The sequence below is a fragment of the Amphiprion ocellaris genome, chromosome 14 (genome assembly GCF_022539595.1).
Source record: "Amphiprion ocellaris isolate individual 3 ecotype Okinawa chromosome 14, ASM2253959v1, whole genome shotgun sequence".
NCBI lineage: Eukaryota > Metazoa > Chordata > Actinopteri > Pomacentridae > Amphiprion > Amphiprion ocellaris.
Window position 1 is genome coordinate 35,645,587 of NC_072779.1, and position 70,914 is coordinate 35,716,500.

General features: G+C 42.9%; 4 protein-coding genes across 10 annotated transcripts in view; all 4 read right to left on the reverse strand.

Moving 5' to 3' along the window:
• Positions 1-837: 837 nt before the first annotated feature.
• On the reverse strand, positions 838-12,685 carry ttc1 (tetratricopeptide repeat domain 1). 3 transcript variants are annotated; one of them, XM_035953186.2, is made up of 9 exons: positions 12,533-12,685; positions 4,267-4,593; positions 3,911-4,066; positions 3,769-3,829; positions 3,561-3,688; positions 2,766-2,802; positions 2,539-2,687; positions 1,428-1,482; positions 838-1,153 (listed from the first exon to the last, which is right to left on the reverse strand). In XM_035953186.2, exons 2-9 carry the CDS (start codon positions 4,585-4,587, stop codon positions 1,023-1,025), a joined length of 1,038 nt encoding a protein of 345 aa, XP_035809079.2. In that variant the 5' UTR covers positions 4,588-4,593; positions 12,533-12,685; the 3' UTR covers positions 838-1,022. The 3 variants fall into 3 exon arrangements, with proteins under 3 accessions (XP_035809079.2, XP_054873267.1, XP_054873268.1); XM_055017292.1 differs by lacking the exon at positions 12,533-12,685 and having other exon boundaries at positions 4,267-4,771; XM_055017293.1 differs by lacking the exon at positions 12,533-12,685 and having other exon boundaries at positions 3,561-3,673; positions 4,267-4,754.
• A 1,876-nt stretch (positions 12,686-14,561) lies between these two features.
• Positions 14,562-28,287, reverse strand: LOC129350516 (enteropeptidase-like). 3 transcript variants are annotated; one of them, XM_055017289.1, is made up of 27 exons: positions 28,036-28,287; positions 27,840-27,964; positions 27,619-27,686; positions 26,945-27,087; positions 26,423-26,512; positions 26,214-26,333; positions 26,018-26,123; positions 25,205-25,314; positions 24,988-25,128; positions 24,120-24,269; positions 23,935-24,040; positions 21,252-21,384; positions 21,003-21,144; positions 20,820-20,909; positions 20,374-20,499; positions 20,121-20,264; positions 19,875-19,985; positions 19,522-19,645; positions 19,233-19,328; positions 17,373-17,422; positions 17,213-17,284; positions 16,960-17,098; positions 16,469-16,650; positions 16,104-16,199; positions 15,118-15,257; positions 14,904-14,958; positions 14,562-14,818 (listed from the first exon to the last, which is right to left on the reverse strand). In XM_055017289.1, exons 1-27 carry the CDS (start codon positions 28,145-28,147, stop codon positions 14,691-14,693), a joined length of 3,099 nt encoding a protein of 1,032 aa, XP_054873264.1. In that variant the 5' UTR covers positions 28,148-28,287; the 3' UTR covers positions 14,562-14,690. The 3 variants fall into 3 exon arrangements, with proteins under 3 accessions (XP_054873264.1, XP_054873265.1, XP_054873263.1); XM_055017290.1 differs by having other exon boundaries at positions 21,222-21,384; positions 26,462-26,512; positions 28,036-28,286; XM_055017288.1 differs by having other exon boundaries at positions 21,222-21,384; positions 28,036-28,286.
• Positions 28,288-33,100: 4,813 nt separating this feature from the next.
• Positions 33,101-65,149, reverse strand: LOC111571542 (macrophage colony-stimulating factor 1 receptor 2-like). The gene is made up of 22 exons (XM_055017291.1): positions 65,056-65,149; positions 44,209-44,484; positions 43,830-44,126; positions 43,226-43,362; positions 42,997-43,159; positions 42,668-42,926; positions 41,935-42,050; positions 41,659-41,767; positions 41,415-41,575; positions 41,215-41,318; positions 40,753-40,879; positions 38,617-38,721; positions 37,987-38,097; positions 37,627-37,786; positions 35,951-36,024; positions 35,785-35,873; positions 35,574-35,696; positions 34,929-35,040; positions 34,595-34,694; positions 34,394-34,520; positions 33,660-33,747; positions 33,101-33,585 (listed from the first exon to the last, which is right to left on the reverse strand). Exons 1-22 carry the CDS (start codon positions 65,108-65,110, stop codon positions 33,533-33,535), a joined length of 2,946 nt encoding a protein of 981 aa, XP_054873266.1. The 5' UTR covers positions 65,111-65,149; the 3' UTR covers positions 33,101-33,532.
• A 2,776-nt stretch (positions 65,150-67,925) lies between these two features.
• Positions 67,926-70,914, reverse strand: part of LOC129350537 (platelet-derived growth factor receptor beta-like) — a 24,892-nt gene continuing 21,903 nt past the window's right edge. For all 3 annotated transcript variants that reach the window (XM_055017380.1, XM_055017378.1, XM_055017379.1), the window contains 2 exons: positions 68,429-68,567; positions 67,926-68,356 (listed from right to left, as the gene is read on the reverse strand). In XM_055017380.1, the coding sequence (XP_054873355.1) occupies positions 68,122-68,356; positions 68,429-68,567 (374 nt within the window). In that variant the 3' untranslated portion in view covers positions 67,926-68,121. The remainder of the gene's footprint in view (positions 68,357-68,428; positions 68,568-70,914) is intronic.

Sequence of the window (70,914 nt, forward strand, 5' to 3'; positions counted from 1 at the left end):
TACTACAGAAGTCCCTGTACTACAGAAGTCCCTGTACTACAGCAGAAGTCCCTGTACTACAGTAGAAGTCCCTGTACTACAGCAGAAGTCCCTGTACTACAGCAGAAGTACCTGTACTACAGAAGTCCCTGTACTACAGCAGAAGTACCTGTACTACAGCAGAAGTCCCTGTACTACAGCAGAAGTCCCTGTACTACAGCAGAAGTCCCTGTACTACAGCAGAAGTACCTGTACTACAGAAGTCCCTGTACTACAGCAGAAGTACCTGTACTACAGCAGAAGTCCCTGTACTACAGCAGAAGTACCTGTACTACAGAAGTCCCTGTACTACAGCAGAAGTCCCTGTACTACAGTAGAAGTCCCTGTACTACAGCAGAAGTCCCTGTACTACAGTAGAAGTCCCTGTACTACAGTAGAAGTCCCTGTACTACAGAAGTCCCTGTACTACAGCAGAAGTACCTGTACTATAGAAGTCCCAGTACTACAGTAGAAGTCCCTGTACTACAGCAGAAGTACCTGTACTACAGAAGTCCCAGTACTACAGTAGAAGTCCCTGTACTACAGCAGAAGTCCCTGTACTACAGTAGAAGTCCCTGTACTGCAGCAGAAGTCCCTGTACTACAGTAGAAGTCCCTGTCCCCAGTGGAGGCGTTTTCCATGATCCTCAGAGCCGTGTCCCCTTACTGTCTGTGGTGAGAATGTGTTTGTGTGTGTATGTGCAGTTGCGTGTACATACCCAGGGTGGGAGGGAAAGGTTTTCTTGTTTTTAATTTCATGTTTTTAATGTTGTAAAGCACTTTGTGGCGCAATTATACTGTATGAAAAGTGCTATATAAATAAAGTTTGATTGATAATATCTTTATTAATCAGGTTTTATTATTGGACAGCTGACAGTCATCAATAACGGAGTCTCTGTGATCAATAAGTGGATCAGGGACTGATCTGGGCTAGGAACATCAAATAACTAAAGGAGAGGCAGGTCTGGTGATGTCATCGCTGACCGTGGTGATGTCACGCTGACATCATCTGTTGCCGGGGTTCTGGACGAAGTTGATGGAGTAGGAGCCACTGGAGGAGTCCTGGTTCACCTGGAAGTTGTTGGTGGAGAGTCCGAAGGGACGCAGGATCATGTTACCCAGGTCCTTCAGCTTACCTGCAGGGGTCACCAGAGGTCAACCGATCAATAACCTGATCAGTCTACCAGCTTCTATTCTAACAGCTCTGGATCTCCTTTTTAAAAATAACTAAAGAACTGATCAGGAACTGATCGGGAACCGATCAATGAGCAGCACAGAAAAGATCAATGAGACAAACACAAGGTCCAGGTGTGTCCAGGTGTGTTCAGGTGATCTGTTCAGGTGTGTTCAGGTGATCTGTTCAGGTGTGTTCAGGTGATGTGTTCAGGTGTGTTTAGGTGCAGTACGTACTGATCATCTCCTCCTTCAACTTCTCATTCCTCTCCTGAATCTGCTGAGGCAACCTCTGAGAGAGAAAGACAGGTAGACAGACAGGTGGACAGACAGACAGGTAGACGGACTGTTAGCAAACAGTGATAATTAACTGGATAATTGTGGCTCCATGTCAGCGATCAGCTGAGCTGAAGCTGTTTATTGATCAGAAGTAATACGATTCATTGATTGATTACAATCGATACAATCTTATGAGTTTTGACAGTTTTGTACACTTGTGTTCTCTTAAATTAGTATTCAAATGTATCAATAACCTTGCACCTGAACCTCTTCATCAATATTTTCAAAGACAGAAAAATAATAGAGTAACGAGAAGCACGGTGGAAGAAAACTGCAGGATTCAACACCGCAGAACCACTTTTGGACAGTCTGCTTTTTCAATCAAAGGTTGCAAACTTTGGAACATATTATCAACTGAAATAAAATCAATAACTAATAATAAAACCTTCACAAAAAAAGTTAAGGTGTGGCTTAAAGCAAACCAGAGCTGTACTCATTTTTAAAGTGTTGCAGTTTAAATAGTTAATTTGGAATGATTTGTAACATTTTACTTTTTCTTTTCCTTCTTGCTTTTACAGATTTGTGAGGATTTTTTTTACTTAATTCTGTAAGTTATGGTTGTATTTGTTTAGGTTTTTTGTATATTGTACTTTTAAAGGATTGTGATCTTGTATGTTTTTGTTGTTTTAAAAGCCCAACTAGGGACAGGAGTTGAGAATTAGCTGTAGCTAAAACTCTACATGCAACACATCGGATTCATGAACTGTATTGAAGCTATGTTAATTGCATTGTCCCTTTTAAATAAACAATTAAATAAATACATAAATAAATTGATCTTTGTATTTATTAGGACGTTGTGCTGTATCTGAAGTAACAGAGAGCAGAGGAGATAACAGGTGGTACTGTATCACACCTCCTGCTGGTTCTGGATCACTGAACTGGGTCTGGTTCTAGGTTTGGCTCTAGGCCTGGTTCTAGGTCTGGTTCTAGGTCTGGTTCTGGGTCTGGCTCTGGATCTGGTTGTGGTTCTGGTTCTGGTCCTGGTCCTGGTCCTGGGTCTGGTTCTCACCATGCAGGCCTCTCTGGCTCCGGGGTGGTTTGGGTCCCGGTCCAGAACCTTCTTGTAGTCCTCCAGAGCCTCGTCCAGCTTCTCGGTCTGCTCGTAAAGCTCCGCCCTCCTCAGCAACGCCCGCAGGTATTCTGGATTCAGCTCTATCGCTATGGCAACCAGACAGTCAAACAATCAATACAACAATAATCAATACATGGATCAGCTGAACTGATGTCACCACTCACCTCTGCTACAGTCAGAGATCGCCTGGTCCTTCAGGTCCTACAAACACACAGACTGTTAGCTTCACTGTTAGCATCTTCGCAGGAGCATAATGCTAGCATGATGTTAGCATGTTAGCAGGAGCATGCTGTTAACATGTTACAATTATCATTAGCATGCTAGCAAGAGCATACTGTTAGCATGATGTTAGTCTGTTAGCAGGAGCATACTGTTAGCATGATGTTAGCCTGTTAGCAGGAGCATACTGTTAGCATGATGTTAGCCTGTTAGCAGGAGCGTACTGTTAGCATGATGTTAGCCTGTTAGCAGGAGCATACTGTTAGCATGATGTTAACAGGAGCATACTGTCAACATGATGTTAGCATGTTAGCAGGACCATAGTGTTAGCATGGTGTTAGCATGTTGTTCTAGTTTCTTGTCAGCAGGTTCTGTTCAGAGTTTTAAATTGGCTGCAGGAGGCATCTCCCTTTAACCAGATGTTTCCTGATGATTCAGATTCTCTGAGGGAAAATGATCTGCTAATCTGAACCTTACTAAAACCACAGAATGAAGCTGTTACAGCATCACACACTGGATGCATCCTGTTACCATGGAAACCTGCATGTATTCAGCTGCCGATGCAGACATCACACAAGCATGTCGTCATGTTATTAGATACAGCATTGTTATCATGTTATGTTATTAGATGCAGCATTGTTAGCATGTTTTTAGCATGTTATTATGTTATTAGATGCAACATTGTTAGATGTTGTCATGTTCTTAGATGTAGCTTTGTTAGCATGTTGTTAGCATGTTACCAGGTGCAGTCTTGCTGCAGCTCTGTTGGAGAACAGCACGGCTCTCTCTCTGCTGAAACAAACTGGACACAAAACCAATGCCTCTGTGTAGCTCTGCCCCGCCGCTGACCAGTCTGCAGAGACACACACTGGTTACAGACTGGTTTGGACTGGTTACAGACTGGTTACAGACCAGTTTGGACTGGTTTGAACTGGTTTGGATGCTCACCTCCTGCTTTAAACTGGCTGTTTCCTTCTTCCTTCAGAGTTAAACTCTGCTGCCGTCGACTCTGAAACACAAACACAGCAGGTGTGTGATTTCGTGCAGTGCCTGAATGCCTCTGCAGGTACAGGTGGTGAACAGGTGTTACCTCCTTCTCCTCCTCTGTCAGCTCCTTCTCCACCTCCCTCAGGTAGTCATCGTCAAACTCCACCGCCGGGCCGACATCCTCCTTCATCTCCGAATCTGAATCGCCCTGCAGCCCGTCATCCTGCAGCCCGTCATCCCGCAGCCCATCATCCTGCACCTCCTCCTGCAGCCCGTCATCCTGCAGCCCTGTCGTCCTGCAGCCCATCGTCCTGCACCTCCTCCTGCAGCCCGTCATCCTGCAGCCCTGTCTTCCTGCAGCCCATCGTCCTGCACCTCCTCCTGCAGCCCGTTGTCCTGCAGCCCGTCGTCCTGCAGCCCATCGTCCTGCACCTCCTCCTGCAGCCCATCGTCCTGCACCTCCTCCTGCAGCCCGTCATCCCGCAGCCCGTCGTCCTGCAGCCTGTCGTCCTGTAGAACCTGTCGTTCTCCTCCTCTGTCGTTTCTTCTGCTCATGTTAAGCTGACAGTTCTTCATCCCAGTGGCGTCCTGTTGAACGTCCATTTGGCTGCTGACCCCGCCCTCGTCCCTACTGACCCCGCCCTCCCCTCTGCTGGCCCCGCCCCCCTCTGGAGGCTCCAGAGTCTCCTGGCAGTCGTAGAAGTGATCATCGTCCTCGTCTCTGGGCTGTGGAGGTCTGGAGCTGCTCCGTCTCTGTTCAGCTGCTCCACCGCTCATCATGAAGATCTGCAGACAGAACATAGAACTGATCCACATAACAGGTACCTGTATGGACGGTTCTAACCCCAGACCCACTTAGTTTCTGGTTCTACGTCATGTTAGTTTCTGGTTCTACCATCATGTTAGTTTCTGGTTCTACTATCATGTTAGTTTCTGGTTCTGCGTCATGTTAGTTTCTGGTTCTACCATCATGTTAGTTTCTGGTTCTACGTCATGTTAGTTTCTGGTTCTACCATCATGTTAGTTTCTGGTTCTACCATCATGTTAGTTTCTGGTTCTGCGTCATGTTAGTTTCTGGTTCTACCATCATGTTAGTTTCTGGTTCTACGTCATGTTAGTTTCTGGTTCTACCATCATGTTAGTTTCTGGTTCTACCATCATGTTAGTTTCTGGTTCTACGTCATGTTAGTTTCTGGTTCTACGTCATGTTAGTTTCTGGTTCCACCATCATGTAAGTTTCTGGTTCTACGTCATGTTAGTTTCTGGTTCTACCATCATGTTAGTTTCTGGTTCTATGTCAAGTTAGTTTCTGGTTCTACATGGTAGTTTCTGGTTCTACCATCATGTTAGTTTTTGGTTCTACCATCACGTTAGTTTCTGGTTCTACATCATGTTAGTTTCTGGTTCTACATGTTAGTTTCTTGTTCAACCCTCATGTTAGTTTGTGGTTCTACATCATGTTAGTTTGTGGTTCTACGTCATGTTAGTTTGTGGTTCAACCATCATGTTAGTTTCTGGTTCTACATCATGTTAGTTTCTGGTTCTACGTCATGTTAGTTTCTGGTTCTACGTCATGTTAGTTTCTGGTTCTACATCATTCTAGTTTCTGGTTCTACCATCATGTTAGTTTCTGGTTCTACGTGACGTTAGTTTGTGGTTCTACGTGATGTTAGTTTGTGGTTCTATGTCATGTTAGTTTCTGGTTCCACCATCATGTAAGTTTGTGGTTCTACGTCATGTTAGTTTGTGGTTCTACGTCATGTTAGTTTCTGGTTCCACGTCATGTTAGTTTCTGGTTCTACATCATGCTAGTTTCTGGTTCTACCATCATGTTAGTTTGTGGTTATACATCATGTTAGTTTCTGGATCTACGTGACGTTAGTTTGTGGTTCTACGTGATTTTAGTTTGTGGTTCTACGTCATGTTAGTTTCTGGTTCTACCATCATGTTAGTTTCTGGTTCTACGTCATGTTAGTTTCTGGTTCTACGTGACGTTAGCTTGTGGTTCTACGTGATGTTAGTTTGTGGTTCTATGTCATGTTAGTTTCTGGTTCTACCATCATGTTAGTTTCTGGTTCTACATCATGTTAGTTTCTGGTTTTACCATCATGTTAGTTTGTGGTTCTACATCATGTTAGGTTCTGTTTCTACGTCATGTTAGTTTCTGGTTCTACCATCATGTTAGTTTCTGGTTCTGCGTCATGTTAGTTTCTGGTTCGACCGTCATGTTTGTTTCTGGTTCTACCATCATGTTAGTTTGTGGTTCTACCGTCATGTTACTTTGTGGTTCGACATCATGTTAGTTTCTGGTTCTACGTCATGTTAGTTTCTGGTTCTACGTCATGTTAGTGTCTGGATCTACCATCATGTTAGTTTCTGGTTCTACATGTTAGTTTCTGGTTCTACATCATGTTGGTTTGTGGTTCTACATCATGTTAGTTTCTGGTTCTACCATCATGTTAGTTTGTGGTTCTACCATCATGTTAGTTTCTGGTTCTACATGTTAGTTTGTGGTTCTACCATCATGTTAGTTTCTGGTTCTACATCATGTTAGTTTCCGGTTCTATGTCATGTTAGTTTCCGGTTCTACCTCATGTTAGTTTCTCGTTGAACATCATTTTAGTTTCTGGTTCTACGTCATGTTAGTTTCTGGTTCTACATCATGTTAGTTTCTGGTTCTACATGTTAGTTTCCTGTTCTACATGTTAGTTTCTGGTTCTACCATCATGTTAGTTTCTGGTTCTACCGTCATGTTAGCATCTGGTTCTCTGTCATGTTAGTTTCTGGTTTTACCATCGTGCTAGTTTCTGGCTCTACATCATGTTAGTTTCTGGTTCTACCATCATGTTAGTTTGTGGTTCTACGTCATGTTAGTTTGTGGGTCTACATCTTTTTAGTTTCTCATTCTGCATCATGTTAGTTTCTGGTTCTACCATCATGTTAGTTTCTGGTTCTACATGTTAGTTTGTGGTTCTACCATCATGTTAGTTTCTGGTTCTACATCATGTTAGTTTCCGGTTCTATGTCATGTTAGTTTCCGGTTCTACCTCATGTTAGTTTCTCGTTCAACATCATTTTAGTTTCTGGTTCTACGTCATGTTAGTTTCTGGTTCTACATCATGTTAGTTTCTGGTTCTACATGTTAGTTTCTGGTTCTACCATCATGTTAGTTTCTGGTTCTACCGTCATGTTAGCATCTGGTTCTCTGTCATGTTAGTTTCTGGTTTTACCATCTTGCTAGTTTCTGGCTCTACATCATGTTAGTTTCTGGTTCTACCATCATGTTAGTTTGTGGTTCTACGTCATGTTAGTTTGTGGGTCTACATCTTTTTAGTTTCTCATTCTACATCATGTTAGTTTCTGGTTCTATCATCATGCTAGTTTCTGGTTCTACAATCATGTTAGTTTATGGTTCTACCGTCAGGTTAGTTTGTGGTTCTACATCATGTTAGTTTCTGGATCTACGTGACGTTAGTTTGTGGTTCTACGTGATGTTAGTTTGTGGTTCTACGTCATGTTAGTTTCTGGTTCTACCATCATGTTAATTTCTGGTTCTACGTCATGTTAGTTTCTGGTTCTACGTGACGTTAGCTTGTGGTTCTACGTGACGTTAGTTTGTGGTTCTATGTCATGTTAGTTTCTGGTTCTACATGTTAGTTTCTGGTTCTACCATCATGTTAGTTTCTGGTTCTACCGTCATGTTAGTTTCTGGTTCTACATCATGTTAGTTTCTGGTTTCACCATCATGTTAGTTTGTGGTTCTACATCATGTTAGGTTCTGTTTCTACGTCATGTTAGTTTCTGGTTCTACCATCATGTTAGTTTCTGGTTCTGCGTAATGTTAGTTTCTGGTTCGACCGTCATGTTTGTTTCTGGTTCTACCATCATGTTAGTTTGTGGTTCTACCGTCATGTTAGTTTGTGGTTCTACATCATGTTAGTTTCTGGTTCTACGTCATGTTAGTTTCTGGTTCTACGTCATGTTAGTTTCTGGATCTACCATCATGTTAGTTTCTGGTTCTACATGTTAGTTTCTGGTTCTACATCATGTTGGTTTGTGTTTCTACATCATGTTAGTTTCTGGTTCTACCATCATGTTAGTTTGTGGTTCTACCATCATGTTAGTTTCTGGTTCTACATGTTAGTTTGTGGTTCTACCATCATGTTAGTTTGTGGTTCTACATCATGTTAGTTTCTGGTTCTATGTCATGTTAGCTTCCGGTTCTACCTCATGTTAGTTTCTCGTTCAACATCATTTTAGTTTCTGGTTCTACGTCATGTTAGTTTCTGGTTCTACATCATGTTAGTTTCTGGTTCTACATGTTAGTTTCTGGTTCTACATGTTAGTTTCTGGTTCTACCATGATGTTAGTTTCTGGTTCTACCGTCATGTTAGCATCTGGTTCTCTGTCATGTTAGTTTCTGGTTTTACCATCGTGCTAGTTTCTGGCTCTACATCATGTTAGTTTCTGGTTCTACCATCATGTTAGTTTGTGGTTCTACGTCATGTTAGTTTGTGGGTCTACATCTTTTTAGTTTCTCATTCTACATCATGTTAGTTTCTGGTTCTACCATTATGTTAGTTTCTGGTTCTACATGTTAGTTTGTGGTTCTACCATCATGTTAGTTTCTGGTTCTACATCATGTTAGTTTCCAGTTCTATGTCATGTTAGTTTCCGGTTCTACCTCATGTTAGTTTCTCGTTCAACATCATTTTAGTTTCTGGTTCTACGTCATGTTAGTTTCTGGTTCTACATCATGTTACTTTCTGGTTCTACATGTTAGTTTCTGGTTCTACCATGATGTAAGTTTCTGGTTCTACCGTCATGTTAGCATCTGGTTCTCTGTCATGTTAGTTTCTGGTTTTACCATCGTGCTAGTTTCTGGCTCTACATCATGTTAGTTTCTGGTTCTACCATCATGTTAGTTTGTGGTTCTACGTCATGTTAGTTTGTGGGTCTACATCTTTTTAGTTTCTCATTCTACATCATGTTAGTTTCTGGTTCTATCATCATGTTAGTTTGTAGTTCTACCATCATGTTAGTTTCTGGTTCTACGTCAGGTTAGTTTCTAGTTCTACATCATGTTAGTTTCTGGTTCTACATCATGTTAGTTTCTGGTTCTACCATCAAGTTAGTTTCTGGTTCTACATCTTGTTAGTTTGTGGTTCTACATCATGTTAGTTTCTGGTTCTACATGTTAGTTTGTGGTTCTACCATCATGTTACTTTCTGGTTCTACGTCATGTTAGTTTCTGGTTCTACATGTTAGTTTCTGGTTCTACCATCATGTTAGTTTCTGGTTCTACCATCATGTTAGTTTCTGGTTCTGCTTTGTGTTAGTTTCTGGTTCTACCATCATGTTAGTTTCTGGTTCTGCTTTGTGTTAGTTTCTGGTTCTACCGTCATGTTAGTTTCTGGTTCTACCGTCATGTTAGGTTGTGGTTCTACCGTCATGTTAGTTTGTGGTTCTACCGTCATGTTAGTTTGTGGTTCTACATCATGTTAGTTTCTGGTTCTACGTCATGTTACTTTCTGGATCTACCATCATGTTAGTTTCTGGTTCTACATGTTAGTTTCTGGTTCTACATCATGTTGGTTTGTGTTTCTACATCACGTTAGTTTCTGGTTCTACCATCACGTTAGTTTCTGGTTCTACCAACATGTTAGTTTGTAGTTCTTCATGTTAGTTTGTGGTTCTACCATCATTTTAGTTTGTGGTTCTACCATCATGTTAGTTTCTGGTTCTACCATCATGCTAGTTTCTGGTTCTACGTCATGTTAGTTTCTGGTTCTACCATCATGTTAGTTTCTGGTTCTACCATCATGTTAGTTTCTGGTTCTCTGTCATGTTAGTTTCTGGTTTTACCATCATGCTCGTTTGTGGCTCTACATCATGTTAGTTTCTGGTTCTACCATCATGTTAGTTTGTGGTTCTACGTCATGTTAGTTTGTGGGTCTACATCTTGTTAGTTTCTCGTTCTACATCATGTTAGTTTCTGGTTCTATCATCATGTTAGTTTCTGGTTCTACATCATGTTAGTTTCCGGTTCTATGTCATGTTAGTTTCCGGTTCTACCTCATGTTAGTTTCTCGTTCAACATCATGTTAGTTTCTGGTTCTACCATCATGTTAGTTTCTGGTTCTGCTTTATGTTAGTTTCTGGTTCTACCGTCATGTTAGTTTCTGGTTCTACCGTCATGTTAGGTTGTGGTTCTACCGTCATATTAGTTTCTGGATCTACCATCATGTTAGTTTCTGGTTCTACATGTTAGTTTCTGGTTCTACATCATGTTGGTTTGTGTTTCTACATCACGTTAGTTTCTGGTTCTACCATCATGTTAGTTTGTGGTTCTACCAACATGTTAGTTTGTGGTTCTTCATGTTAGTTTGTGGTTCTACCATCATGTTAGTTTGTGGTTCTACCATCATGTTAGTTTCTGGTTCTGCCATCATGTTAGTTTCTGGTTCTACATCATGTTACTTTCTGGTTCTACATGTTAGTTTCTGGTTCTACCATCATGTTAGTTTCTGGTTCTACCATCATGTTAGTTTCTGGTTCTCTGTCATGTTAGTTTCTGGTTTTACCATCTTGCTCGTTTCTGGCTCTACATCATGTTAGTTTCTGGTTCTACCATCATGTTAGTTTGTGGTTCTACGTCATGTTAGTTTGTGGGTCTACATCTTGTTAGTTTGTCGTTCTACATCATGTTAGTTTCTGGTTCTATCATCATGTTAGTTTGTAGTTCTACCATCATGTTAGTTTCTGGTTCTACGTCAGGTTAGTTTCTAGTTCTACATCATGGTAGTTTCTGGTTCTACATCATGTTAGTTTCTGGTTCTACCATCAATTTAGTTTCTGGTTCTACATCTTGTTAGTTTGTGGTTCTACATCATGTTAGTTTCTGGTTCTACATGTTAGTTTGTGGTTCTACCATCATGTTACTTTCTGGTTCTACGTCATCTTAGTTTCTGGTTCTTCATGTTAGTTTCTGGTTCTACATGTTAGTTTCTGGTTCTACCATCATGTTAGTTTCTGGTTCTACATCATGTTAGTTTCTGGTTCTACCGTCATGTTAGTTTGTGGATCTACTGTCAGGTTAGTTTGTGGTTCTATGTCATGTTAGTTTCTGGTTCAACCATCATGCCAGTTTCTAGTTCTACGTCATGTTAGTTTGTGGTTCTACGTCATGTTAGTTTGTGGTTCTACGTCATGTTAGTTTGTGATTCAACCAACATGTTAGTTTGTGGTTCTACATCATGTTAGTTTCTGGTTCTACGTCATGTTAGTTTCTGGTTCTACCGTCATGTTAGTTTCTGGTTCTACTGTCAGGTTAGTTTGTGGTTCTACATCATGTTAGTTTCTGGATCTACGTGACGTTAGTTTGTGGTTCCACGTCATGTTAGTGTGTCGTTCTGCGTCATGTTAGTTTGTGGTTCTACATCATGTTAGTTTCTGGTTCTACGTCATGTTAGTTTCTGGTTCTACGTCTCTTTAGTTTTTGGTTCTACGTCATGTAAGTTTCTGGTTCTATGTCATGTTAGTTTGTGGTTCTATGTCATGTTAGTTTGAGGTTCTACGTCATGTTAGTGTGTGGTTCTACATCATGTTAGTTTCTGGTTCTACGTCATGTTAGTTTCTGGTTCTATATCACGTTCAGTTGTGGTTCTACGTCATGTTAGTTTCTGGTTCTACGTCACGTTAGTTTCTCCTCCTCCTGGACCTGAACACCTCCATGTCTCTGGATCCTGGACCTTCTGACTGAGACCACAGCCCGTCCATCTCCATCCTGCTGACCACAGTGGTGATCAGGAGATCCAGATCATCAGGACATGGCAGCAGTGGACATGGAGGACTCCACAGTGGTGGACAGTCAGGGGAAGTGAGGAGTCCATGTCCAGAGAAGAAGATAAAGACCTCGGGAGAACAACCTGCTGCTCAACATGGACCAAACCAAGGAGATGATGGTGACCTTCTGGAGGTCCCTCAGCACCGTGGAGAACATCCAGGAGAACACCACTGTTCTGTTGTTGTTATTACTGCTATTATTGTTGTTTTTATTATAATTATTGTTATTACTGTTGTTTTTATTATTACTATTGTTATCATTGTTGTTTTTATTATTATTGTTTTTATTCTTCATGTTCTCTGAGTTTTAGGAGCTCTGCATCCAAACAGAACCAGTTTGTTAAAGGTTTCTTTGTCGTATCTTATTGTTGATCAGCTGACTGGATGGCATCGTCATCATCAGAAGCTGCTCTGATTGGTTCTAATAAAACAGTTTTGATGACGAACAGAAATCAAAGAGTTTCAGAGCAAAGTGGGTTTTTATAGGTTCGAGTTGAATCCTCCAGACTCTGATCGATCACATTTATAGATCATCGATCACATCTATCGATCATTGATCACATTTATGGATCTGTTTCAGTAAAACCTCCTGAACACTGAATCTGCATTTTTCTAAACAGACTTCTAAACGGGTAGTTTGACGACAACAAACGGTAAACAAACAGTAAACAAACACCTGAGCTAGCTGTTTTAGCTTCCCGGTCTCTGTGAACGGAGCTACATGCTAACTAGCTGCGAAATGCTAAGCTAACAGTCAGCTGCGGACTGTCGCCATGACGTCAGCCGCCTCGTACGTCACAGCTCAGCGTGATGTCACCGCTGCTACGACTGAAGGAGGTTAAAAGGATGAAAACGGTCAAAACTGCAAGTTTAGGCTCACCTGAAAACACCGACGCTGCCGACTGCACTTCCTGACGACGCGCCGCTGCTACTTCTTCTTCTTCTTCTGTCTGAGGAACACTCAGCTCACTAGCGCCCCCAGCGGCCTGCAGGTGGAACAATCAGTCCTACCCAGAGGACAGAATCAGGCCGTTTCTGAGCCCTGAGGAGGACCAGAGACCAGGAGAGTCTGAATCATCTTAGTCCAGCAACCAGTAAAACCAGTAAATTCCACAGCATAATAACCTACAAATAACCACAACTCCTAATGATTCCTTTGTTTTAGTGCGAAAATGTTCACATGTAAGGAATTATCTTTTCACTAAACATCAGGAACAACCTGAAATTTATGCAGAAAAATAAATTCATTTTCATCAACATTCAGCCTCAGTTCATCATTTCCACAATACAACTTCCAGATCACAGAGTGTCGACAAAGGAACACAACATTTAGTCATCTGGAACTGAACCAGAGAGGATTTACTGGAGGATCAAAACCACAAAAATCTGATTTAAAAAAGACAAAAAACAACGAAAACAAGACAAAATATTACAAAAATGAGATGCAAAATGACAAAAATGAGACAAAAAACATAACTTGAGACAAAAAGGAAACACAAAACGACAAAAATGAGACACAAAGTGACAAAAGTTAGACAAAAATCAACAAAAGACAACAAAAACAAGACAAAATATTGAACTTGAATTTCCCCCGGCATTAATAACGTATCAATCTATCTATGGTAAATGGTCTGTATTTATATAGCGCTTTACTACAGCGGAAACAATACCCAAAGCGCTTTACATTATACATCACATTCACCCATTCACACACTGATGGCGGAAGCTGCCATGCAAGGCATTAACCACAACCCATCAGGAGCAGTTAGGAGTTCGGTGTCTTGCTCAGGGAGACCTGGACATGAGCTCACCAGGCGAGGATCGAACCAGCAACCCTCCACTTACAAGACGGCCACTCTACCCACTGAACCATGCCACCCCAACTATCTATCTATCTATCTATCTATCTTTCTATCTATCTATCTATCTATCTATCTATCTATCTATCTATCTATCTATCTATCTATCTATCTATCTATCTATCTATCTATCTATCTATCTATCTATCTATCTATCATCTATCTATCTATCTATCTATGACAAAAACGAGACAAACAACACCAAATAAAACAAAAACGAGAAAAAAATTTAAAACGTTAAAAAGCGACAAAAAAATGGACACACGACAAAAAACTAGTAAAAAAAATTCAAAAATGACAAAAAAATAGACACACAAGTGAGACAAAAAACAACAAAAAAGACAAAAACAAGACAAAATATTACAAAACTGAGACACTAAAGAACAAAGAACAATCTAGTATTTTACTTTCTGATCCAAACAACTTGTCATGGTCTAGAAATTATTTTAAATTTATAGTTTTACTAATTTACAATCTGCAGTTAATGTCTTTTCTGGAATTTTTACACATTGAGGGCTGGATTGGACCCTCTGGAGGGATGCTTTTGGCCCACGGGCCGCATGTTGGACACCCCTGATCTACCCAGATGACTACAGATCTCCAGCCCAGTTCCCTACTGGTCAAACATGCGGATGCCTTTGTCCTCTTGTCTCTGCTCAGGACCTCCTCAGTGGACTGATGGAGCTGAACATCACATAAACCCAGAGATGATGGTGACCTTCTCCAACCAGCAGATGGCTCCAGCTGTCACCACCACCATCCATGGAAGGCCTGCTGAGCTGGTGGAGGACAACAAAGATCTGGGACTATCTCTGACAGGAAGCTGGAGCTCTCCTCTAAGGGGAGGAGGAGAATATCAGGAGACGTCACCAGAGGCAGCATCTCCTGAGGAAGCTTCAGGAGTCAGTAGTCCTCCATAGAGAGCACCACCACCTTCTCCACCACCTGTTGGTCCTATCAGCCTCCAGAACACCATTTATTCTTCTTCTACTCCTTCTTCATTTCATGTCCTGGCTGCTGCTGATGTTAGAGAAGAAATGAATCAGAATCTGAAGTTTTCTTAACGTTTTATTGGTTTTTCAGTCTTTTAAATCAGTTTTGACACATTTGATGGTTTATTTGTGAGTTTGGATACAACATCTGGTGATCTGATTCTTGATTGGTCGCTGGAGAAGAGGTTCAGGGTGAGGTGCGAAGGTGTGAGGAGGAGCGTCTGGTCTGGGCGATCCAGGAGGAGAAGGCTGAGACTCGGGCGTAGACTCCAGGTGACTGTGGACGTCCACAGCCCCTCCCATACGAGGTCACACCTGTGGGAGCCAATCAGAGAGCAGAGTTTCCTCAGTTTACTGTGTGATGTATCGCTGTGTGTCTGTCTGTGGGCGTGTCACCGACCAATCAGAGTCCAGCGTCCGTCGTCTAGCGTCACCAGCGGACCGCCGGAGTCGCCCTGCAGGTTCAAACAGCAGGAAAACTTTATTTAAACAGATCAGAGACAAACAGGAGGAGCTATGTTACCCTGCAAACCTGAACAACCAACCAGCGCTCAGATCACCTGTCACACCTGCTGTTCCAGGTGAGTGATGTAAAAGAGTCCAGGTGAGCTCACCTTACAAGAGTCCACCCCTCCCTCAGGGTATCCGGCACACAGCATGCTGGAGGTGATGGAGTACTCAGGGAGCTGCTGCTGGCACTGGTTCTGATCCACCAGAGGAACCTGGGCCTCCTGGAGAATGTCTGGGGTCGGACCTGACAGAGAATGTCATGTTCCACCATGGTTCATAGAGAACGTCATGTTCCACCATGGTTCATAGAGAGAACGTCATGTTCCACCATGGTTCATAGAGAACGTCATGTTCCACCATGGTTCATAGAGAGAACATCATGTTCCACTATGGTTCATAGAGAGAACATCATGTTCCACCATGGATCATAGAGAACATCACGTTCCACCATGTTTCATAGAGAGAACATCATGTTCCACCATGGTTCATAGAGAGAACCTCATGTTCCACCATGGATCATAGAGAACGTCATGTTCCATCATGGTTCATGTTTGTGTGTTACTGTGTGTCACTGTGTGTTACTGTGTGTGTGTGTGTGTGTGTGTGTGTGTGTGTGTGTGTGTGTGTGTGTGTGTGTGTGTGTGTGTGTGTGTGTGAGTGTGTATGTGTGTGTTGCTGTGTGTGTGTGTTACTGTGTGTGTGTGTTACTGTGTTACTGTGTGTGTGTTACTGTGTGTGTATTACTGTGTGTGTGTGTATATTGCTGTGTGTGTATGTTTGTGTGTGTGTGTGTGTTACTGTGTGTGTGTGTGTGTGTGTGTGTGTGGGCGTGTGTAGGTGTATGTGTGTGTATATATTGCTGTGTGTGTATGTTTGTGTGTGTGTTACTGTGTGCTACTGTGTGTGTGTGTGTGTGTATGTGTGTGTTGCTGTGTGTGTGTGTTACTGTGTGTGTGTTACTGTGTTACTGTGTGTGTGCGTGCGTGTGTGTGTGTGTGCCTGTGTAGGTGTGTGTATGTGTGTATATATTGCTGTGTGTGTATGTTTGTGTGTGTGTGTGTGTGTGTGTGTGTTACTGTGTGTGTTTCACCTCCTTCAGTCTGTCGTCCCCATCCAGCGATGAAACATTTTCTTCCTGCTGTGAAACTCTGACCTTCAGCTGCTAAACACACCGGCTGGACCCAATCTGACACACACACACACACACACACACACACACACACACACACACACACACACACACACACACACACACACACACACACACACACACACACACACAGGCAGGTGTTTATTCTCAAGTGTTGTCTGCAGGTTTGAGTCCTACAGGACGGTGTTGCTGATTGGCTGACTGGTATTGACCGGTGAAGCTGATTGGCTGATTGGTATTGACCGGTGAAGCTGATTGGCTGATTGGTATTGACCGATGAAGCTGATCGGCTGACTGGTACATACCGGTGAAGCTGATTGGCTGCTGCAGGTGCATCATGGCGATGTCGGCCTGCTTGGTGATCCTGTCGTACTTTCTGTGGAAGATCACGCGATCCACTCGTCGGGTCTGAACGTGCTCAGAGTCACTGTGGATCTGAGAGTGGAGTCCGAACACAGCCTCCCAGGACTGCAGGTGGATGTTTTTCCTGCAGAGACATCATGTGTTCATCATTAGTTACTGCCGGCACCACCTGCAGGCTGAAGTCTAACCCACAGCTGAGGGTTCAGAGGAGTCCACAGGTTAGAGGTTCAGAAAGTCATCAGGGTTCCTAAAAGTGACTGAAAGCAGCAGCGTGATCACAGAAGTCTGGTCAGACCTGACTAACAGATGGAAATGGTGGAGATTAAACATGCGTTAGAAGATGCTCTTTAATCTAAACCTCTGACTCAGAGAGGACGGAGCTCACCTGGACAGGTGTAGTTTTCATGTCATACCGCTGATTGGACAGACTCACCCGTAGACGCAGTGTGCAGCAGTCAGCAGCCAATCCCGGCCAATCAGAGAGGCTCCACAGCGATGATGCCCCCGCCACTGCAGAGACACAATCCATGGCCACGCCCCCTCCATAGCGTTAACCCCGCCCACCACTCGGCCTGACAGGTACAAACACTCAGGTGAAGCATTCAGACTGAATCTATCAGGTCTGATTCTATTCCTCATTCTATTCGTTCCTCTCTAGTTCCTGCTCAGGTTTACCTTTTACCTACCTTGACCAGGCACTCTGTCCTCTGATTGGTCCGACTCACTTGTGACATTCGAGGCCAGACGGACTCCACAGGCTGAAACACAGACTCAGGTTCATCCTTCACGTCAAACACGATGCACCTGAAGATCACCTGAAGAGCTCTGAACAGCTGAGATACTCACGTTGGTTGTTACAGCTCAGAGAGACCACCTGGTCCCTGCTGCAGGTCCCACTGCAAGAAACCACGTCACGTATGAACAACGTCATGTATGAACCACATCACGTATGAACATCATGTATGAACCAGGTCACGTATGAACAACGTCACATATGAACCACATCACGAATGAACCATGCCACGTATGAACCATATCACGTATGAACCACGTCACGTATGAACCATGCCACGTATGAACCATGTCACGTATGAACCACGTCACGTATGAACCACATCACGTATTAACCATGTCACATATGAACCATGCCACGTATGAACCATGTCATGTATGAACAACATCACGTATGAAGCATGTGAAGTATGAACCATGTCATGTATGAACCATGTCACGTATGAACCACGTCACGTATGAACCACATCACGTATGAACCCTGTTACGTATGAACCATGTCATGTATGAACAACGTCACGTATGAACCATGTCACTATGAACTGTCACGTATGAACCACATCACGTATGAACCATGTCATGTATGAACAACATCACGTATGAACCATATCACGTATGAACCACGTCACATATGAACCATGCCACTTATGAACCATGTCACGTATGAACCACGTCACGTATGAAACACATCACGTATTAACCATGTCACATATGAACCATGCCATGTATGAACCATGTCATGTATGAACATCACGTATGAAGCATGTCAAGTATGAACCATGTCATGTATGAACCATGTCACGTATGAACCACATCACGTATGAACCACATCACGTATGAACCATGTCATGTATGAACAACATCACGTATGAACCACATCACGTATGAACCACGTCACGTATGAACCATGCCACGTATGAACCATGTCACGTATGAACCACGTCACGTATGAAACACATCACGTATTAACCATGTCACATATGAACCATGCCACGTATGAACCATGTCATGTATGAACAACATCACGTATGAAGCATGTCAAGTATGAACCATGTCATGTATGAACCATGTCACATATGAACCACGTCACGTATGAACCACATCACGTATGAACCATGTTACGTATGAACCATGTCATGTATGAACAACGTCACGTATGAACCATGTCACTATGAACTATGTCACGTATGAACCACATCACATATGAACCATGTCATGTATGAACAACATCACATATGAACCATGCCATGTATGAACCATGTCACGTATGAACCACGTCACGTATGAACCACGTCACGTATGAACATCACGTATGAACCACGTCATGTATGAACCGTGTCACGTATGAACAACATCACGTGTGAACCACATCATGTATGAACATCACGTATGAACCACGTCACGTATGAACCATGTCATGTATGAACAACGTCACGTATGAACCATGTCATGTATGAACAACGTCACGTATGAACCACGTCACCTATGAAAAACATCACAAATGAACCCCGTCATGTATATACAACATCATGTCACGTATGAACCATGTCATGTATGAACAACGTCACGTATGAACCATGCCACGTATGAACCATGTCACGTATGAACCACGTCACATATGAACCATGTCATGTATGAACCAGGTCACGTATGAACCATGTCACGTATGAACCACGTCATTTATGAACCACGTCACGTATGAACCACGTCACCTATGAAAAACGTCACGTATGAACCACGTCACGTATACACAACATCATGTCACGTATGACCAATGTTAAATCATGTATGAACAATGTCATTGTCATGGTCAGCCTCTAGTTGAGTTTAAGTCCTAGTCCTGAGTCTAGTCTTGGTTCTCACTATGGTTTTATTGGAAGTCCTGTTTCCTTTTCTGGTTCTGGTGTTCCGTACCTGACGATGGTTTCCAGTGTTCTGTTACTGGTGACTGTGATGGTTACAAATGGGGAATCCTGAGGCAGAGCCGGCAGCAGAGAGGTTTCTCCGGTCCTGCACATCAGAAACCAGACGTAAGGAACTCTTCATTCAGCCACTGACCTGTCTGACATCTGAGTTTACCTGTACCCCAGGTACTGACACCTGAGTTTACCTGTACCCCAGGTACTGACACCTGAGTTTACCTGTACCCCAGGTATTGACAGGTGAGTTTACATGTACCCCAGACACTGAGAGGTGAGTTTACCTGTATCCCAGGTACTGACAGGTGAAGTTGGACAGGTGGGAGCTCCAGGTGTCACCACACACGGTGAACAGAGACGAGTTGAGCTGAAACTGAAGCCGATTGGAACCGTTCACTTGCAGCACGACTGAGACACAAACACAAAGTGCTAGTTATTAGTTAGCTAGTTATTAGCAAGTTAGTTATTAGTTAGCTAGTTATTAGTTAACTAGTTATTAGTTAGCTAGTTATTAGTTAATTAGTTATTAGTTAGCTAGTAATTAAATAGCTAGTTATTAATTAGCTAGTTATTAGCTACAATCATAATAATCAGTTATTGATCTCCTACATTACTAATAATCAGTATCAGTGCTCACTACAGTCGGCTTCATCAGATGCATCAGGACAGTCAACCACGCTGTCACACAGACCGTCACCATGGATACAGCTTCCTGTCTGACACTGGAACTGACCACCTGTACACAGAGCTGTTGACACAGAATACATTCAATCAATAATCAATACATGATGAGACAGAACATCTGATCAGGACGTCCTGATGGTTCTGACTGGTTTCATATTCAGAGGTTTAATAAAGCTGACCTCTGACCTCAGACACTCACCTGGTGCCCCCAGATGGACCCCGGAGGTGAAGTTGGCTTTGAAGCCCCGACCAAAACCCGACTTATCCGTAGAGAACCGTACTATAATCTGATTGGCTGTTGAGAACAGGTCATGGGCAGGGCCATCGCTACCGGTGAGAACAGCTGAAAGAAGAAAACAACTCCAGGTAAATACCTAAAGCAGGATAAAGTCACCTGCACAGGTATAAGTCAGGAAGAAGCTGCAGAGGATTGTGGGTAAAATGCTTCTCACCCAGTAAGGTGGAGTTCGGCCCCACCCCATCCCGCACCTCCACCACATCATAGGTCGCCTCCACGTCAAAGTCCAGGAAGTGGAGCTGAATGTTGTGGCCCTCCGCAGCATGAAGGGTCCACACACCTGTAGCAGAGCATCATGGGTAAATACCACCAGGTAAACATGTCGCACATGCTCAGTACACAACAGGAAGTCAGGATCAGTGGGTCTGGAAGCAACATTTATAAACACAAATACAAGAATACATGTAGCAGTAGAACAGGTAGAAGAACAGGTAGAAGCACATGTATGAATAAAAACTCTAAGTACAGGTATGAGTAAAAAGTATAAGTACATCTATCAATAAAAACTCTAAGTACAGGTAGAAGTAGAAGTGTAAGTACAGGTAGAAGTAGAAAGTACAGGTGTAATGGGAGGTACAGGTAGGATGCAGGCGTACTCACACTCTGCTTGGTTCCCGTAGGATTGTGGGTAGTTTGGGGAGCTGAAGGTGGAGTTTGGCTCCCAGAGGTCGAACGGTCCTCCACAGTCAGCTGGACCAATCAGAGAACAGAAGGGGCGGAGTCAGAATGGATCGACAGCACAGGTGTGTGCCTGGTGGTGCTCAGGTGTGCAGTTAATCTCACCTGGTATGGGGGGCGGGGTCATCGGAGGCATTACATTGGTTGGCTCAGGGGGGGCGGGGCCACATGGAGCAGATGTCAGCATGATGTCATCCAGAGCGATGTCGTTGAACACGCCTTCTTTCTTCAGCGCTTCAAAGGTCACCTGCAGAGGTCAGAGGTCAGCTGATCAGAACCTTCCTGACCGATGTGATGCCACTAGGGAGACGTGATATCACTGACCGTGGCCTTTAATGTCAGATTGAGGGTCACCTGGCCATAGTTCCAGGTGTTGCCATAGTTACCGTCCTTCTGGAAGAGCACGGTGGCGGCAGATTCGGGTTGCCATGGCAACGGCAGCAGCAGGACTCTGAGACGGTGGACGTCGTCTCCAAACATGTGGTACCTGAGGACAGGTGTTTACATGTTGTGATTGTTTACTAGTTACCTGAGGACACGTGTTTCCATGTTGTTGTTGTTTACTAGTTTATTGTTGGTGCTACTTTAGCTTTGAGTCACCTTCATGCTAATGTCAGATGGACAGACGCTGCAGGAGGTCGGGTATGATCTGTTCAGTGTTGGTCTGTAGTCTAAATCTGACCTTCTCCCAACTACAACATAAACCCAAAGTTCAGAGAGAACCTCAGACCTGATGCTTTCATGTTCTGCTACTCTGTCGGTGTCTCTCCTCCTGACATCAGGAAACCTCTCAGCCTGAATCATCTGATCTCCTGATCCTCTCTGGACCTCCTCATCCTCTCTGGACCTCCTGATCCTCTCTGGACCTTCTCATCCTCTCTGGACGTCCTCATCCTCTCTGGACCTCCTGATCCTCTCTGGACCTTCTCATCCTCTCTGGACCTCCTCATCCTCTCTGGACCTCGCTGAACTTCCACAACACTAATTTGTTGAATGACTTATTTTTGTTAACCTTTTGGTTTGTTTTTATTTCCATGTTTGTTTGTTTGTTTAGATGTTTCAATGGTTTTATTTACATTTGCTTGGACCATTTTAGGCTCCTGTTAATTAACAAACCTAATGTTTCCTTTTACTGTTTGCAGATGATGAACAGATTTACCTGCAGGTTAGTGGTTCACTGCAGCCAGAAGATCTGAATCATGTTGGACATTCATTGTTGTCTCAACCAAATCTGAGAAGTTGTTGTTTTACCCGTCCAGACCTATCAGTTGACTGTGTCTCGTGCTCTCGGCCTTCTAGATGTCCATGATTGACCCTTTTCTAATATCTGGGTGTGATTTTTCATTGTGCTTTTAAATTTGACAAACAGATCAGATCAGTTCTGTTGTTAAAACTGGATTCTTTCAGTTGAGACTGTTGACCAAAGTAAAGTCCTATCTGTCCCCAGGGACTCTGAGAGTCAAACATGCCTTCATCTCATCTAGACTAGACTATTATAAACCTCTGATGTGGTCTGGATCATCACATCTAGACTATTGTAGACCTCTGGATTTGGTCTGGATCATTACATCCAGACTGGACTATCATAGACCTCTGGATGTGGTCTGGATCAGATTCTTTCTGGTCCTAAACGCTGCTGCTGGGTTCTAACAGGAACTAAGAAACGGGAGAACATCAATCCAGTTTTAGCTCCACCAGCTTCCTGTTGCTTCAGGATTGTTTCTAAGATTTTATTGCTTGCTATTAAGGTGTTAAATGAGTTGGCATCTTCTTATTCATCTGGGCTTTTACATGTTCATGCATTAGCTCTGTGGTCGGCCAGTCAGACGGTCCTTAAAGCTCCTAGACACAGAGGTGACTGTTCCTCCTCTGTGGCTGCAGTCTGTGGAACCGTTTACCTGTTCAAATACCTAGATACCTTCAAGCTCCTAATGAAGACAGATGTTCTCTCTGCTTTTATCTGAAGTTGAGCGTTGATACCTTGACATGTTGTTTATCTTGTTCTGTATATTTTCTTCACAGATCATATTTCGTTTCTATCTTCAACCTTGAAATATTTTGGTCAACCTTTGGTTGTTTTTCGATCTGTTAAATAAAAATGTTGACCTGACTTGCTTCTATTTTTATGTGTGCATGTATTTATGTTGTTTACATGTATATTTTTTTATGTTGTATTACATGTGTATAGGTGCGTGTCCACTACATGTGATTTTCCTGCACGGCAACGCACCACATCTAAAAATCACACAGATGGCGGGTGGTCACTAGTGGATCACAACATTGTCACATGACAAAGCTGAGCAACAGCGGGCTGCTACATGGTCACATGACCGAGCTTTCAGCTGGACAGTCCGACAGATGAGTCGGATAAACACAGCAGCTCACAGCTCGAAACATAGTGCATGTGGCATGCTGGTCCGGTTGCGGTGTGTTTCCAGCTGATCCGGTGTGTTTACCTGCAGCTCATTTGCATAAAGTAGACTGGACTCCTACTTTATGCAAATTGGATGCGGCGTGCGGAGATTCCACACATCGTGAAACTGTCCTCAAACATCTAAACTAGGTGTCGGTGACATAAAACCAGGACAGATTCAGCTGCTGCACAGATTATTTCTGCCTCAAATGCTTTCAGAAATATTTTTCGCTGAAGTGTTTTTGAAATAAAAGGGAAAGGTTGCGGCCGAGCCGCTGTGTTTATCTGACTCATCTGTCGGACTGTCCAGCTGAAAGCTCGGTCACGTGACCACGTAGCGGCCTGCTGTTACTCAACGCTGTCATGTGACCATGTTGTGGTCCACTAGTGACTGCCCACCGTCTGTACGATTTTCAGATGCGGTGCGTTGACGTGCAGGAAATTCACATCTAGTGAACACGCAGCTTATGTGTTTATGTTGTTTACATGTGTGTTTGTTTATATTGTTTACATTTGTATTTGTTTCATAAAGTTGCTTTGATGTTTTTGTTTATTTTCTGTTATTTCTATGTTTGCTTGTTTTCCATTGCTTCCATGTGTGTTTGTTTATTGCTTGTTGTTTACCAGAAGCTCATACACATGGGCTGTGTGGGCGGAGTCAGAGGGAGGCTGTGGATCCTGAAGGTCTTGGGCTGCTGGCTGGGGTTCAGAGGAGTGACGATGTAGAAACCTGAGAGTCCAACACCAGCGGATCAGTGTCACCTTCTATTGATCTGATCAGCTCTGATCAGGACTGACCTGGAACTCACCTGAGCCGTTCTCCAGCGTGTGGTCCCCGCTGGGGCCGGTGTTGGGGGGCATTGTGGAGCCACGGGTTCGGATCCAGTTGGAGTCGTGGTCCTGCAGCTGCCTCCAGAAACACATGCCATCCTCGAAGCTGCAGCTGAGCTTCTCCTGGTCTGAGAACAGCAACAGGAAGGACAGACAGGAAGCTGCATCACTAACCCAACCCTCAGAGAGTGTGCTACAGTGTCTTACTGTGTTACTGTGTTACAGTGTGTGTTACTGTGTGTGTTACAGTGTGTGTTACAGTGTGTGTTACAGTGTGTGTTACAGTGTGTGGTACAGTGTGCCACAGTGTGTTACAGCGTGTGTTACAATGTGTGTTACAGTATGCTACAGTGTTACAGTGTGTGTTACAGTGTGTTACAGTGTGTTACAGTGTGTGTTGCAATGTGTGTGTGTTACAGTGTGCTACAGTGTGTGTTACAATGTGTGTTAAAGTGAGTGTTACAGTATATTGCAGTGTATGTTTCAGTGTGTGTTACAGTGTGTGTTACAATGTGTGTGTTACAGTGTATGTTACGATGTGTGTTACAGTGTTACTATGTGTTACGATGTGTGTTACAGTGTTACTATGTGTTACGATGTGTGTTACAGTGTTACTTTGTGTTACAGTGTGTGTTACATGTATCTTACATGTGTGTTACAGTGTGTTACAGTGTGTGTTACGATGTGTGTTACAGTGTTACTATGTGTTACGATGTGTGTTACAGTGTTACTTTGTGTTACAGTGTGTGTTACATGTATCTTACATGTGTGTTACAGTGTGTTACAGTGTGTGTTACAGACAGGAAGCTGGATCCCTAACCCCACCCCTCTGCTAGGAACTCTTACCGGACAGGTTGGACAGATTGGTGGCGCTGTAAGTCGCCTTAAACCCTGGCAGAGTGACGATGTCATCAGAGAAAAACTCTACAGTCGACTGGTCGGTCAGCAGCCACGCAGTCCCGGGGGGGGTGAAGCCTGAGAGCTCAGCTGCCAATCAAAATCAAGTTAACACGTCAGATAAAGTGTGGACAGGTGAAGGAGGAGAACCAGGTGTTCAGCTCACCTGTGAGCACTTTGTCCGGTCCCACGCCTTCGTACAGTCTGAGAGTGTCGATCTGTTCTTCAGTTTCAAACTGAGGGAAGTCTAGGCGAATAGACAGTCCTGTATCAACCCTGAGAACACCACAGCAATGTGTTACAGTGTGTTACAATGTTACAGTGTGTTACAGTGTTTGTTACAGTGTGTTACAGTGTGTTACAGCGTGTGTTACTGTGCTACATTGTGTGTTACAGTGTCACAGTGTGTTACGGTGTTACAATGTGTTACAGTGTGTTACGGTGTTTGTTACAGTGTGTTACGGTGTGTTACGGTGTGTGTTACTGTGCTACAATGTGTTACAATGTGTTAGTGTTTGTTACAGTGTGTTACAATGTGTTGCAGTGTGTTACAGTTTTACAGTGTGTTATAGTCTGTGTTTCAGTGTGTGTTACAGTGTTACAGTGTGCTACAGTGTGTTACAGTGTTGCCATGTGTTACACTCTGTGTTTCAGTGTGCTATAGTGTGTTACAGTGTCTTACAGTGTGTGTTTTACAGTGTATGTTACAGTGTGCTACAGTGTCACAGTGTGTTACAGTGTTAGTGTGTACTGCAGTGTGTGACCGTGTGTATTACAATAATATAGTGTGTGCACTGCACCACACACTGTAATATTGTAACACATACTGTAACACACAGTAACATTGCAGTGTGTGTTACATTGTGGGCTTGTTGTGTTACATTGTGGTCTTGTTGTGTTACATTGTGGTCTTCTTGTGTTATGCTGTGGTCTTGTTGTGCTATATTGTGCAGTGATTGTGTTATTGTTGTGTATCTACCTGATGATCCAGCGGCAGAAGGTGCTGATGTTCTTCATGTCAGACTCCGTCACACTGAACGATCCGTTCGGTCCTCTGAGCACAAACTGTCCGTCACACATGGTTGCTATGGAGACAGGAATGATCCAATGATCCCAGCGTCACAGGTGGGCTGAACACCTGAACCAGACGAAACACCTGAAACATGATTGGTTACCGCAGTGAGCAGCAGCTTCATCAGAGGCGTCGGGACAGTCGTGGACTCCGTCACACAACCGATCGGTCGCCACGCACGTCAACCAATCAGCACACAGCATCTCATCGGAAGAACAGGTGACTGCACACGGAGCACACAGGTGTTAGAGACAACCCCACACACCTGGACAGGAGCAGCTGCAGGTGTTTTACCTGCTGTAGGTGTTTTACCTGCTGTAGGTGTGGTGCTGGTCACTGTAGGTGTTTTACCTGCTGCAGGTGTGGTGCTGGTCGCTGCAGGTGTGGTCTCCTCAGTGTTCTCTGCAGAAACACAAGAGGTTCTTCCATCTCCATATTTCTCCTCAGATGTTAACCTCTGAACTAATGTTGTCTCCTCAGAGTTCCATAGAGGTTCTCAGTCATCAGGTCCTGGTGATCGTAGGAGCTTCAGGAGAAACCAGCTGGAGGTTCATGAAGATATTTCTGAAGCATCTTCTAGAACCTCCAGCTGGTCTCTCCTGGACCTCCTACCATCTCCTCATCCTGTAGATGTTCTTCTATCTCCATGTTTCCAGACTCCTCAGAGAGTTTTACCCGTTTATTGATCAGGACTGAAAGCCTTACCTCACTGATGACATCACTGTGACCTCATCACCTCATTGATGACATCTCTGTGACCTCATCACCTCCCTGATGACATCACTGTGACCTCATCACCTCCCTGATGACATCACTGTGACCTCAGAGACTCACCTGTGATGTGGATGCTGTTCCTGTCAATGACCAATCCCCCGCCATCGGCCTCCTGAAGCCCCGCCTCCAGCTGCTGCTCCACCTCCTTGGGCTTGATCAGCTGATCGAACCAGAGGTCAAAGGTCACCACCACGCTGCCTCGACTGGTGATCAATAACTCAGATTAGGTCATCAATAAAGTCCTCAGCACATTTATTAGATACACAGTTCCAATCAATCAATCAATCAATCAATCAATCAATCAATCAATCAATCAATCAATCAATCAATCAATCAATCAATCAATCAATCAATCAATCAATCAATATCATAAGGATAAGAAACAACTGATGAGTCCCTTCATCAGCTGATCAACATGATCAATCAGTAATAATGTGATTGATCAGTGATCTGTGATTGGTCAGTAGATCAGTAATGATGTGTTATTGATCAGTAATGATGTGTTATTGATCAGTAATGATGTGTTATTGATCAGTAATGATGTGTGATTCATCAGTAATGATGTAGTTATTGATCAGTAATGATGTGTGATTCATCAGTAATGATGTAGTTATTGATCAGTGGTGTGTTATTGATCAGTAGTGATGTGTGATTGATAAGTAATGATGTTATTATTGATCAGTAATGATGTGTGATTGATCAGTAATGATGTAGTTATTGATCAGATATCTGACCTGAAGCGTTGAACCTGACAGGACCTGAATGCCTGTTTTAGCTCACTTAGACTGAAGGCCTCAGACACCTGTCAGCCAATCAGAGGTTAGACTGAGGTCAAGTGACTTTACAGTGGAACCTGATCTGTTTGATGTGTGACTGAAGTAATGAAGCTGATCAGATCAATATTCTGGCCTTGTGTTCTGTGAGAAGGAAACATCTCCTCTCAGATGAAACTCACCAGCTGCTGGACGTCGAAGGCCAGAGACTTGAAGAGCAGACTGCTGGAGTTCTTCAGCTCTTCAGAGAACTCAGCTCCCTGTTTGATCACCATTCGCCCCCTCAGCCTCCCCGGCTCCTCAGCACCTCCACACCAACAACAACATAATCAATACCTGCCCTGATGTCATCGATCGGTGGCTGAACCGTGAGTCTACCTGCAGGCTCCAGGCTGAGATACGAGACGACTATCAGGCCGACACAACAGACGAGGAGAAGCAGCACCACGACGCTGAGGAGAACCTCCAGAGACGACAGCCGGCGAGTCATCCTGAGGACCGATCAATACCGATCGATTGAAATGATGAGAGAGAGCCTTCAGCTGCTTGTATGACACCTGTCAGTTTCTCTGCCGAGATCAGCTGCTGCTTCTTCGTCTGTTTACTTCATAAACTCTGAGCGGCTGACTGACCTGTTGGACTCTGAATCTGATCCCTGATCAGCTTTTATTGAGCTGCAAATGACAAATGACTCAGTATGACGGCAGCAACTGATAATCAATACAGCAGCTATTAATCAGTACAGCAGCTATTATTCAATTTTTTGTTGACAAGGTCAGAAACATTAGAGAGACTATTTTTCCACTGTCCTCTTTAAATGCTGACTTTGGTATATCTTTGTCTTCTAAGTGGTCATCCTTTAGCCCTGTGACCCTACAGGATATCACTGCTCTGCTTCAGAAAATGAAACCCTCCTCATCTCCTGCAGATGTTCTCCCTACAAAGTTGTTTAATACTGTTTTTAACATTATTGGCCCCACAATTGTGAAATTGATAAATGTTTCACTCTCAACTGGTGTGGTTCCCAGCTTTTTTAAACATGCGGTTGTTGAACCAGTACTTAAAAAGCCGAATCTAGACCCCTCACTACCTCTAAACTACAGGCCTATTCCCAAACTTCCATTTCTGTCTAAGATAATGGAAAAAGTGGTAGCAGAGAATCTCATTGTGTTTTTAGAAAAATTTAATGCTCTTGACAGATTTCAGTCAGGGTTCCGCAGAAATCATTCCACTGAAACGGCCTTGATCAGAGTCTCCAGTGACATTATGATGGCAGCTGACTCTGGTGAATACATGGTTCTGGTTTTATTGGACCTGTCATCTGCTTTTGACACTGTTGATCATAACATAATGATAAATAGACTTGAACAGATAGGGTTGTCTGGTTCTGTCATGAAATAGTTTACATCTTACCTCTCTGACAGAAGTTTTAGTGTCCTTGCTAATCAGATTCTCTCTGAAATGGCATGCCTGACGTGGGGTACCACAGGGCTCGGTTTTAGGACAATTTTGTTTTTATTGTATATTCTCCCTCTTGGGAAGTTAATTAGTCAGTTTAAGGATATTTCTTACCATCTGTATGCAGATGATATCCAATTATTCTGCTCCTTTAAGGATACTGAGTTGCACAAACTGTTTTCCTTAACCAGCTGTTTGACCAACATAAATCATTGGTTAACTGGAAATTTTCTTTAACTGAACTTAGATAAGACGGAGACACTAATTGTTGCCCCAGAAAATAGGATCCCCTTGATTAGGCATCACTTAGGCACCTTAGGCTCGTCCATCCAGTCTAGTCTTAGAAATCTGGGTGTTGTCTTTGACTCTGCCTTGTCTCTGGAGCAGCATACCAAAAATTTAATTAGAAACTGCCTTTTCCAGCTAAGGAATATTTCTAAACTGAGAGCTCTGGTGTCTAAAGCGGAGCTTGAAATGTTCATTCACGCCTTCATTTCTTCACGTTTAGATTACTGTAACAGCCTTTTTACCTGTTTGAGCCAGAAAGAACTTCATCGCCTACAGGCTGTTCAGAACTCTGCTGCAAGGCTCTTAACCCGCACTAAAAAAAGAGATCACATCACCCCCGTTTTAAAAGAACTTCACTGGCTCCCAGTTCATTTTAGGATTCTTTTTAAAATTTTAGTTATCACTTTTAGAGCTCTGAATGGTCAAGCTCCAGCCTATATCTCTGATATTTTAAATTGCTACAACCCAAAACGTTCTCTGAGATCCTCAGGCCAAGGATTGCTGGTCATTCCCCATACCCGCTTTAAAACCAGAGGGGATCGAGCCTTTCAAGTAGTGGCCCCTAGGCTATGGAATGCTTTGCCAATGTCTCTGCGCACTTCAGATTCTGTTGAGTCCTTTAAAAGGCAGCTGAAGACCTGGCTGTTCAGTCAAGCTTTTAGCTCGGTGGTGTTGTTGTGACAACTTCTTTTGTTTTCTGTGTTTGTGCTCATGGTTGTGTCACTCCTTGTTTTTATTTGCTGATACAGCAGCTATTAATCAGTACAGCAGCTATTAATCAATACAGCAGCAATTAATCAATACAGCAGCTATTAATCAATACAGCAGCTGATAATCAGGAAGGATGTTTGTGCTGCTGGGAACAAGGATCAGAATTATTCTGACTGTTCAGACGAAAGTTTACAATCCCAACATGACACAAACAAACCATGTGTTTAGATGATGTTTACGTGTTTATATGAATATTTAGTTTAGATGAGAATCTAAATTGTCCGTAGGTGTGATTGTTTGTCTCTGTGTAGCCCTGTGATAGACTGTTACCTGTCCAGGTGAACCTGTGATAGACTGTTACCTGTCCAGGTGAACCTGTGATAGACTGTTACCTGTCCAGGTGTCCCCTGCCTTCACCCTCACTCAGCTGGGATAGACTCCAGCCCCCCATGACCTTGAGGAGGATTAAATGGTGGATAATGGATCAATGAATGCTTACATGTTTATATGTATGTTTACATGTTTGTATGTTTACATGTTTATATAATGTTTACATGTTTATATGTATGTTTACATGTTTGTATGTTTACATGTTTATATGTTTCTAAAAATGTTGTGAGTGTTGGTGTTGTTCAGATGTTGCCTGGCTCATCTGTATTCCTGCTGTCGCTGATTAGACTAAAGTCTACCTGTGCACCACATAAACCTGTCAGGTAATCTGCTGTAGTCAGGCCCTGCCCCCTGCACTCACCTGGCAGGTAATCTGCTGTAATCAGGCCCCGCCCCCTGCACTCACCTGGCAGGTCAAGGCTCACCTGCAGGATCTTAAATGAATCCTTGCTGTGACTTTATGAGCAGCAGGTTTACAGACGGAAACAAAGAAACATTCAGACGTTAGAAAACAATAAAACATCTCCAGAAACTACCAGATGTTCCCCAGATGTTCCTCAAATGTTCCTCAGATGTTTGTCATATGTTCCCCAGATGTTTGTCATATGTTTGCCATATGTTCCCCAGATGTTTGCCAGATGTTTGTCATATGTTCCCCAGATGTTCGTCATATATTCCCCAGATGTTTGTCATATGTTTGCCATATGTTTGCCAGATGTTTGTTATATGTTTGCCAGATGTTTGTCACATGTTTGTGATATGTTCCCCAGATGTTTGTCATGTTTGTCAATGTTCCCCAGATGTTTGTCACATGTTTGTCATATGGTTGCCATATGCTTACCAGATGTTTGCCATATGTTTGCCAGATGTTTGTTATATATTTGTCATTTGTTTGCCAGATGTTTGCCATATGTTCCCCAGATGTTTGTCATATGTTCTCCATGTTTGTCATGTTTGCCATGTGTTTGCCAGATATTTGCCATATGTTTGCCAGATGGTTGTCATATGTTTGTCATATGTTTGCCAGATGGTTGTCATATGTTTGTCATTTGTTTGCCAGATGTTTGTCATATGTTTGCTAGATGTTTGTCAATGTTTCCCAGATGTTTGTCATATGTTTGCTATATGGTTGCCATATTTTTGCCAGATGTTTGCCATATGGTTGCCAGATGTTTGCCAGATGTTTGCCATATGTTCCCCAGATGTTTGCCAGATGTTTGACATATGTTACCCAGACGTTCCCCAGATGTTTGTCTTATGTTTGCCAGATGTTTGTTATATGTTTGCCAGATGTTTGTCATATGTTTGTCATATGGTTGCCATATGTTTGCCATATGTTTGCCAGAGTTTTTCCATATGGTTGCCAGATGTTCCTCACGTTTGCCAGATGTCTGCCTGATGTGTGCCATATGTTCCCCAGATGTTTGTCATATGTCTGCCAGATGGTCCCCAGATATTAGTCATGTGTTTTCCAGATGTTTGCCATATGGTACCCAGATGTTTGCCAGATGATTGCCGGATGTTTGTCATAGGTTTGCCATATGTTTGTCATATGCTTGCCATATGTTTTCTAGATGATTGCCAGATGTTTGTGATATGTTTGCCATATGTTTGTCATATGTTTGCCATATGTTTGCAATATGTTTGTCATATGTTTGCCAGAGGTTTGCCAGAGGTTTGCCATATGTTTGCCAAATGTTTGCCATATGATTGCCAAATGTTTGCCAGATGGTTGTCATGTGTTTTCCAGATTTTTGCCATATGTTTTCCAGATGTGTGTCATATGTTTGCCAAATGTTTGCCAGATAGTTGTCATGTGTTTGCCAGATGTTTCCCAGATGTTTGTCATATGTTTGCCATATGCTTGTCATATGTTTGCCTGATACTTGTCATATGTTCACCAGATGTTTGTCATTTTTCCCCAGATGTTTATTATATGTTTGCCAGATCATTGCCAGATGTTTGCCACATCTGGACATTTGAACTTTCTAACCGAACACTAGCTCCTTCAGAAACTGGACTCACCTGGACTTGTTTCACTTCTTGAACATGTCAGATGTCTTCAGAAATCCTGCTGAAGCTCTGAAGACCAAACCTCTGGTTATCAGTAGGGTTGGGGTCAGTAGCTGCACATTAGCCTCAAATGTTTCTCTTCAAGAATCATCAAACCTTCAGTTCACTGCCTGAGGACCAAACCAGGTCCAGTCTGGACCACAGAGGTCTACTAGAAGCTGCTCTGGTGGCTCCAACAGGCTGCTTCAAACCAATGAGTCTCCAGATTGAAGCAGAAACATGAACAACATCGTAGAGATTCATGATCAATAACCTGTCAAACCAATCGGATCACTGTTCAGTTGGATCAGATGTCAGAAAGATCTGGTCCATCTCCTAGAAGCAGATGTTCTTCAGCTTTATCTCCTCTAACTGCACACGTCTGGAGCTACAACCTGAGGAGGCAGAAGGTCACCTGTGATCACCTGTACTGATGTCAGGAAGACGAACAGTCGACTGTCAGTCAGAATATATTTAGTAAACCCAGAAGCTGGATGAGTTCCTAACATCAGAGGATCTTGGTGCACAGAAGAAAGACGACTAATAAAAAACATCCGTTCATTTAGTTTAAAGGATTTAAAGAATCTACAGAGTTTGATCAAACAATCACTGGTTCATTGTCACAGAGGTTCTATTAGAGGTTCCTCTAATTATATTTAAACAGAATTATTCTTTCATTTTAGCTGAAAAGCTCAGAACCTGACAGAGTTCAGGAGATTACGATACTGATTAATGATTACATTCATGACTGATTTCAAAGATTAAACAATAAACACGTTAGTTGGTGGATATTTTTGAATCATTTACAGAGGTTGTTAGTTATTTGACTTCTCAGAAATTATATATATATTTTTTTCTGGTAAAATTCTCAGTAAATCAGCTGTGTTAGCGTTTATAAGCTTCATTTTGAACGTTCATTATTCATTGGTCACATGACGTCAGCTCGTGCTCAGAGAGTTCAGATTGGACGAGCGGATCATGACAGCTGGTAGATGTTCTTTGGGTCCGCCTCCTCATCCTCGTAGCGCTCTGAGGGGCAGGACAGGAAGTGAGATCACTGCAGATGTGTTTGTGTTTCTTGGAACAGTTTCTGAAACACTCACCTTCTTCTCCTTCTCTTCTCTTCAGCGTTTCTCCTCCGACCTCCTCCTCCTCTTCTTCTGAGCATTTGTCGATGTTTCGGTACGCCGCCTGACCACAGAAGAAGAAGTTAATGCCTGTCAGACATTAGTGAGGGCTCAGGAACATTTTACACCTGTCAGACAGTACTCAGGGCTCATGAACGTTTTAACGCCTGTCAGACATTACTCGGGGCTCAGGAACGTTTTAACGCCTGTCAGACATTACTCGGGGCTCAGGAACGTTTTGACACCTGTCAGACACTACTCAGGGCTCATGAACGTTTTAACGCCTGTCAGACACTACTCAGGGCTCAGGAACTTTTTAATGCCTGTCAGACACTACTCAGGGCTCAAGTCGGTTTTAACACCTGTCAGACACTACTCAAGGCTCAAGAACGCTATGACACCTGTCAGACACTACTCAGGGCTCAGGAGCATTTCAACGCCTGTCAGAAACTACTCAGGGCTAAGTAACGTTTAACGCCTGTCAGACACTAATATGGGCTCAGGAACGTTTAATGCCTGTCACACACTACTCAGGGCTCAGTACGTGACCTCACCTGTCAGACACTACTCAGGGCGCAGAAATGTTTTAACGCCTGTCAGACACTACTCAGGGCTCAGGAACGTTTTAACGCCTGTCAGACAATACTATGGGCTCAGGAACGTTTTTAACGCCTGTCAGACACTACTGAGCGCTCAGGAACGTGACTCACCTGCTCGCTGTGATGCGATGACGCCTCTTTGTTGGAGGGGAGGAGCCTGCTGATGAGCTGGCCAATCGCCTTGAAGGTGGGTCTGTCGGTGGGCTCCAGGCTCCAGCAGAGCGTCATCAGGTGATACCTGCCACACAGGTGAGCTGTGTCACATTCAGTCATTTGACTCCACCCATCTGGATCAGCTGATCACCTGCTCACATCTCAGCGGGGGCGAAGTCCGGACGCCGCATGTGGCCGCCATCTTTGATCATCTTGTAGAAGTTGGTATCCACGGAGACGTTGGGGTATGGGCTCTTACCTGGGTAGGTGAACACAGAGGGGAGGGGGAGGGGTCAGAAAGCTCATCCAATGAGACGAGAGCAAAGCCATGTGACCGATGCAAATATGTGACATCACTATGATGTCATGGGTAGTGTAGCGCCCAGAACAGTGTCAACATGGTTACCCAGAGAGAAGATGTGTTGCCATGGTTACCTAGAGAGAAGATATGTTGCCATGGTTACCTAGAGAGAAGATATGTTGCCATGGTTACCTAGAGAGAAGATCTCCCACAGTAAGACTCCGTAGGACCAGACGTCGCTCTGCAGTGTGTAGACGCACTGAAAGATGCTCTCAGGGGCCATCCACTTCACCGGCAGCCGGGCCTGTCAAAATAAGAGCCAGGACTGTCAGAATAAGAGTCAGAACTGTCAAAATAAGAGCCAGGACTGTAAAAATAAGAGCTAAATCTGTCATAATAAGAGCCAGGACTGTAAAAATAAGAGCTAAAACTCTCAAAATAAAAGCCAGGACTGTCAAAATAAGAGCTAAAACTGTCAAAATAAGAACTAAAACCGTCAGAATAAGAGCAAAAACTGTCAGAATAAGAGCCAGGACTGTCAAAATAAGAGACATGCCTTCACAATAAGAGCGCGGTATCTCAAAATAACCTATACAACAATAATAATGCACTGTCTCATCAGAAGATACTCTTCACAATAACAAATTTATTTCACGCTGGATTTGGAACATGTGTCAGCGCTGATGTGGTGCACTGTGATTGGCTCCTGGTTGCTATGGCAGCAACAACAGAGAAACTTTTTATTGAGTGTAAGGTACGGTAGCTGTTCAGTTGTTGTTGTTGTTGTTGTTATTGTTGTTGTTTACAGGTTAGAGTGCGTCTGGACTGAACACTGACATTTCCTTGGACGATGTAGCTGTCATCGTTACAGATGTCTCGGGCCAAACCGAAGTCACAGATCTTTGCAACGTGATGGTCGGTCAGCAGGACATTCCTCGCTGCCACGTCTCTGTGGATACACTGAGAGACAGACAGGTGAGACAGACAGGTGAGAGACAGACAGGTGAGAGACAGACAGGTGAGATAGACAGGTGGTGTGTTTTCTTACATTCCTGGTTGACAGAAAGTCGAGACCCTGAGCCACCTGGTGAGAAAACCTCATGAGGTCACTGACAGAGAGATTGTCTGTGTGTCCACCTGTGAGACAGACAGGTGGGAGGTGAGACAGGTGTGTCCGTCCAGAGGTTTACAGGTGAGTTCAGGTCAGGTCTTACCCAGGTGTGATCGTCCTGAACTGAGAAACGGCTGCATCTCCTGATACTCAGAACAGCACGAGATCCCACTGTCACTGCAGCACAGATACACAGACATGAAGTACAAGTACTGCAACACATGACAGGTACACACACATGAAGTACAAGTACTGCAACACATGACAGGTACACAGAGATGAAGTACTAGTATGATTTGTATGTACAACTATGCAGTATTTATGTTTCTCCATAGTCTAGAATATGAGCTATTTCATGTTTCCACTGACACACAACCTAAGCCGTACTAATACTCTATCAGTTCCCTGTCATGTGCAGTAATGTTGTTTTAATATGTAGTACTTCTGTATAGTTTGGTTTGTTTTTAGTTTTATACTACATTCCTTAAATGTAATGGAAGTTTACCCATTGTGGGATTAACAAAGGGTTATCTCATCTCATCTCATCTCATCTCACCATATCTTCTTTCATCTCATCTCATCTCATCTCATCTCATCTCATCTCATCTCATCTCATCTCATCTCATCTCATCTCATCGCATCGCATCTCATCTCACCATATCTCCTTTCATCTCATCTCATCTAATCTCATCTTCCTGACAGAAAGCTTTTGTGAGTTCTCTCTCCGTCTTGCAGGACTTCAGATTGAAAAATGAACAACAGTGATTTAAAATGAGAGAGCTGGGGTTTACAGGGTTGCACTAAGCTATTAAAATTTATTTCAACTTCATTACTGACATGTTCTAAATGTTTTCAATTTCAGCCAAATTTCAATAAACCTTTACAAAGTTATTGTAATAGAATAATTTTCTTTCTGTTGTAAATACACTATATTGCCAAAAGTATTCGCTCACTTGCCTTGACTTGCATATGAACGTAAGTGACATCCCATTCCTAATCCATAGGGTTCAATATGACATCAGTCCACCCTTTGCAGATAGAACAGCTTCAGCTCTTCTGGGAAGGCTGTCCACAAGGTTTAGGAGTGTGTTTATCGGAATTTTTGACCATTCTTCCAGAAGCACATTTGTGAGGTCACACACTGATGTTGGACCAGAAGGTCTGGCTCTCAGTCTCTGCTCTAATTCATCCCAAAGGTGTTCTATCAGGTTGAGGTCAGGACTCTGTGCAGGCCAGTCAAGTTCATCCACACCAGACTCTGTCATCCATGTCTTTATGGACCTTGCTTTGTGCACTGGTGCCACATGAAGTCTGAAGGTCTGTAGCGATGGACTCTGCAGAAAGTTGGCCACCTCTTGGCACTATGCTCCTCAGCATCCACTGACCCCGCTCCGTCAGTTTACGTGTCCTACCACTTGGTGGCAGAGTTGCTGTCGTTCCCACACACTTCCACTTTCTTATAATACAGCTGACAGTTGACTGTGGAATATTTAGGAGCCAGGAAATGTCACAACTGGATTTGTTGCACAAGTGGCATCCTATCACAGTTCCATGCTGGAATTCACTGAGCTCCTGAGAGCGAGCCATTATTTCACAAATGTTTGTAAAAGCAGTCTGCATGCCTAGGTGCTTGATTTTATACACCTGTGGCCATGGAAGTGATTAGAACACCTGATTCTGATTATTTGGATGAGTGAGCGAATACTTTTGGTAATATAGTGTAGCTGTATTAATTGTGGACATCTGGACTGTAAAGTTGTGTTTCAGGAACTTCCAGACCTCCGCAGTCGGCCGTTCTGGGCAGCCATGTTCTTGTAGAACACCTTGTCTTCCAAGTTGTCCACATTCAACATGGACGCCATGATGTCATCAGCATGAGCCCGCAGGAAGTTGAGCAGGTCGCCGTGGCTACAGTACTCTGTGATCATCAGCATGGGGCCTGGAGGGGCGGAGTGAGAGATGAGGAGGCGGGGTTACAGGGTTGGGGGCGGGTTTAGAGTATTAGGGGTGGGGTTAGATGTGAAGGGGTGGAGTTAGAGCTCTGCATGGTTCATCAAAGAATGAAATCATCTGAAACACGTTTTCTGAGTGAAATGATCGTGTTTGAGGTCAGATCACTGATAATTCATTCATCATCACCTCCCTGAGTGCACGCCCCCAGCAGGTTCACAATGTTGTCATGGTAACCAAGATGGCTGAGGATCTTCAGCTCTGACATCAGAGCCTCCCGTTCCTCTGAGTGAGCACTGGCTGTGGACGAATAAATGTCAGATCAATAGAGGATGATGAAGATAAACTTCATTATTTAGAGGATGATGAAGATAAACATCATTATTTAGAGGATGATGAAGATAAACGTCATTATTTAGAGGATGATGAAGATAAACATCATTATTTAGAGGATGATGAAGATAAACATCATTATTTAGAGGATGATGAAGATAAACATCAGATCAATAGAGGATGATGAAGATAAACATCATTATTAAGAGGATGATGAAGATAAACGTCATTATTTAGAGGATGATGAAGATAAATGTCAGATCATTAAAGGATGATGACTGAGGGGATGATGAAGATCAGACTACATTTATTTTACTGCTTGGTAAAGCCTGTTTTGTTATTTTTCTGTCTGATTTAAGTCTGATTCTGGGACTCCAGGAGTCACTGAGCTATTTTACTTCTTCAACTGTTTGACATAACAGCAGCAGCTTTTCCTGACATCCTTCAACCCTTAACGATGATGAAGATGAAGGCGCCAGGACTCACGTTTGAGCATCTTCACGGCGACTCTGGTGACCTTGTTGTCGGTTTCCAGTCCGTAAGCTGTCGCCTCCACCACCTTCCCAAATGCCCCCGAGCCCAAAACGGCACCTGAAAGACCAGGGGTCCATTTAACGAAGCAGGTTCAACAAACTCTGAGTTTAACCCTGAACTCTGAGTTGATCTACTCTGAGGTAGAAAACTCTGAGTTTTCGGTTTCACAACGGCTGATTTGAGTTGGTTCAATCAACTCGGACTAGTTTCACTTGGAGTTAAGCGCGTGCACCACAACTCTGAAAAGCCAGTATCAATGGAGCGCCGATTCGACGAATCACCATGGCAACGGGGAAGCGGAGGACTACACCGCTTGAACTGGAAATCTTAATGCACTTATATAGCGAGTTTGAGCATGTTTTTAGAAAGAAGTGCAACACCTGCAGCTGCAAAAGAGAGGAAGACGGTGTGGGAGAACATTGCTGCCTGGGTCAATGCGTAAGTTTAAATCACAATAATATTACAGGAAAACTGTTTGAATAGTAGCCTATTAAGTTATTTCATTTAAGTGCAATCCTGCAGGGGAGAAGCGCATGTGGCAGCAGATGAAGATGAAATATAAAAACATTTTTAAAACAGGTAAGACGTCGGCATAATCTCATGGAGCTACCTCATTTTGATCATGTTCTACATTGTAAAGTAGCCTAAATATTCGGTGGCTGTTTTACTGTGCAGTGGTTTTATCCCACACAGCCTAAATGTCTGCATCCATATCATGTTCTGTTAAATAATTAAGCCTATTTAAACTAACAGACTTCTACTCAGCCAACAATATATATATATACACACACACACACACACACACACACACACACACACACACACACACACACACACACACACACACAGAGCCTTGATAACTCTGACAGGTTTATGTCCAGGGAAAACGACAAAGATGGTAAAAGCCGTTTCAGGGCCAGACACGCATTTCTGACCATCCTACATACAGTTGTCTTACTTAAGTGTTCTGCATCTCTGACATTATATAAAAAACTTCCATTTGCAAAGAACCGCACCGCAACACACAATATCTGCTGGGATGTGAGAGCATGACTGTGGTTGGTCATGTTGTAAATGTAAGGACGGATTAGGTTGTATGTAGATTATGGACTGTGACATGAAATGGTACCGTTCAAAAAGATAACTGTCCGGAAATGCGAGAACATCTATGCACGGTCTGATAACAATCTCCCGATGAATATTTAATTCTCTGTGCAGTAATGCTGCTCCTTCATCTACTGGATCATTAATAAAAGGACATGACGTTTTGACACATGGCAGAACTAGACTTCGCCAAAACTCGCCAGCTGACTGAATGAATGAGGAAATGAAATAAAGTGTGTGGCTGAAAGAGGAAGGAGACAGAGAGAAACTCGAGGTTTACTGAGATAAACCTGGTCCTGACCAGGTTAGATTCATAGAGTCTGTTACTATGGTAACTGACCGAGAGTTTAAGTTACCTCTCTTTGTGAAACAGGCTAGAGTTACCCCTCTGTCTCTGGTTTGAGTTACCTCCCTTTGTGAAACGGAAAACTCAGAGTTTCCCTCATTTCAGGGTTAACAAACTCAGAGTTTTCACTAAACCTGCTTCGTGAAACGGACCCCAGGAAACTGAGTTCAGCTGGAGGGACGAGAACGTTGAGGTGTCCAGAACAGTCATACCGAAGCTAAATTAAAGAAACGTTGTTATGTTAGGAACAGTCATACCGACATTTAGCTAAAGAAAGGTTGAAGTTATGTTAGGAACAGTCATACCGAGGTTTAGCTAAAGAAACGTTGATGTTATGTTAGGAACAGTCATACCGAGGTTTAGCTAAAGAAACGATGTTATGTTAGGAATAGTCATACCGAGGCGGAGCAAAAGAAACGTTGATGTTCGGTTAGCAACAGTCGTACGGAGGTTGAGCTAAAGAAACATTGATGTTATGTTAGGAACAGTCATGCCGAGGCTAAGCTAAAGAAATGTTGATGTTATGTTAGGAACAGTCGTACTGAGGCTAAGCTAAAGAAACGTTTATGTTATGTTAGGAACAGTCGTACTGAGGCTAAGCTAAAGAAACGTTTATGTTATGTTAGGAACAGTCGTACCGAGGCGGAGCTTGTCTCGAGGAAACTCCCACTTGTGATTGTACGGCAGCTGGGTGGGGTCAACGAAGGTGTAGTTGTTCCCATCAGTGCTCTCAATGATCTTCCAGCGGATCTCGTATTTGGGTTGCTGGTAGAAGAAGAAGCAGATTTTTTGTCTTTACTGTCAGTCTGCAGGTATTTATCACAGTCAGAAGATTCTAGAGAGAGCTGAACCCCTAAACATGAACCACAGCAGGAATAAATAAGAGATTAACCTGAAACATGAGCACTAAGAACCAGGAATAAATAAGAGATTAACCTGAAACATGAGCACTAAGAACCAGGAATAAATAAGAGATTAACCCGAAACATGAGCACGAAGAACCAGGAATAAATAAGAGCTTCTCTGTAATAAATAAAAAAATAAATGAATGGCATTTATTAAACTAAGAAACATTAAGTCAAATCATGTGACTCACACACCTGTCTCCACCTGTAAAAGACAACCAATAGGAGCAGGAGGAGGACGACGATGACACTCAGAGCTCCAATCAGAGCCGGCGTGAAGACGACCAGACGTTCAGGGCCTGGAGACAGATCAATATTCATTTATTGATCGATCAGTTTGATTATCGATGATAAAGCTTCATGTCTTCAGGATTTCTGTCTAAAATCAAACCTACTGGGACTGAAGACGACACGAGACTCTCCCACCAGGTTGGAGGAGACGCACTCGAAGGTGACATCATCGTCAGATGACAAAGGGAGGTGTGTCCTCACCTCCTCGTCTGCCTGTGAGGTCACCCCAGCAGAAGGAACCTGATTGGTGGAGACGTTCGCGCACCTACAGACACAGACGTCACATGATTCTGAGTCCAGATACCCTCAGGTGGTTTGTGGCCTGCAGGGGGCGCTGCTCATACGTACGTGGGCTGGACGCCGGGGCAGGTGAGCCAGAGGATTGTGGGTAACGGATATCCAGAGCTGCTGCAGGTCAGAGTGGTGTTTTCCACAGAGATGGCGACAGTCGGTGAACCTGAAGAAAGAAAAGATTTAAATGTTCCTCGACCTCAAAGAACCACCAGGTGGAACATCTGCCGACAGGTAAGGGTCATGGACCAGACGAGGACAAAACACGGTTCCTACAGTAGATTCAGACAGGTAAGGGTCATGGACCAGACGAGGACAAAACACGGTTCCTACGGTAGATTTGGAGGTCAACGTTCTGCGAGCCATTGAAGAACAAGTTTGAAAAATGAAAAGAGTATCGACCTCGATCCTCCTGACGCACCCGGTGCAGCAGCAGACTGGCCTCGGACCTTCAACAGGACAAATACCACCTTAAAATGAACAATACCACCTTAAAAATGAACAAATACCACCTTAAAAATGAACAAATAGCACCTCAAAAATGAACAAATACCACCTTAATGCCTCTCCTTTCAGCTCTTAGCCTGTTAGCCTGGGTTAGCCTGCTAGCCTGGGGTCAGCCTGCCAACCTGTAGTTATCATGCTAGCCTGGGATCAGCCTGCTAGCCTGGGGTTAGCCTGCTAGCCTGGGGTTAGCCCGTTAGCCTGGGGTCAACCTGCTAGCCTGGGGTCAGCCTACTAGCCTGGGGTTAGCCTGCTAGAATGGGGTCAGCCCGTTAGCCTGGGATCAGCCTGTTAGCCTGGGGTCAGCCTGCTAGCCTGGGGTTAGCATGATAGCCTGGGATTAGGCTGTTAGCATGGGGCTAGCCTGCTAGCCTGGAGTTAGCCTGCTAGAATGGGGTCAGCCCGTTAGCCTGGGGTCAGCCTGTTAGCCTGGGGTCAGCCTGCTAGCCTGGGGTTAACATACTAGCCTGGAATTAGCCTGTTAGCCTGGGGTCAGCCTGCTAGCCTGGGGTTAACATACTAGCCTGGAATTAGCCTGTTAGCCTGGGGTTAGCCTGCTAACCTGTAGCCGTTAGCAGCATTGCTCTCCTGGTACACTGTGTTGTTGTCATTGGTGATGTGTTCTGGTGTGGTCCAGTGCTGGCTCCTGATTGGAGGATACGCCTCCATCACAAAGGTCAGCGTCACGTCGTGGCCTTCGTACGCTTCCACCCTGCTAACATTAGCGCTGCTAGCCTCAGCGCTAGCGTTAGCTTCCAGAGAGCTGCTGGTGGTGTTACCGTTAGCGGGCTGCCTCAGGTAGATCCTCAGGATCGGCCGATCTGAACAGAAAGGAGAGTCACTGTCACTCTGCCAGTCATCACCTGTCCTGTCGTCTGGTCGTCTACGTACCCAGCACAGTGAGCTGTGTGGTTGCTGTGGCGACCCCGGCCTCGTTGACAGCCGTACAGGTGTACGGTCCGCTGTGATGCAGGTGGACGGGGGAGACGCTCAGTGTGCTGTTGATGTACAGCTGGTTGTTACCGTAGCGACGTCTGATGGTGGCATTCAGTTTCTGAAATAAATCAACCAATCAGCACACAGCTTGGAGCAGACACACTGGTGACCTCTGACCTCTCACCTGTATCTGTGGGTGTGTCCAGGTGAGGTTGTAGAAGTGGGAGGGGTTACTGCTCAGACAGGTGACCTCAAATAGCTCTCCTTCCAGACGGACAAGTTCAGCCTGACTGACGGACAGCGAGGGAGGATGACGCAGCCCTGCAGACAGACAGGTGGTAGACAGACAGGTAAGAAGAACAGACATGTAACCAGACAGACAGACAGACAGGTGGTAGACAGACAGGTGGCAGACAGACAGGTGAGCAGGCAGACAGACAGACAGACAGGTGGTACACAGACAGGTGGTAGACAGGTAAGCAGACAGACAGATGACAGACAGACAGACAGACAAGTGACAGACAGACAGGTGGCAGATAGACAGACAGACAGGTGGTACACAGACAGGTGGTAGACAGACAGGTAAGCAGACAGACAGGTGACAGACAGACAGACAGACAAGTGACAGACAGACAGGTGGCAGACAGACAGAGGTGGCAGACAGACAGGTGAGCACACAGACAGACAGACAGACAGACAGACAGACAGGTGGTAGACAGACAGGCAAGCGGACAGACAGGTAAACAGACAGACAGGTAAAGAGACAGACAGGTGACAGACAGACTTACTGGGGACCACCAGCAGGTCTACAGGTGTGGATCTGAACAGTCTCCCGTCCTTCCAACCTGAACAGGTGTAGCGTCCACTAAACGACCTCTGCGGGTGTTGGATCAGTGCTCCACTCCGAGGGTCAAAGGTCACCTTCATGCCTGGGGGCAGGCCCCGCCCCCTGTCCTCTGATTGGAGGGTCAGGTTTGTGAGGGACGGGTCTGTCAGCAGACACCTGAACAGGTAGTCCTGGCCCTCCTTGAGGATGGGGCTGCTGCTGCGAGGCGTGACGAAGACGCTGGAGGGGTGGGCGGGGTCTGCAGAGGGCATGATGGGAAACATTTAACATTTAAATAACCGCTATTTACTGACAGGGGACGTGGCCTCAGCTCATCTTACCTGTGATGTACAGGTGGATCCAGGTGTGCAGGTGTTCCAGGCTGCGGTTGGCGTACCCACAGCGGTACGTCCCGGTGTGTCGGGGGTCCGCCCTGCTCACCTGCACTGGATCCGGTAAACTGTCCTCAAACTGCAGCCGGAACGCAGAGCTGGACCAGTGTACCAACCCGTTACCATGGCAACTGAGGCTGAAGGCGGAGCCAGCTGCCAGAACTGCGTCTGATCGGTTTGGTAGGAAGTTAGAGTTCAGATGGATCATTGGCGGACCAGGAAGTTCTGAAACAAATAAACACTAAATGTAAACCAAAGATCATAATTACCAATTACAAGAACACCCGAGAACACCTGGCCATGGCCCTAAATACAGGTGTGAAGACAGGTACAGCAAACCACATGGAGATCACCAGGAGCTGTCAGGACACTCATCACTCCACCTGCTGGTTCACCTGTCGGACACTCACTCTGCTGCCCCCAGTGGCCAAAACAAATAAAGGAACATTGATCCATTAATAGTTTGACAGGTGTGGACTCGGGTGAATCTGGAACATGTCCATGTCATTTTGATACTCAGAGGAGATCAGCGGATTTAGGCTGAGAGGTTTCCCGATGTCAGGAGGAGCAGCAGAACATGAAAGCACGAGTCTGAGATTCTCTCTGATCTCTGGGTTTATGCTGTAGATGGGAGAAGATCAGGTTTAGATTCCAGACATACATGGGGATGACTGGTCTGTTCGGAACATATCATATCTGACTCCTGCAGTGTCTGAAGGCCATTAGAACCTTAGAAAAGGAAAAGAGCCATTCTTCCTTCATGTTTGCTAATGGGAACTTTATGAGCCTTTGTAGCTTTTGGGCCTTAACTTTTGAAAATGCAGTTTTTTCTTGTCACAATAGGAAACCCTGATTCTCAGTAAGATTTGTTTCCAGGAAACTTAAACTACAGAGGACCACCGGTAGAACCCCGAGGAACCCCAGAACATGGTGGAGGTCAGCTAAAACTGTGTAAAATGGTAAATGGACTACACTTAAACACAGCCTTTCTACCTCACACAGCCTTTCTACCTTATTGTTACTCAGATCACTTCACAGTGTGTTTCTCATATGTTCACACTCTAACGCTGACAGAACGTCCATGGATGTTATTGCTTTGCACGGTGGGTTCAGGGTCTGGCCTGAATCAAACCACCAACCTGCTCTACCAATAAGTAACTAAATAAATGAAGGGACCGAGCTGTGATCCACTGAACAACACGCCACTGCAGGGAGGAACAACAACTTTATTAGAAATCAGAGAAGTTACAATCAGTGAAATCAGTTACAGATTTAATGGAACACATAGTTATGTTTGAAAACTCATCAGCTTGATTCATTAATTAACTGACAGCATGTTTGTTCCCTGGTTAGGAACCAACAAACTCTTTGATTGGCTGGTTAGAAGCATAGACAAGCATCTAATGTCATCATCATTAGAAGCTCTGTGATTGGCTGCCTCTAGAGGGTCGGAGGCTGTGATTGGCTGTCTGTAGAGGGTCCAGGATTTGATTGGCTGCCTGTAGAGGGTCGGAGGTTGTGATTGGCTGCCTGTAGGGGGTCGGAGGTTGTGATTGGCTGCCTGTAGAGGGTCGGAGGTTGTGATTGGCTGCCTGTAGGGGGTCGGAGGTTGTGATTGGCTGCCTGTAGAGGGTCGGAGGTTGTGACTGGCTGCCTGTAGGGGGTCAGAGGTTGTGATTGGCTGCCTGTAGAGGGTTGGAGAATGTGATTGGCTGTCTGTAGAGGGTCGGAGGTTGTGATTGGCTGCCTGTAGGGGGTCGGAGGTTGTGATTGGCTGCCTGTAGAGGGTCGGAGGTTGTGACTGGCTGCCTGTAGGGGGTCAGAGGTTGTGATTGGCTGCCTATAGGGGGTCGGAGGTTGTGATTGGCTGCCTGTAGAGGGTCGGAGGTTGTGATTGGCTGCCTGTAGAGGGTCGGAGGTTGTGACTGGCTGCCTGTAGGGGGTCAGAGGTTGTGATTGGCTGCCTGTAGAGGGTCGGAGGTTGTGATTGGCTGCCTGTAGAGGGTCAGAGGTTGTGATTGGCTGCCTGTAGAGGGTTGGAGAATGTGATTGGCTGCCTGTAGAGGGTTGGAGGATGTGATTGGTTGTCTGCAGAGGGTCGGAGGTTGTGACTGGCTGCCTGTAGGGGGTCGGAGGTTGTGATTGGCTGCCTGTAGAGGGTTGGAGAATGCGATTGGCTGTCTGTAGAGGGTCCAGGCTGTGATTGGCTGTGTATGGAGGGTCCAGACGCCGTGATTGGCCGCCTGCAAAGGGTCGGAGGTTGTGATTGGCTGCCTGCAGAGGGTCGGAGGTTGTGATTGGCTGCCTGCAAAGGGTCGGAGGTTGTGATTGGCTGCCTGCAGAGGGTCGGAGGTTGTGATTGGCTGCCTGTAGAGGGTCAGAGGTTGTGATTAGCTGGTCACAGGCTGGTGGCAGCAGGTTTCTTGGTCATGTCCTGCAGCTGGGTGGCGATGCGGGACGTCTGCAGCAGTAACGCCTGGTGGTTTTCGACCAGCAGACTCTGGTGCCGAGCCAGGTTTTGGAGATCCTGGATCTGCTGGGACCCCTGAGGACAGAACACCAGAAGACCGGTTAGACTGGACTGGATCACTTTATCTGCAGCCAACAAGATCATTAACTTAGACTATTAAAGATTTTCTCTGTGCTTAAACCAGACTGGTGTAGACCACATTAGAACAGGTTAGTCTAGACTGGTTAACTCAAATATTCCTACCCGATCAGAACTGGACTAACTGGATCAACTAAACTGTTCAACATATCCAAGTTAATGTTATCTAAACCTGAGATAAACTGAACTAAACCTGAGAAAAACCAAACTAAACATGACATAAACCAAACTAAACCTGAGATAAACCAAACTAAACCTGAGATAAACTAAACTAAACCTGAGATAAACCAAACTAAACCTGAGATAAACTAAACTAAACCTGAGATAAACCAAACTAAATCTGAGATAAACTAAACCAAACCTGAGATAAACCAACCTAAAGCTGAGATAAACCAAACTAAACCTGAGATAAACTAAACTAAACCTGAGAAAAACCAAACTAAACCTAAGATAAACTAAACTAAACCTGAGATAAACCAAACTAAACCTGAGATAAACCAAACTAAACCTTACATAAATCAAACTAAACCTGAGATAAACTAAACCTGAGATAAACCAAACTAAACCTGAGATAAACTAAACTAAACCTGAGACAAACCAAACTAAACCTGACATAAATAAGATAAATAACAAACTAAAATAGTAATAAAAACACTCAGATGCCACTCTGCTGGACCTACCTGAGTTTCCAGATTGCCAAGCTGCTGGACCACCTGGGTCTGATGCTTGGCGACCTCCTTCTGGATCTGGACCAGCTGTGTCAGCAGACTCAGCACATTCATCTTCCATGCATCCTCTTGTTTCTGGTTCTGGACCAGCTCCAACAGCTTGGGGGTGGAGCTTGGTCCATTGTCACTGGCGTCTGATTGGCCAGGAGACTGGGCGGCGCCCATCGTCATGGCAGCTGCTGAGTTGTCAGGGAGATCACCTGCAGTGAAGACGCCTGAAGTCAAAACTTCAGTTTTACACCGTAAAGCCTTTACGTGGCTGTGATTTTCAGAATAAGAGTATTCTAAGAGTTAAAGAGGACGTGTTTACAGGTGTGTTAGATGGGCAGGTGTGGCAGCCAATCATATACTAGTAGTCCTGGTAGCAAGAGTTTAACCACCTGACCAAACTCAACAGGTTAGAAAAACTAAACATGGAATAAAATAAACCTGAGACAAACTAAACTTGAGGTAAACTAAACCTGAGCTAAATTAAACCTGAGGTAAACTAAACCTGAGGTAAACTAAACTTGAGGTAAACTAAACCTGAGGCAAACTAAACCTGAGATAAACTAAACCTGAGGTAAACTAAACATGAGGTAAATTAAACCTGAGGTAAACTAAACCTGAGATAAACTAAACCTAAGATAAACTAAACCCGAGTTAAACTAAATCTGAGGTAAACTAAACCTGAGGCAAACTACACCTGAGATAAACTAAACCCGAGATAAATTAAACCTGAGATAAACTATACCTGAGATACACTAAACTAAACCTGAGATAAATTAAACCTGAGGTAAACTAAACCTGAGATAAATTAAACCTGAGATAAACTAAACCTGAGATAAATTTAACCTGAGATAAACTAAACTTGAGATAAATTAAACCTGAGGTAAACTATACCTGAGATACACTAAACTAAACCTGAGATAAACTAAACCTGAGGTAAACTAAACCTGAGGTAAACTAAACTAAACCTGGGATAAACTAAATCTGAGATAGGCTAAACCTGAAGTAAACTAAACCTGAGGTAAACTAAACCTAAGGTAAACTAAACCTGAGGTAAACTAAACCTAAGGTAAACTAAACCTGAGATAAACATGTCAGGTGTTGCTAATACCAGTAAAGTCACACTGAACAACACGTCATGTTGTGAAGCTTCGTGACAGTTGGAGACTCAGTTTCACAATCACAGCAGAAAACCAGATGTGAAACTAACAACACACTATGTGTGTGTGTGTGTTATTGTGTGTATTTGTGTTGTAGGCGTGTTGTGTGTATTTGTGTTGTAGGTGTGTTGTGTGTATTTGTGTTGTACTGTAGGTGTGTTGTGTGTATTTGTGTTGTGTTTTAGGTGTGTTGTGTGTACTTGTGTTGTGTTTTAGGTGTGTTGTGTGTATTTGTGTTGTGTTGAAGGTCTGTTGTGTGTATTTGTGTTGTGTTGAAGGTCTGTTGTGTGTATTTTTTGTTGTGTTGTAGGTGTGTTGTGTGTATTTGTGTTATGTTGAAGGTCTGTTGTGTGTATTTGTGTTGTGTTGTAGGTGTGTTGTGTATTTGTGTTGTGTTGTAGGTGTGTTGTATTTGTGTTGTGTTGTAGGTGTGTTGTGTGTATTTGTGTTGTAGGTGTGTTGTGTGTATTTGTGTTTTGTTGTAGGTGTGTTGTGTGTATTTGTGTTATACTGTATTTGTGTTGTGTGTATTTGTGTTATACTGTAGGTGTGTTGTGTATTTGTGTTGTTTGTATTTGTGTTTTGTTGTAGGTCTGTTGTGTGTATTTCAAATGACCAGAGGTCTGTTTCACGAAGCAGGTTCAACAAACTCTGAGTTTAACCCTGAACTCTGAGTTGATCTACTCTGAGATAGAAAACTCTGAGTTTCTGGTTTCACAACGGCTGATTTGAGTTGGTTCAATCAACTCGGACTAGTTTCACCAGGAGTTAAGCGCGTGCACCACAACTCTGAAAAGCCAGTATCAATGGAGCGCCGATTCGACGAGTCACCATGGCAACGGGGAAGCGGAGGACTACACCGTTTGAACTGGAAATCTTAATGCGCTTATATAGCGAGTTTGAGCATGTTTTTAGAAAGAAGTGCAACACCTGCAGCTGCAAAAGAGAGGAAGACGGTGTGGGAGAACATTGCTGCCTGGGTCAATGCGTAAGTTTAAATCACAATAATATTACAGGAAAACTGTTTGAATAGTAGCCTATTAAGTTATTTCATTTAAGTGCAATCCCGAATTTTTAAAACAGGTAAGATGCGGCATAATCTCATGGAGCTACCTCATTTTGATCATGTTTTACATTGTAAAGTAGCCTAAATATTCGGTGGCTGTTTGACTGTGCAGTGGTTTTATCCCACACAGCCTAAATGTCTGCATCCATATCATGTTCTGTTAAACAATTAAGCCTATTTAAACTAACAAAGACTTCTACTCAGCAATATATATATATATATATATATATATATATATATATATATATATATATATATATATATATATATATATATATATATATATTTATTCAATTCAATTTTATTTATATAGCGCCAATTACAGTCAAATTGTCTCGAGACGCTTTACAGAACCCATATGCCTGACCCCCAGAGCAGCCAAAAGGCGACAGTGGCAGGAAAACACCCTTTTAACAGGGAAAAAAACCCTCGAGCAGAACCCGGCTCTAATGTGGGGGGACCCATCTGCCTGCTGGCCGGGCGAGTTGAGAGGGACAGAAGAGGTAGAAAGGTAGAAATAGAGGGGTAGAGGTAGAGATAGAGGGATACAGATAGAGGGGTAGAGATAGAGAGGTGGGGGGTGGGACACAAGGACCATAAAACACAGCCACACATCTGAAGCATCCAGCATCCAGCTCTAGGACCAGGGACACTCAGAGAAAGGACACAGAAAGAAACAGAGTGAATGTAATGCAATAAAGGTATATATAGTAAATACATAGGTAGTTAGAGAAGGGCTCAGTGCATCAAGAGAGGTTCCCCAGCAGTCTAGGCCTATAGCAGCATAACTAGGGGCAACTAAAGGGACGTCAAGAGGGGAAGTCAGTTTTGCAAATGAAAACACCAGCTCACCCCGTCAGGGTCACCCAGTCAGCCCTAACTATAAGCTTTGTCGAAAAGGAAGGTTTTAAGCCTGGTCTTAAAAATAGAGAGGGTGTCCGCCTCCCGAACCCAAACTGGGAGCTGGTTCCACAGGAGAGAAGCTGATAACTGAAGGCTCTGCCTCCCATTCTACTTTTAGAGATTCTAGGAACAACAAGTAAGCCTGCAGTCTGAGAGTGAAGAGTTCTGCTAGGATAATATGGTACTATCAGGTCTTTAAGATATGATGGAGATTGGTTGTTAAGAGCTTTATATGTCAGAAGAAGGATTTTGAATTCTATTTTAGATTTAACAGGAAGCCAATGAAGAGAAACCAATATAGGAGAAATATGATCTCTCTTGCTAACTCCCTTCAGTACTCTGGCTGCAGCGTTTTGGATCAGCTGTAGATATTTCAGAGAGCTATTGGGACAACCTGATAATAAGGAATTACAGTAGTCAAGCCTAGAAGTAACAAATGCATGGACTAGTTTTTCTGCATCACTCTGAGACAGGATGTTCCTGATTTTCACAATATTTCTCAGGTGGAAAAAGGAAGTCCTACAGATTTGTTTTATGTGCGAGTTAAAGGACATGTCCTGGTCAAAGATAACACCGAGGTTCCTCACAGTAGTACTGGAGGCCAATGTAATGCCATCCAGAGTAACTATATGCTTTGAAAGCAATTCTCTAAGATGTTTGGAGCCAAATACAATGACTTCAGTCTTGTCTGAATTTAGTAGTAAGAAATTATAGGTCATCCAGGTCTTTATGTCCTTAAGACAATCTTGCAGTCTAGCTAGCTGATTAGTTTCATTTGGCTTCATAGATAAATACAATTGAGTGTCGTCAGCATAACAACGGAAATTAATACAGTGCTTCCTAATAATGTTGCCTAAGGGAAGCATGTATAATGTGAACAGTATTGGTCCTAAGACAGAACCCTGAGGAACTCCATGATTAACCCTAGTATGCTCAGAAGAGTCATTGTTGACATGCACAAACTGGAACCTGTCTGATAAGTAGGATTTAAACCAGTCCAGTGCTGTCCCTTTAATGCCAATAGAATGTTCTAGTCGCTGTAATAAAAGTTTGTGGTCGATTGTATCGAATGCTGCACTAAGGTCCAATAAAATAAGTATAGAGACCAATCCATTATCTGACGCTATGAGAAGGTCATTAGTAACTTTCACCAGAGCTGTTTCTGTGCTATGATGCACTCTGAAGCCTGACTGAAACTCTTCAAACAAGCTATTCCTTTGTAAATGTTCACATAATTGATTTGCAACTGTTCTTTCCAGAATTTTGGAGAGAAATGGGAGGTTGGAAATTGGTCTATAGTTGGCTAAAACATCTGGATCTAGAGTGGGCTTTTTAAGTAAAGGTTAGATTACAGCAACCTTAAAAGCCTGTGGTACATAGCCTGTTACTAGAGAGAGATTAATCAGATCTAACATTGAGGAATTAATTAAAGGTAAAGCCTCCTTGAACAGTCTAGTTGGGATAGGATCTAAAAGACATGTTGATGGTTTGGATGTAGAAACTATTGAAATGAGTTCAGAGAGATGTATGGGGGTGAAAAATTCTAAATATCCATCTGGTCTTACAGCCAATTCTAAAGCATCTGTACTCGATGATACATCTGTGACATTTGCAGGAAGGGCCAGATTAATTTTTTCTCTAATCGTAATAATTTTATTTGTAAAGAAGCTCATGAAGTTGTTACTGCTCAAAGCTAAAGGAATACAAGGTTCAACAGAGCTCTGACTCTTTGTCAGCCTGGCTACTGTGCTGAAGAGAAACCTGGGGTTGTTCTTGTTTTCCTCTATTAAAGATGAATAATATGTTGTCCTGGCATTACCAAGAGCTTTTTTATAAATTACTAGACTATTTTTCCAAGCTACATAAACTTCCTCTAAATTAGTGGAGTCCCACTTCCTTTCCAGCTTTCGGGATGCCTGCTTTAAAGTCCGCAGCTGGGAATTATACCAAGGAGCAGGTCCTCTCTAAGATAGAACTTTCTTTTTTACAGGTGCAACACTATCAAGTGTTGTACGCAGTGAGGCTGCAGCATTATTAACAATATAATCCACTTCTGTGGGGGTAAAATTATAATATTTCCCTTCCATTATATCAGTAAGTGGTGCTGAACTAAATAGAGAGGGTATTATTTCCTTAAATTTAGTCACCGAATTGTGAGACAGACATCTACTGTAATGATATTTATTCTTAACTCCTATACAATCTATTGTTGTAAATTGAAATGTTATCATAAAATGGTCAGAAAGAAGAGGGTTCCGGGGAAATACTGTTAACTGTTTGATTTCTATGCCATAAGTCAGAACGAGGTCAAGGGTATGATTAAAACTATGAGTTGGTTTATTTACATGTTGAGAAAACCCAATTGAGTCTAATATTGAATTAAAAGCAGTCGTAAGGCTGTCACTGTCCACGTCAACATGAATGTTGAAGTCACCCACAATAATGACTTTATCTGAGCTGAGCACTAAATCAGATAAAAAGTCTGAGAATTGAGATAAAAACTCAGAGTAAGGAGCAGGAGGACGATATACAACAACAAATAACACTGGTTTCTGAGCTTTTAAATCTGGATGAGAGAGACTGAGAGTAAGATTTTCAAATGAACTGTAACTAGGTTTAGGTCTCTGGTTCATTTTTAAGCTAGAGAGGTAAATTGCTGCCACTCCTCCTCCTCGGCCCGTGATTCGAGGAACATGACAGTTAGTATGACTAGTAGGAGTTGATTCATTTAGACTAACATATTCTTCCTGCTGCAACCAGGTTTCAGTCAAACAGAACAAATCAATCTGGTTATCAGTTATCAAATCATTTACTAACAGAGATTTAGACGAGAGAGATCTAATATTTAACAGACCACATTTAATTGTCCTGTTTCTTCGCTCAGTTGAAATAGTGGTATTAATTTTAATTAGATTTTTATGGTTACTATGTCTTTTGTTCATTTTTGATTTGCTTAATTTATTGAATTTTGGTGGTCGGGGGACAGACACAGTCTCAATAAAGCTAACTGAATTACTGGAGGGTGACAGCTGAGAGGAAACTCCAGAGAGGTGTGGAAGACTACAACTCTGCATCCTGGTCTGAACTCTGGGTTGTCATGCTTTAGGAGTTCTAATAAAATCAGCCATATTTCTAGAAATGAGAGCTGCTCCAGCCAAAGTGGGATGGATGCCGTCTCTCCTAATCAGACCAGGTTTTCCCCAGAAAGAGCTCCAATTGTCTATAAAGCCAACGTCGTTTGCAGTACACCACGTAGATGACCAGCGGCGAAACGATGCCATACGGCTAAACATATCATCGCTTGTCAGATCAGGCAGGGGTCCAGAGAAAACTACGGAGTCCGACATGGTTTTGGCAAAGTTTCACACCGATGCCACACTAACTTTGGTGACCTCCGATTGGCGTAACCGGGTGTCATTACCGCCGACATGAATAACAATCTTACTGTATTTACGATTATCTTTAGCCAGCAGTTTCAAATTTGCTTCTATGTTGCCCGCTCTGGCTCCTGGGAGGCATTTTACTACGGTCGCTGGTGTCGCTAGCTTCACGTTTCTGACTACGGAGCTGCCAATGATCAGAGTTGGTTTCTCAGCGGGTGTGTCATTGAGTGGGGAAAAACGATTAGAAACGTGAAGCGGTTTGTGGTGTGCCGGGACAGCGGGCTTGAGCTTAGGACTACGTTTCCTACGAACTGTCACCCAGCTACCCTGACTTCCCGGCTGCTCGGGAGCTGCTAGGGGACGGCTAGCAGAAGCTACACTAGCAGCTATATTATTGCGGTCCGCACCGGCTAAGGGAGCCTGGCTAACAGCTAGCGGGGTGTTTTCCATGGTGCGGAGCCACGCTTCCAATTCAGAGAACCTCGCCTCCAAAGCTACAAACAGACTGCATTTATTACAGGTATCGTTATCACTAAAGGAGGCAGAGGAGTAACTAAACATGTGACACACTGAGCAGGAAAGAGAAGGAGAGGAAGAGGGAGAAGCCATGCTAACTGCTAAGTGCTAGGCTAGCGGACAGAGATAACAAATTAACTTAGAATTAAGTACTGAGAGGGTGCGTGAAGAAAACGAGTGTATGTTACGATTCAAATATTACCGCTACACACAGATTTAATGAATATCAAATTAGATGGAGTGGATAAGCTACAACAGTCACAGAACACAACACAGCGCTACAACAGGAAGTGACGCAATACGCTCACCGTAACGTCAGACGTCAGCAGGGATCCACCAAATGCATCTTCCCTTGATGCAACTATATATAGATAGATAGATAGATAGATAGATAGATAGATATAGATATAGATATAAATATAGATAGATATAGATAGATAGATATTTTTTCAAAGCATTTATTTCTCTTTTTCTGCGTCCTGCAGTTGTCTTACTGAAGTGCTCTGCATCTCCGACATTATATAAAAAACTTCCATTTGCAAAGAACCGCAGCGCAACAGACAATATCTGCTGGGATGTGAGAGCATGACTGTGGTTGGTCATGTTGTAAATGTAAGGACGGATGAAGTTGTGGATATAGATTATGGACTGTGATGTGAAACGGTACCGCTCTCAAAGATAATTGTCCGGGGCGCCCGTATAGCTCAACGCATTGAGCGGGCGACCCATGTACAGGGGCTGGTCCCCGACGCAGCTGGCCCGGGTTCGATTCCCGCTCGCGGCCCTTGCTGCATGTCTTCCCCCGACTCTTCTCCCCTGTTTCCTGTCTCTCTTTCACTACGCCTATCTAATAAAAAGCCGACAAAAAGGCCAAAAAAATAACTTTAAAAAAAAAAAAAAAAAAGATAATTGTCCGGAAATGCAAGAACATCTATGCGCGGTCTGATAACAATCTCGCGATGAATATTTAATTCTCTGAGCAGTAATGCTGCTCCTTCATCCACTGGATCGTTCATAAAAGGACATGACATTTTGACACATGGCAGAACTAGACTTCGCCAAAACTCGCCTGATGACTGAATGAATGAGGAAATCTAATAGCGTGTGGCTGAAAGAGGAAGGAGACAGAGAGAAACTTGAGGTTTACTGAGATAAACCTGGTCCTGACCAGGTTAGAGTCACAGAGTCTGTTAATACGGTAACTGACTGAGAGTTTAAGTTGCCTCTCTTTGTGAAACAGGCTAGAGTTACCCCTCTGTCTCTGGTTTGAGTTACCTCCCTTTGTGAAATGGAAAACTCTGAGTTTCCCTCATTTCAGGGTTAACAAACTCAGAGTTTTCACTAAACCTACTTCGTGAAACGGACCCCAGATTCACTTGCTATCTGGGTTCAGGTTCTCCATCCAGACCTTCAGATGGTTCCTGCCAGGCTGGTGGAACCTAAACATCTCTAGATAGAACCTGTGTTCATTGTGAAGCAGCTAAAAGGTCTCAGAAAGCAGAACATGATGCCACATTTTAAAGAGATTCAAGAACAGATGAGGAACAAAGTCATTGACATTCATCAGTCTGGAGGGTTCCAAAGCCACTGCTGAGGCTCTGGGACTCCAGAGAACCTCAATCAGAGACATTATCCACAGATGGAGAAACATGGAACAGTGGAGAACCTTCTGGAATGGACCAACTACCAACATTTCTCCTAGAACATTAGCATCTAATCCAGGAGGTCACAGAAGAACCCCGAGGAACATCTAAAGATCTGTAGACCTCACTGTCCTCAGTTAAGGTCTGTCTACTTCAGGGATGGGCAACTGGTGGCCCGTGGGCCACATGTGGCCTGCAGCATCATTTGTCGTTGCACGCAGAATAATTTCTAATTAATGTCAAATTTTTAACTGTTGGCTTCACTGCTGTTGAAGCAGCAGACTGTCTGGACCACAGGTGTAATTTAGCCTCCAACCACTAGAGGCACCAGAGGCCTTTAACTGAGCAAGTAGCTGCTCTCTTCATTGAACACAGGAGGCAGCTAATCTTCTAGCAGTAAAGATGTCTGCGCCAAAACGGAAACTTGACCAGGAAAACCACATCTTTCAGGCAAGATGGGAAACAGATTAGCTCTTCACAGAGTTCAGAGACAAACCAATGTGTTTAGTGTGTCAAGAAACAAAATCAGCCATGAAAGATTTCAGTTTTAGTCACTACAACACCACGCACAAAGACAAATCTGAAAAATATAGCGGAGCCACTAGAGTCACTATCGTCACTGACCTCAAAAGGAAAGTTCACCGACAGCAGAGCCTTTTCACCAAAACCACCACCGCAAAGGAGTCAGCTCTTAGGGCCTCTTATGTTGTTACCCCTGAGCTCTAAACCAAAGAAGCCCCTGTCCGACGGTGAGGTGGTAAGCAGTGTGCAACAGAGATGGCTAAATCTTTCAGAGATGACAACATGGATGTTATGCACCTGTCTAGGGGGAAGGTGTGTAGCATAATGTTTGATTTAAAAAAAAAAAAAAACGAATATTTTCCCAGTCCCCAAAAACAACAATTAACAGGTTCTAAGAAAAATACAAAAGGTTTATTTACTTTTTAAAATTTTTTTTTAACAAATAAAAGAGGCCACTATATGGGCTATTCATTCAAACAACAAACTAAAAAACTGGATACAAACTAAACAGGCATTCAAGCGCTCAAACAAAAAAACCTATCCAACAAAACTACAACTACTACAAAAGAGAAACCTAAGTCTAACAAACAAAAACCACACTATCTTAATCTAACAAGAAAACACAGGTATCAAGCACAATAGGTTGGAGTCTGGGAAAAAATAAGGGTGCTGCTGTCAGAGAGGCTCCTCTCCACTGCTGGCCACCTAGATTCTAAAAGGGCAACAGCCAACCAGCGTCGTCCGCCTTGCCGCCAATTACACCTCCTGCACACAGAGATCTACACACAAAGATCTACACACAGACACAGAACACCCACTACAACCTAACAAGACGAACAGACGACTCACACCGAAAACAAGGACGATACAAAGATCCACACAAAGACAGAACACCCACTCCCAGACAACAAAACAGATCCAAATTGCAAACACAATATTACAAAATACGGCCACCGCAATAACAATGAATAAAAACTTTGAAACTGTATCTCTGTCTCGTCGCACAGTGACGTGAAGAATTGTTGATATTTGAAATCATGTTGAGGAAAAGCTGAAAGACATAATGAATGACTGCAAATGTTTCTCTCTGGTGCTGGATGAGAGTACAGATGTGACAGATGTGAGCCAGCTCCTCATTTTCACCACAACCATTGACAGTTCATTAGAACTGCATGAAGAGTTACTGAAACTGGTGTCTTTGCATGAGACCACAAAGGGCACGGATATATTCAACACAGTAGAAATGGTAGTAAATGAGCATGGAAGCCGTTGTGACCGACGGTCCATGCAGCAAAGACACACTGGATTGTGGTCTTATCCATCAGAACGGAGCTGAAGGCCCCGTACTGCACTGCATCATAAATCAGGTGGGAGACTATTGATTTGATTCTGTTTAAGGTATTTATAATAATGTGTGAGCAAAGTATTTTCATAGTCTTAGTATTATTTATTTTTAATTTCCAGGAAGCCCTCTGCACAAAGACAATGAACTTCAGTCACGTCATGGATTTAGTGACCAAAGTCACTAATCTTATTGGAAGGGGTAACAGGGCTCTCAATCACAGAAACTTTGCCTTTTTGGAAGAGGTGAATGCCGCCTATGGGGATTTACAGATGCACACTGACATCAGATGGATGAGCTGTAAAAAGTGTTTGGAGAAGCAGCAGCTGAACTCCCTGTGTTTTTGGAGGACTGTCATCGCTGTGATACCGGTGCGTACTGCCGCAAACTCCAGGATACAGCTTTTCTGTGCAACATGGCTTTTCTTACGGATATCACCTCACATTTAAATCATGTCAACGTACAGCAGCAGGGGAGATGCTAAACTGTGTCAGACCTGTTCGCACACATCTCCAAATTTGGCATCATTTTCCCTCCTGTGAAGAGATGCGCAGAGATGTCCCTGAATGTGAAAAAATATTCCCAAAGTACAGAGCCGACATAGAAAATATGCTGCAGCAGTTCAATGAGCGGTTCCAAGACTTCCACCCATGCAGCCACGAGTTGTGCTGTTCACGGCCTCCTCTCTGCTGCGGTCAGTGATCAACCCACGGAGCTGCAGCTGGAACTGTGAGGACTACAGTCAGACCCCTTCTTTCAGCCTCAGAGACATGAGAAGGAGATTTCATTCTGGAGAATGCTACCTGAGTCCTGTTTCCTGTTGCTCAGGGATTTTTCACTTTCCATGGCCAGAATGTTTGGGAGCACCTACTGTACATCTGAGAGCAGCTTTTCAACTATGAAGCACATTAAATCAAAGGGAGAAACAGGCTGACAGATGAAACTCTGTTCCAGCTCATACAAACTGGAAGCCCAAAAATGAACATTGACATCCAGAATATTGTGCAGCAGCAGGCAAGACCACAGGTGTCTCATTAGGACACGTTGCTGAGCCAGGTGTAGGTGAGGGAGGGTCTTCTCAGGACCTTACTGTGTATAAATAGTTCAAATTAAGCCATTACAACATAAATGTTAGTTGTTGCACTTTGTGTTGGAGTTCTGCACTTTTTTTCATATAATAAAAATACGTTTTTTTTTTTAACAGAAGCACTACAAGAGTTCATTTGAATGTTCCAAATTATAAAACAAGTACAACAAACAGTGTTAACTGCTGTAATATATGTTTTACTGTTTTTTCATAAATTTAAAAACATGTTTATATGAAGCAGAGTATGATGTAAATTCACAGAGATAGTGTGGCCCTAGGTAGGGTTGGGGGGAGAAATGTGGCCCTCTCTGTCATTAAAGTGGCCCATCCCTGGTCTACATGGTTCCTCAATAAAGAAGACTCTGGAGGAAATGGATCCATGGAGAGTTAGAGATCAAACCTCTACTGACCTAAAAGATCATGAAGGTTCATCTGGATGAGCTCCAAGACTTTAGGAGAACATCCTGAGAACTGATGAGTCAAAGGTGGAACTTTCTGGAAGACATAGGTCCATCTGGAGTAAAGCTGATACTGCATTCTACTAGAAGAACATGGTACCAGCAGTGGAACATGGTGGTGGTGGTGAGATGGTTGGAGGACCTGGAGGACTTGTCATGAACTCTGCTCTCTATCAGAAGAACCTCCTGAGAACATCCACCATCAGTTCAGGACCTAAAGCTCAACAGTAATGGACCCAAAGAACACCAGGAAGTCCACCCCTGAGAGGCTCTACAAGAAATAAATGAAGGTTCTGGAGTGACTTCAGTCCATCTGAGATGTTGGTTGAAGACCTTCAAAGATCAGCTGATGATCTAAAACCATCTAATGTGACTGAATGAAAACTGTTCTCCAGAGAAGAGTGGACCAACGTTCCATGGATGTAGAAGATGATCCCAGCTGGAACAAACATCTACCTGCTGCTGCCAAATGAGTCCTCAGGTTCAGGGGGGCGATTATTTTTTCACAAGGAGGATAGAGGTTTTCAGTAAATCTGTAATAAACCATCGTTTTAAACTGCGGTCAGTGTTCTGTGGGTTTCTCTAACATTCAATGAATATAAACATCAGTCTGATGATCTGGAACATCTCAGCGTGAGAATCAGGTAAAACAGAAGATTTCTGTTCGGGGGCAAAAACTTTGGCCTGGTACTGCAGGTTTCCATGGCAACAGGATGCATCCATTGTGTAATGCTGTAGCAGCTTCATTCAATGGTTTTAGGAACGTTCAAGTCAGCAGGTTGGAGATGGAGCTCCTCAGCATCAGTTACCATGGAGATCTAGCTCCTCAGCATCGGTTACCACGGAGATCTAGCTCCTAAGCATCGGTTACCATGGAGATCTAGCCACACAGCATCAGATACCATGGAGATCTAGCTCCACAGCATCAGTTACCATGGAGATCTAGCTCCACAGCATCAGTTACCATGGAGATGTAGCTCCTCAGCATCAGTTATCATGGAGATCCTGCTCCACAGCATCAGTTACCATGGAGATGTAGCTCCTCAGCATCAGTTAACATGGAGATCTAGCTCCACAGCATCAGTTACCATGGAGATGTAGCTCCTCAGCATCAGTTAACATAGAGATCTAGCAGGATAAAAGAGAACCACCTTTGTGATACAGAAACTCTGACTTCAGGCTCCACACACCTGAAGACTCACTGATCTCACTTCATAGCTGAGTCAGACCAGTCCTGATCAAAGCACTACTGAGCATGTGCACAGAGGGCCAATGAGAGTCTGATAGAGGAATCAGTGTGTGTTTGTATTCAAACGGCTGCTGTTCTCTTTGTCAGATGTAGAGGGGTTTCTATTGATCAGCTGATTGGTTTCACATGTGACTGATCAGTTTGTAGGTTTGATTAGATGTTCCTTAAAGTCAGAGCAGAGAAACACAGACTCTCCTTAGAAAGCAGAAGAAACAGGAAGTGATCTATCTATCTATCTATCTATCTATCTATCTATCTATCTATCTATCTATCTATCTATCTATCTATCTATCTATCTATCTATCTATCTATCTATCTATCTATCTATCTATCTATCTATCTATCTACTGGTGTGTAACCATAGTGATGGAGAATGTGGAACTGTTTGCGATGCTGCAGATAAAATATTGTAATTCCTGTCACTACCAACAGGGGAGACACACCTGAGCACAACCACCAATCAGACGGCAGCAGAGAAAGCTCCACACACTGAACCAACCAATCAACCTGAAACTTGTTCAATCATGTTGTTTTTCTCTCTAAACTGAAGGAATCGGATGTTCAGCTGTCCCTGAATGCATCATCTGAAGCAGCAACGTGTTCGGATTAAAACCTGAACAGAAGCAATCTGAGTGGATAAACAGAAAAACATCTTCTCTTTGACATTTTGAGTGAAAACCAAACATCATCGTCCAGAAAGTGTAAAAACAAGAAGGATCTCCAGATATCCAACTGTCCCTGAACGCATCATCTGTGACGTATCAGAAAATATCTAGAAAACTAGAGTTTATAAAAATCATTCCACTAAATAGACTCTTTACTCCAGACCTTTCAGCTTCACCGTCCTGACGTCACTGATCCAACTCCTATTGATGACAGAGTCATTGATCAGCAGAAACCTCCTGATCAGATGATCCATCTGTCTGGATCTCTGGACACTGTTTGGTTCTCTGAAGCCTCCTGTGAAACCAGTTCAACACCAGACAGTAACCACCAATCACATTCCTGATCAGCTACTGACTGGAAACAATCAGAGTTTAGATGAGAGGTTTTACTGTCGTCCACTGATGAGGTCCTCAGACCGTCAGGAGATACGAGGTTTGTTTGTTTGGAGAAAGTCTTGCAGTTAGGAGGTTTCAGTGTGATGAAACCTCAGAACGTCAGGAAACACATTTTCTACCAGAAACCACACACACACACACACACGCACACACACACACACACACACACACACACACACACACACACACACACACACACACACACACACACACACACACAGGGTGGTGTGTGTGTTTGAGGGTCTTCGTCCCACTTCCTTGTCTCACTTCTTCATTATTGGATGTAAAGGAGGAACTGGTTACCATGGCAACATGTTGACGTCCACGCCTAGACTCTACTGGTATAGTATTTATAGTAGTATTTATAGCGGTATTTATAGCAGTATTTATAGCAGTATTTACAGCGGTATTTATGGCAGTATTTATAGCGATATTTATCGCGGTATTTATAGCAGTATTTATAGTAGTATTTATAGTAGTATTTAGATTAGTATTTGCAGTGGGGTTACACTAAAGTACTTGGACACCTTACAGACTGCTCTACCTGCCCAGTAAAAGTCTCTCCCATGAATCCTCATTGTCATCTAGGAACATGAAGAAAACCTCCACTGATGGAAAGACTTGGTCATTCAGTATCTTCAGGTATCAACTGACCTCATCCTTTGGGAAAATAACATTGGTGAACCTGACCAACCCCAGATCATAACCCTAACCCCGACTCGCCATGATGAGGGCATCACATCATCCTCCTCTCTTCTTACCCTGATGCCCCCATCACTGTGGAACAGGGTAAATGTGGACTCATCAGACCACATTAATTCTGTACTAATATCCTATATATATATATATATATATATATATATATATATATATATATATATATATATATATATATATATATATATATATATATATATATATATATATATATATATATATATATATATGTATAGACATAGTACAAACACACTATTTATGTACCATAAAACAAAGAAAATGCCGTCGTCTTCTTTTATCATTGTGATTCTCTGGCTGTAGATTCTTTTAATTACAAGATAAAGTCTGGTTGGTTGAGCTGAGAAATCAGTCCCTAAAACAACGGATCCATTATTTAGAACATTTAGAATCTATTATTTATAACATTTAGAACCTGTTATTTAGAACATTTAGAACATGTTAATTAGAACCTGTTATTTAGAACATTTAGAACATGTTATTTAGAACATGTAGAGCATGCTATTTAGAACATTTAGAACATTATATATAGAACATTTAGAACATTTTATTTAGAACATTTAGAACATTTTATTTAGAACATTTAGAACCTGTTGTTTAGAACATTTAGAACATGTTATTTAGAACCTGTTATTTAGAACATTTAGAACCCGTTATTTAGAACATGTTATTTAGAACATTTAGAACATGTTATGTAGAACATTTAGCACATGTTATTTAGAACCTGTTATTTATCACATTTAGAACATGTTATTTAGAACCTGTTATTTATAACATTTACAACCTGTTATTTATAACATTTAGAAGCTGTTATTTAGAACATTTAGAACATTTTATTTAGAACATTTAGAACATTCTATTTACAACATTTAGAACATGTTATTTAGAACCTGTTATTTATAACATTTACAACCTGTTATTTATAACATTTAGAAGCTGTTATTTAGAACATTTAGAACATTTTATTTAGAACATTTAGAACATTTTATTTACAACATTTAGAACATGTTATTTAGAACATTTAGAACATTTGATTTAGAACATTTAGAACATGTTATTTAGAATATTTTGAACATGTTATTTAGCACATTTAGAATCTGTTATGTTGAACATTTAGAACATGTTATTTAGAACATTTAGAACATGTTATGTAGAACATTTAGAACATGTTATTTAGAACATGTTATTTAGAACATTTAGAACATGTTATTTAGAACATGTTATTTAGAACATTTACAACCTGTTATTTATAACATTTACAACCTGTTATTTAGAACATTTAGAACATTTTATTTAGAACATTTAGAACATTTTATTTACAACATTTAGAACATGTTATTTAGAACATTTACAACCTGTTATTTCTAACATTTACAACCTGTTATTTAGAACATTTAGAAGCTGTTATTTAGAACATTTAGAACATTTTATTTAGAACATTTAGAACATTTTATTTACAACATTTAGAACATGTTATTTAGAACATTCAGAACATTTGATTTAGAACATTTAGAACATGTTATTTAGAATGTTTTGAACATGTTATTTAGCACATTTAGAATCTGTTATGTTGAACATTTAGAAGCTGTTGTTTAGAACATTTTATTTAGAACATTTCGAACATGTTATTTAGAACATTTTGAACATATTATTTAGAACATTTAGAATCTGTTATGTAGAACATTTAGAAGTTGTTATTTAGAACCTGTTATTTAGAACATTTAGAACGTTATTTAGAGCATTTAGAATCTGTTATGTAGAACATTTAGAAGTTGTTATTTAGAACCTGTTATTTAGAACATTTAGAACATGTTATTTAGAACATTTAGAATCTGTTATGTAGAACATTTAGAAGTTGTTATTTAGAACCTGTTATTTAGAACATTTAGAACATGTTATTTAGAACATTTAGAACCTGATTTTTAGAACATTTAGAACCTGTTATTTATAGCATTTAGAACATGTTATTTAGAACATTTAGATCATGTTCTTTTGGAAGTGTTCCTCATCTTGCATCATCATCAAAGATGTTCTCAGGCGAACCGTGTTTCTGGTCGACTTCATTGGTTTTAAATTTCATGTTTTATCGAGCTGATGTTTACAGATTTCTTTACATGTTTACGGTGTTGTTTTCATGTTCACAGCTTTGTTTACAGGTGTGTTTACAGGTGTGTGTTTCTTTCATTGATGATTGTTTTCCATCAACAGATAAACAAACATGAGGTCGTCAGATCTTCAGGACTGAATCTTCTTGTTCAGAGTTCAGAGAACTGGATTTAAAACATTAAATCAACATTGATCAAATGTTTAATCAACCTTAAATCAACGCTGAACAAACGTTTCCTACCTGCAGAGCAGCAGCAGCTGAGGGCGATCGACAGCAGCAGTGAATGCAGCCACATCTCTCTCTCTCTGTGTTCAGACTGAAGTCCAACTGAATCTGAGCCACGATGAAGACTTCCTCTAACTGGACCCAGAGCTCCGCCCCCTCCATCGTCATCATCATCATCAAAACTTCCTCAAACTGGACCCAGAGCTCTGCCGCCTCCATCGTCATCATCATCATCAAAACTTCCTCAAACTGGACCCAGAGCTCCACCCCCTCCATCATCATCATCATCATCATCATCAAAACTTCCTCAAACTGGACTCAGAGCTCCACCCCCTCCATCATCATCATCATCATCATCATCATCATCATACTAATGTCCAGCCCTCTGGCACTTTACTGTATTTATATCCACATTTGTTGTACTTTTCTGTATTTTTTATTTTTTTATTTTTTAAATTTTATTATCCCTTATTAATTCCACGAGGGGAAATTCTGATTTTTGCATCTCTCCCCAATTGGGGGAGTCAGAGCGACGGGTCAGCCACAGTACAGCACCCCTGGAGCAGGAAGGGTTAAGGGCCTTGCTCAGGGGCCCAACAGTGGCCACATCGGGGCTTGAACCTCTGACCTTCTGATCAGTAGTCCAGAGACTTAACCGTTGCGCCACCACTGCCCCCATTATATCCATACTTGTAGTACTTTTCTGTATTTATATCCACATTTGTAGTACTTTTCTTTATGTTCACATTTGTAGTGCTTTTCTTTATTTAGATCCAGATGTTTAGTACTTTTCTGTGTTAATATGCAGTGTTTTGTTATTTTTCTGTTAATCTCCAGATTGTGTCCTCTTGTCTGTTCATATCTAGATTAATTATCACTAAATGCGTGAATGGAAGCTTCTTTAACACGGAACAGTCTGTGGATCAGTACTACAGATGTCCACCAGATGTGGATCAGTACTGCAGATGTCCACCAGATGTGGAACGGTACTACAGCTGTCCACCAGATGTGAATCCTGTTCAACGTCTCAGATGAAGGTTGAATTGATGTTTTCTCAAAATGTTTCCTCAGAACCAAATCACTAAAATGTGGAATCATGTTGGAGGTTCTGATCGTGTTGGAGGTTCTCATCATGTTGGAGGTTCTGATCACGTTGGAGGTTCCGATCGTGTTGGAGGCTCTGATTGTGTTGGAGGTTCTGAGGAGAATGGCGTCTGTAGTTTGACTAAAGTTCAAACAAACTGGGCATTTTGGAGGAAAATGAGGAAGGAGTTTGTGCAGCGTGAGTCAGTCTGGACAGATTCTGCTCTGAGAGGAAACGTTTTCTGACACTCAGCACATTTCTGCTGTGTTCAGGGTTCAGAGGCAGAAACAGCAGCTGGTAAGAGAACTACCTGGACCTCCTGATCATCAGGAACAACAGTAGTCCAGCCTAGAAGTTCTAAATGCATGGACTAGTTCCTCAGCATCACTCTGAGACCAGATGTTCCTGACAGATGATAGAAAGCTGTCTGACAGACTGGTTTATATGCTAAAGGACAGATCCTGGTCAGAGATAACTCCAAGGTTCTCTACAGTAGAACTGGAGGCAGCGCCATCTAGAGGAACTATCTGGTTAGATGGAGTGTTTCAAATTCAAAAACCTCAATTTGTCTGGATTTAAATGAAGAAGGTTCCAGGTCATTCAGGCCTTTATGTCCTGCAGACATGTTGGAGTTCCACCAACTGATTGGTTCCATCTGGTTCCATAGAAAATAGAACTGGGTGTCATCTGCATAACAACGGATATTTATAGAGTGTTTCCTAATAATACTGTCTAAGGAGAGCATGTTCAAAGTAAATAATACGGGTTCTAACACAGAACCCTGAGGAACTCCAGAACTAACTCTGGTGGAAGAATCATCGTTAACATGAACAAACTGGAATCTGATAAACATGATTTAAACCAGTTTAGTTCCTTTAATCCCAGTAACATATTCCAAACATATTCCAGTAATGAGACGGACAGACCAGACTCACAGGATTCACATGAAACTGATCAGAATGATCAAAAAGGAGGGAGAAGAGGAGCAAAGATAATATCTGCACCAATAAAACTCCTCCAGCCATGAAATGAGAACAGCTTCCTCCCACATCATCCTCATCATCACTTCCTCCTTAAATCTCTAAATGTCTGGTTGTGGTCCTGCTGCTGAAAGGAACTAGATGTTCCCATGAGTCCCTCTGCTGGCTGGCTTCTAGAACTGGACTTTTAACATGACTGAGCTGTGAAGGTTTTAAATCCACAACTGAAGACTCCAATGAATCCATTAATAACAAACACATCCAGCTGTTTTAAGGCAGTACTTCAGTGATAAAATGCAAGCTTTCTTATCACTCTACTACTCTAGAACGTTCTCCAGTTGTCGGCAGGTCTACTCTAGAAATTTCTCCAGGGAATGTTCTCCTTTCTTACTTCCAGTCTTCGTCATCCAGGGTTTATTGTTGGGGAAGGTATTGACCTTTAGATGAGGACGTACTTGTCCACACAGAACCAGATGTATGCCGAGACTGTTCCAGTCAAGCGGTTTCTAAACACCCCTGCAGTCTGTCCATTCGTCTGCTGTCTGATGTCCTCTTTACCACAGGGGAGCATTAGGGATGGACCCAGAGCACTCATCTAATCATCTCCACAGACCGGTAGCACAGTTAGCATGCTGATCAAATCCTTCAAGTGATTTATCAGCTGAGCAGTGGTTGGAGTCACCTATGATGAATATGAAGGCATCTGGAGATATCAGCTCATATTCTATATCAGAACAGTTCATTCATTTATCAGCTGATAACTAATCGATTGTATTTGTTGTTCAGCTGCTGTGATGTGAAACAGACAGACAGAAGCTGTATCAGGTTCAGGAATATACTTTAATAAAGAGCTTCAGTTCTGACAGCAGTCAGCAGTTTGAGTAAACAGAGCAAATATACACTCACAGTAAAGCAGAGTAACGATATGAAGGCTATGAGACCTGCTGGCGCCTGACAGTCACTGCTGAGGGCAGCACTGGGCTAAATAAACCTGAAGACTTCCTGTCAGCTGACACTTCACAGGCTGCTCTCCTCTTCCTCACATCTGCAGGACGCTGCTTCCTGTATGGCATCACATGATGACGCCACTTCCTGTTTGACCTCACATGATGATGCCACTTCCTGTTTGACCTCACACAATGACGTCACTTCCTGTATGACCTCACATGACGATGCCGCTTCCTGTATGACCTCACACGATGACGCCGCTTCCTGAGAGTCCAAGATGGCGGCAGCGTCTGAGAGCTGAGGACTGAGGAGAGACAACAGCATCATCATCGTCACGGTAACGATCAGCTGACCAATCAGGCGTTAACCCTCATACCTGTCTGCGTCCAGCGCAGCGCCGTCGCTTTCAATGGTGACATCAGTGATGGAGATGATGTAAGGGCTGTGGGAGGTGCCTGTCTTCACTGGGTCCGCCTCCGACAGGTGAACGTCCACCTGTGGGGCGGGGCCACTTCCTGTCATCAGAAACACACACAGTGATCAGGTTCAGACTGACAGACAGCAAGTGTTACTGTGTGTGTTGTTGTGTTACTGTGTGTGTTGTTGTGTTGGTGTGCTATGGTGTGTGGTTTTGTTATTGTGTGTGTTGTTGTGTTGGTGTGCTACCGTGTTTGTTGTTGGTGTGTGTTGTTGTGTTACTGTGCGCGTTGTTGTGTTATCATACATGTTGTGCTACTGTGTGTTGTTGTGTTGTTATCTTCCTGTGTGTGTTTTGTTACTGTGTGTGTTATTGTGTTACTATGTGTGTTGTTGTGTTTTTGTGTTACCATGTGTGTTGTTGTGCTGTTGTGTTACTGTGTGTTGTTGTGTTACTGTGTGTGTTGTGTTACCGTGTGTGTATTGTGTCACTGTTTTTGTTGTTGTGCTGTTGTGTTATTATGTGTGTTGTTGTTTTGCTGTGTGTGTGTTGTGTTACTGTCTGTTGTTTTGTGTTACCGTGCATGTTGTTGTGTTACTGTGCGTGTTGTTGTTATTGTGTGTGTTGTTGTATTACTGTGTGTATTGCTGTGCTACTGTGTATGTTGTTGTGTTACTGTGTGTCTTGTTGTGTTACCCTGTGTGTTGTTGTATTATGTTCCCGTGTGTGTTTTGTTACTGTGTGTGTTGTTGTGTTACTATGTGTGTTGTTTTGTTTTTCTGTTACCATGTGTGTTGTTGTGCTGTTGTGTTACTGTGAGCTGTTGTGTTACTGTGCGTGTTGTTGTGTTACCGTGTGTTGTTGTGTTACTGTTTTTGTTGTGTTACTGTTTTTGTTGTTGTGTTAATGTGTGTGTTGTTGTTTTGCCGTGTGTGGTGTTGTGTTACTGTGTGTGTTGTTGTGTTGTTGTGTTACTGTGTGTTGTTGTGTTACTGTCTTTTGTTTTGCGTTACTGTGCATGTTGTTGTGTTACTGTGCGTGTTGTTGTTATTGTGTGTGTTGTATTACCGTGTGTATTGTTGTGTTGTTCTACCGTTTGTGTTGTTGTTACTGTGTGTCTTTTTGTGTTTTTTTGTTACCTTATGCGTTGTTGTGTTACTGTGTTGTTTGTTGTGTTGTGTTACTATGTGTGTTGTTGTGTTACCATGTGTGCTGTTGTGTTACTGTGCGTTTTGTTGTGTTACTGTGCGTGTTGTTGTGTTACCATGTGTGTTGTTGTGTTGTTGTGTTACCGTGTGTGTTGTTGTGTTACTGTCTGCTGTTTTGCATTACCGTGCATGTTGTTGTGTTACTGTGCGTGTTGTTGTTATTGTGTGTGTTGTTGTGTTACCGTGTGTGTTGTTTTGTTACTGTGCGTGTTGTGTTATCGTGTGTGTTGTTGTGCTACTGTGTGTGTTGTTGTGTTATTGTTTGTGTTGTTGTTTTACTGTGTGTGTTGTTGTGTTACTGTGTGTGTTGTTGTGTTGTTGTGTTGTGTTACTTTGTGTTGTTGTCTTACTGTGTGTGTTGTGGTGTTACTGTTTGTGTTGTTGTGTTACTGTGTGTGTTGTGGTCTTACCGTTTGTGTTGTGTTACTGTGTGTGTTGTTGTTTTGTTGTGTTACTGTGTGTGTTGTGTTACCGTGTGTGTTATTGTGTGTGTTGTTGTGTTACTGTGTGTGTTGTTGTGTTACCGTGTATGTTGTTGTGTCACTATCTGTTGTTTTGTGTTACCGTGCATGTTGTTGTGTTACTGTGCGTGTTGTTGTGTTATTGTGTGTGTTGTTGTGTTACTGTGTATGTTATGTCACTGTATGTTGTTTTTTGTTACCATGCATGTTGTTGTGTTACTGTGCGTGTTGTTCTGTTATTGTGTGTTTTGTTGTGTTACCGTGTGTGTTGTTGTGTTGCTGTGCGTGTTGTTGTGTTATCGTGTGTTTTGTTGTGTTACCGTGTGTGTTGTGTTGCTGTGCGTGTTGTTGTGTTATCGTGTGTTGTTGTGCTACTGTGTGTTGTGTTACTATGTGTGTTGTTGTGTTTTTGTGTTACCATTTGTGTTTTTGTGCTGTTGTGTTACTGTGTGTTGTGTCACTGTATGTTGTTTTGTGTTACCGTGCATGTTGTTGTGTTACTGTGCATGTTGTTGTGTTATTGTGTGTTTTGTTGTGTTACCGTGTGTGTTGTTGTGTTGCTGTGCGTGTTGTTGTGTTATCGTGTGTTGTTGTGCTACTGTGAGTGTTGTTACTGTGTGTTGTTGTGTTTTTGTGTTACCATTTGTGTTGTTGTGCTGTTGTGTTACTGTGTGTTGTGTCACTGTGTGTTGTTGTGTTATTGTGTGTCTTGTGCTACGGTGTGTGTTGTTGTGTTGTTATGTTACTGTGTGTGTTGTGTTACTGTCTGTTGTTT

Excerpts from the sequence above, each read along its gene's own strand:
- ttc1 (XM_055017292.1), bottom strand. The coding sequence starts at position 4,623 with ATGTGGATCAGTTCTATGTTCTGTCTGCAGATCTTCATGATGAGCGGT. Across the intron at positions 3,830-3,910 it reads TGACAGAGGAGGAGAAGGAG|AGTCGACGGCAGCAGAGTTT; the intron begins GTAACACCTGTT and ends TTTGTGTTTCAG. Across the intron at positions 2,803-3,560 it reads CTGCAGCAAGACTGCACCTG|GACCTGAAGGACCAGGCGAT; the intron begins GTAACATGCTAA and ends GTGTGTTTGTAG.
- LOC129350516 (XM_055017288.1), bottom strand. The coding sequence starts at position 28,147 with ATGACTCGCCGGCTGTCGTCTCTGGAGGTTCTCCTCAGCGTCGTGGTG. Across the intron at positions 27,687-27,839 it reads CCTTCGACGTCCAGCAGCTG|GTGTCTGAGGCCTTCAGTCT; the intron begins GTGAGTTTCATC and ends ATTGGCTGACAG. Across the intron at positions 17,099-17,212 it reads GGACAGAGTGCCTGGTCAAG|GCCGAGTGGTGGGCGGGGTT; the intron begins GTAGGTAAAAGG and ends TGTACCTGTCAG.
- LOC111571542 (XM_055017291.1), bottom strand. The coding sequence starts at position 65,110 with ATGTGGCTGCATTCACTGCTGCTGTCGATCGCCCTCAGCTGCTGCTGC. Across the intron at positions 43,160-43,225 it reads GGACACACCCACAGATACAG|AAACTGAATGCCACCATCAG; the intron begins GTGAGAGGTCAG and ends GATTTATTTCAG. Across the intron at positions 37,787-37,986 it reads GGGGGCGTGCACTCAGGGAG|GCCCCATGCTGATGATCACA; the intron begins GTGATGATGAAT and ends CCGCCCCTCCAG.